At 39.2% G+C, this 70,927-nt stretch overlaps 5 protein-coding genes across 10 annotated transcripts in view; 1 reads left to right on the top strand and 4 right to left on the bottom strand.

Moving 5' to 3' along the window:
* The window catches only part of cpne3 (copine III), a 9,678-nt gene extending 7,352 nt beyond the window's left edge, over nt 1-2,326 (bottom strand). The window contains exons 1-3 of the mRNA XM_084341036.1: nt 2,089-2,326; nt 1,336-1,484; nt 360-539 (exon numbers count right to left, since the gene is read on the bottom strand). Of these exons, the coding sequence (XP_084197162.1) occupies nt 360-539; nt 1,336-1,467 (312 nt within the window). The 5' untranslated portion in view covers nt 1,468-1,484; nt 2,089-2,326. The remainder of the gene's footprint in view (nt 1-359; nt 540-1,335; nt 1,485-2,088) is intronic.
* Nucleotides 2,327-2,903: 577 nt separating this feature from the next.
* LOC311249745 (copine-3-like) lies at nt 2,904-13,192 on the bottom strand. Of its 4 annotated transcripts, XM_084341032.1 has the most exons (17): nt 13,095-13,192; nt 11,957-12,153; nt 11,584-11,763; nt 11,332-11,406; nt 11,128-11,199; nt 10,500-10,580; nt 10,293-10,382; nt 8,460-8,558; nt 8,167-8,253; nt 7,836-7,895; nt 7,597-7,730; nt 6,632-6,686; nt 6,411-6,462; nt 5,556-5,689; nt 5,109-5,345; nt 4,891-5,005; nt 4,199-4,332 (listed from the first exon to the last, which is right to left on the bottom strand). In XM_084341032.1, exons 2-16 carry the CDS (start codon nt 12,113-12,115, stop codon nt 4,895-4,897), a joined length of 1,626 nt encoding a protein of 541 aa, XP_084197158.1. In that variant the 5' UTR covers nt 12,116-12,153; nt 13,095-13,192; the 3' UTR covers nt 4,199-4,332; nt 4,891-4,894. The 4 variants fall into 4 exon arrangements, with proteins under 4 accessions (XP_084197155.1, XP_084197156.1, XP_084197157.1 ...); XM_084341029.1 differs by lacking the exon at nt 4,891-5,005 and having other exon boundaries at nt 2,904-4,332; XM_084341030.1 differs by lacking the exons at nt 4,891-5,005; nt 13,095-13,192 and adding an exon at nt 12,788-12,925 and having other exon boundaries at nt 2,904-4,332.
* Nucleotides 13,193-19,400: 6,208 nt separating this feature from the next.
* Nucleotides 19,401-30,279, bottom strand: LOC311249746 (copine-3-like). Of its 3 annotated transcripts, none has more exons than XM_084341034.1 (16): nt 30,098-30,279; nt 27,221-27,393; nt 26,827-27,006; nt 26,660-26,734; nt 25,143-25,214; nt 24,941-25,018; nt 24,773-24,862; nt 24,015-24,113; nt 23,837-23,920; nt 23,550-23,609; nt 22,734-22,867; nt 22,156-22,210; nt 21,581-21,632; nt 21,363-21,496; nt 20,857-21,090; nt 19,401-20,512 (listed from the first exon to the last, which is right to left on the bottom strand). In XM_084341034.1, exons 2-16 carry the CDS (start codon nt 27,377-27,379, stop codon nt 20,393-20,395), a joined length of 1,626 nt encoding a protein of 541 aa, XP_084197160.1. In that variant the 5' UTR covers nt 27,380-27,393; nt 30,098-30,279; the 3' UTR covers nt 19,401-20,392. The 3 variants fall into 3 exon arrangements, with proteins under 3 accessions (XP_084197160.1, XP_084197159.1, XP_084197161.1); XM_084341033.1 differs by lacking the exon at nt 30,098-30,279 and adding an exon at nt 29,847-30,088; XM_084341035.1 differs by lacking the exon at nt 30,098-30,279 and adding an exon at nt 29,909-30,088.
* Nucleotides 30,280-30,407: 128 nt separating this feature from the next.
* On the top strand, nt 30,408-34,959 carry rmdn1 (regulator of microtubule dynamics 1). The gene is made up of 10 exons (XM_084341037.1): nt 30,408-30,642; nt 30,999-31,104; nt 31,262-31,346; nt 32,648-32,807; nt 33,085-33,174; nt 33,258-33,313; nt 33,956-34,043; nt 34,204-34,234; nt 34,398-34,531; nt 34,699-34,959. The coding sequence occupies exons 1-10, from the start codon at nt 30,511-30,513 to the stop codon at nt 34,738-34,740; spliced, it is 924 nt and encodes a 307-aa protein (XP_084197163.1). The 5' UTR covers nt 30,408-30,510; the 3' UTR covers nt 34,741-34,959.
* Nucleotides 34,960-36,157: 1,198 nt separating this feature from the next.
* wwp1 (WW domain containing E3 ubiquitin protein ligase 1) lies at nt 36,158-67,799 on the bottom strand. Its single transcript, XM_084340938.1, has 25 exons — nt 67,564-67,799; nt 59,674-59,730; nt 59,288-59,378; nt 59,004-59,142; nt 56,125-56,249; nt 55,629-55,781; nt 55,296-55,368; nt 49,564-49,745; nt 47,724-48,174; nt 47,268-47,363; nt 46,337-46,511; nt 44,562-44,616; nt 44,064-44,148; nt 43,268-43,396; nt 42,688-42,760; nt 42,507-42,578; nt 42,183-42,271; nt 41,829-41,988; nt 41,423-41,556; nt 40,560-40,700; nt 40,340-40,460; nt 40,099-40,203; nt 39,834-39,930; nt 39,661-39,733; nt 36,158-39,084 (listed from the first exon to the last, which is right to left on the bottom strand). The coding sequence occupies exons 3-25, from the start codon at nt 59,355-59,357 to the stop codon at nt 38,985-38,987; spliced, it is 2,898 nt and encodes a 965-aa protein (XP_084197064.1). The 5' UTR covers nt 59,358-59,378; nt 59,674-59,730; nt 67,564-67,799; the 3' UTR covers nt 36,158-38,984.
* Between the last annotated feature and the right edge of the window lie 3,128 nt (nt 67,800-70,927).

Below are 70,927 nucleotides of genomic sequence, written 5' to 3'. Positions count from 1 at the left end.
AAAATAATCAGGCAGAATGACCAGCTGAGGTCAGATTACGCTGAGTGTCTAAACTGCAACTGCTTATTCGTTAATCTTCATTCTTGATCTCTAGCATGGTAACACAGAGGTGTGTTATTACACTGCAGCATGTATCCTGTGTGAGTCTGTATAGGGATCTGTTTGGGCAATGTAAAATGTAAAAACTCTGTTCATTAAAACTAAAAGTAAGGAATTGGAACGTTCAGCACAACCTTGAGTCAAACACTTACAAATGAATGTATTCATTATCGGCTTTAGGCACTTAAGGACGGCCTTGTACGAACATGTATTGTGAAAACTGAGATGCATCCTTACAAAAGAAGAGGGGAACGCCTTACCTGGCCTAAGGTGCACTCCAGTTGGCCCAGGAAGTCATCATCACTCAGGTCAATAGTTTTGTTGTCGATGTCATAAATCCCAAACTTCAGTTTCTGCACTATTTCAAAGTAGTAGTCGATGACAAACTTTTTTGCAAACTTTGGGCTGAGGCAATTTTGGACCTTCTCTGTGCGTGCCACCTGTTAGGAAAGGTAGGAAAGCTTTAAGTTCATTTGCTACACACATTTCAAGAGATCCACAACATTGCTGTAACTTGTAACAAAGTCATAAAAGGTAGCGTGTACTGTCACACTTGCAGTAACGAAACTAACAGCTTTAACAAACAGAAAGTAATTTCTGCTTTACGCAATGATTTTCCATTAGGGGGTCAATCATTTACACTGCTCCAAGAAAAGTAACATAGTTGCCATGCCCAGTAAAATGTATTATATAATATATAATATATATAATGTATAATATCTCATACAAATGCAATTACTAGTCCATTAATTGATCAAAGACAATTCATTGCCAACTATTTAGATAATCAATTAATTGTTCATTTTTCAAGCAAAAGTTTCAAACATTTGCTGGTTCAAGCTTCATAAACATACAGATTTGCTGCTTTTTTTTTGTTATTCATGACAGCAAATGAAGAGTCTTTGGGTTTCGAAATGTCTGTTGGACAAAAGAAGCTATTTGAAACGTCACTTTGGGCTCTGGGAAATTGTGATGAGCATTTTTCACAATTTGAGTTTGCATGTAAATGATCCACAGATCAATCGATCATGAAAATAGTTACTTGGAGGTCAAATATCCCAAATAATTGATTTGTTAGAGTAGGAGGGTTTTCTGAGGAGCATTTCTGCCTTTCAAAATAAAATGATTTTGGAACACTGACTGCTTACGGTGTGTTTGACGTGCCGTCCAAATTACAATAACTACAATTACAATAAATTGATATTAAATTAATCCAAATAAAGCTATCCTACTAACCTCATACCACTGGGATTCAGAGCTGCTCATCAACAGGACACACAGAGGGTCGGATTTGGAGCCGATGTCTTTGTCCAGGAGATGGTCACAGGACACAGTCAGCTCCACCTTGGTTACACACTGAGCAGCCATGTCTGACTGGTAGCAAGCTGGAGGCGGAGATGAACATTACAGTGTCAACAAAATCTGAAAGTATTCCCAGTTCAATGTTTGTGTGGTCGCTGTTTGAAAAAACTTTATATAACTCATTGACTGTGAAGTGCAGATTGTCAGGAAACTGGTCAAGATTAGTTAGTCCTGAAATGCAGGCATAGCTTATTTCTGTGAATACAGATGTTTATAAATTACTACTAAGGTAAACGCTGATGAAAACAAGCAGACAAATATGTTGTTTGAGGGGCTTTAGCTTACCTTCACGAGTTGGTTCACCACAGTGACTGTAACCTACTTTACACACCCAAACGCAGCGTCATAAACATCGAAATGTGGAGTTTTACTAGCTAGCTTGATACCTCAGTGTGACATGGGCCTAGTAGACCATTAACTGGGCTCCATGGAAAATGTGACACAATAACGAGAGCACTAATGAAGTCTGGCTGGTAGGAAGGAAAGAAAAAAACTGACGAGTTACAGTCAGAGAAAGTACACCAGCTAACGCTAGCAGGCTAACTTGGCTAGTAGTTACTAGCTTACTAACTGGTTAACAACGTTAACTTCCGCACATAACTCGGTGTGAATTCAAATTCATCTTACCTTTGAAAGTGTGCGACACTACAAGATCCGCTGGAGGGAAATCCTTCGGGAATGCTAGTGGTGCTGCCCGAAACACGGCGACTACGCAGGGTGGTGTCGCCCTTTCAAATGTAAAAGCGCCGCTGTGACAGTTATTCACGTTTGGCTTAAAGCTTTATCTTTCAGCCCCGCCTTCAGGATACCAAATCGTTACGTCTGCTGCAGTGAATAACGCCCCGTTTTCAATACTCACGGTTTACACATTCAGCACTGCGTTGAACATTTTATTCTGAAAATGTATTTAGCGGAATTGTTATTATCGGTGCGGAACATTACTTTTTGGTACATGCCAAAGAACCAACACACTGTATACATGAGCAAGATCCCACGCTTTCCCGGTGTTTCGTAGAGAAATAATACTGTAGCCAATAAGAAGAGACAAATACATTTTGATCCCGTTTGAATTGTGCCATAAATTACACAACGGATGTTTGTCAATTAAGAGAGTAGACACCCAAGTGGGAACAGCTTGACATTCCGACACACCGGTCTTTAGAAAAAATGGGAAACCTCGCCATTACGATGAATGGAAGTCTATTTTCGGAACAGCGGGGTTTCGGAAAAGCGGGTGTAACCAATTCAAGTCAAGACAGTCACAGTTTGACATAAATGTAGCATTTCGTTTTGTTTTGTCGCCTCACTACTTCGTGAAAATACATACAGTATTGATTTAATGTCACGAGACACAGGCAGTAGCACAGACAACACAACAACTGATCTTTCAAATGATCTAATAATTTTGCATATACTTTGAAGGAGGAGCTGACAACTATATGGGTTAGATATTTTATTGCAGTGCAAATCATATAAACACAATACTGATAAAGAGTTACATAAGATAATGCCACAGTGACGGTGCAAAACGTTCACTTGGTGAAATGTATTAGGCCATTTTAATAACAGTCAGAAAAGTGAGGTTCGATCGCTTCCTTTTAAGACAGAGTGAATATCTTATCTATATCTGTATAAACATGCGTTTCATCATGAGATTCTCCTTGTTTAACATTCAAAACAGTCATGCAGAGGCACCAAATATAACGTCAAATCTAATATGGAACTGAATATAAAAAAGACTGAAGTACAAAACAGCAGCAACGACACAACATAACAGTTTTTGTAGTGTAAAATCTACAAAAGGCATTTATTTTTACAAACGCTATTAATCCATTTTTATTGATCCATTATGTAAACAGGACTGAATTGTTTTTGGCAATGCCATATCTTTGTTTAAGGCCTTTGTTTCAGTGGAAATGTACGCCTCTTATGCTTTCCAGGCAAACATGGAAGTGTGAAGCAGTGATTGCAGGTTTTGGAGATGACATGGAGAACACATAATGTCCTCTAACCCTTTCATATCAATTCTGACAGACTTATGAGATGACTGCATCTATTCTTCCACATAAAACAGGCCCTGTGTCAAGTTACACTAGTTTCAATTAGTGCCTTTGGCTGCAGATCAATAGAACAACTGGCACCAGAGTATCATGAAGTCATATGTAAGTGTCACATTAAAATATAATATACATAAAAATATCCATGTTAATATGTTAACAGATGTAAGGAAATGTTGATGATAAGTCTATGGCTTTATACTATTGATACATAGTATTTACAAATCATAACAGGACAGATTGTTGAATGCTCATATGGCCATGGAAGAGTTTGGGTTATGACTAATACACTGTAGAGCAAAGCAAAGCAGCCCAAAGTGGGTCCCACTGGCCTGCGATGAGGTCAGATTTGGCTGGCCAGAGGAAAAAAAAAATCTATCAAAATGTATATATATATAGTCTCGCTTTGCGCAGGAATTTAGTCATTTAATGGAACTTGTGCTCCTAGTCCCATTTTGGATCTAAACAATATGATACAATAAAACAGGTGTTTGCTTTTGACCTGTTGCCCATGCTTAAGTTTCAGTTTCAACCCTTCGGGAGATGAAGTTTGGGCATCACTGCTTTAGTGCGAAACACAAGCAGACTCTGCTCCAATAATCCAGAAAAAAATGAGTGTCTGCTCAGTATTTGGAGTTGGCACACTGAGAAGAAAAGTTGGTCCTCACGATACATCACTGGTGGGTGCTGATGCTGAGAGGTCGGTGAAAGGTCCGTCACCTTGGGGCGGCTTCAACTTCATGGTATTGAAGAAGCTCATCACTTGGCCTGGGACTTCTGCCAAGACGCTCTGAGCGAGCATTTCCTGAGGACCCTGAAGAGAAGAAGAAGAAACATGGGACCAAGTTGAGAGTGACAAATATACATATAATATATATATAAAATATACATATATACGGTATATAAATAATAACACAAATACACACGATTTAGAAGGAGACAGCAGGGGAACTAACTGTCGCAACCAAATAAGTGAAGCAGGGGGTTAGAGACATGAGCCACAGGTTAGTACTACAAGCATTTATTGATTATTTAATCATGATTAGTATATCAATGTGTCCATATATCTGTTTTATCTGAGCAGCACACTGCTGACACAGCATTAGGAACTTGCAAGCATCCATAGTTGCACATTTTTGTGCAAACAGAGTGATGTTACAACACAGACATTGGCAACACTCTTCTGTTTCACATCTAATCATATTGTCTAAAAACGTGCCCAAGGATGCTCACTACAGATGTTCCTATGGTTATTGTCCTAAGTTAAAAAAGGGTTTTTAATTAAAGTAAAATATGTCTTTTTAAAAAAGCAGCTTTTGATCAAATGTGCGGATGAAGGAGGGGAATAAGGTCAGGCTTGGGGTACTCCTACATTTCTAGGAAGGGTTGGGTTCGCTGGGGGGCTTCAGGTGAAATAAATTGAAGAAGGAGGCCACTTGGTCAGGCAACTCTGCCAATACACTTTGGGCGAGGGCTGCAGTGCCAGCCTGAAATAAGATATTCACACGTTCAAATGTGTGCATTATTTAAGAATTATGAAGAAGCTTAGGGTACGTGCTTTTAAAGACTTTGTTTTATGACATAGCTTACATTTTGGAACTGCCTGAATGGCACAAACTGCACAATGTCCCGCATGGCGGCTACGCCTGTAGCTGAGCGTAAGATTCCATCATCTCCATCCAGGAACTCCATGGCACTGAAGTCGGCCCCGCCTACTCCAACGATGATGATGGACATGGGCAGACGAGAGGCGTTGACGATGGCGTTGCGGGTCTCATCCATGTCTGTGATCACTCCGTCAGTGATGATGAGCAGAACAAAGTATTGCTGTGAAACAGTGACATAAAAGGGAACGACATGTGAACCAGAAAGAATAAAGTGGAAGTGATTTTCACTTCATCACCTGAAGAGAGAAGAATTCATTGAGATCCAGTTGTCCCTGTTTGGTGGCGTCTTTCATACCAAAACTACAATAGCAAACATTTGAACACAAAAGCTACAATTAACCTACGTTGATTAACTTGAGAGTAAACTCACAGAGGCAGTTTGCTGCTGCATGGCTTGCCTGCCAAACTGGGCAACGTGGTTGATGATCGGGGAAAAGTTTGTGGGGCCATAAAGCTTCACCTGGGGCAGACACTGCTGGTAAGCTTGGACCACACCCTCAATACCTAAAAACCACACACACACACATTCAGATGGAGCAGAAGTAAGTCTTATTAGACATATTGAGTGTAATTTTATAGATACTTCAATGCATTTCAGCAAGATTGGAAATCGACAACACACTGTAATATGATGATCAAAATCAAGTGTCACGTTTGAGTTTGTGGTTCTTCGATTTCCTGTTTTATTTTGACATTCTGCCCTCATGTGTCATGTTTTGCTTTTCACTTCCTCCTTTTGTGTGATTTCAGCCCTTTTTCTGTGATCCCCTGTGTCTTGTTAGTCAGTCAGCCCTTGTGTATTTAGTCTCCGTGTTCCCTGTTGTCTTTGTCAGTTCATCTGTTTTGTTGCCGTGGCTTCCTGTTTCTGTTTGTTGTTCCTGGCTTTGAAGAACTTTGGTTGTACTTTGTTTAAGCTTTTGTCTTTCTACTTTGTATCATGGTATTTTTGTACTTCTTGGTTTTTTTGGATTCTATGATTTTGTATTGTATGGTTTTTGAGTTTGGCTTGGTTATTAAAAGCTTGCTTTTTGTTCACAATCCTGCCTGCCTCTTGAGTGTCTTGCATTTGGGTCCTCACTGTTTCACAACACGTCACACCAAGAACATGTTGAAACATACATGTTAGAGCAATGATTGATTTCGTCAATTTATTTCGTTGTATTCATGTTCTGTCTCATTAAACAAACAGCAATGTGAATTCACAGTAGCTTTGGTGTATAAATACCTGCACAGAACGGATTTGATGGGTTGAAGTTGATGGGAAACTCGTGGCACACCTGCAAATACAAATAACTCTTCATCTGGATCCCATACCAACTTATCTGAGACAGATACAGTTGATATGGCCAATACAGGCTTCTTGGATCAAATAAGAGCTTTTTCAAGTATTATAGAATTTAATGCTCACAAATACCAAAGTATGTTTTAACTAACAGAAACAACCACCTGCATTGTTGGAGGGATCTGGGCTCCAAATCCAAAAGCAGGGAACATCTTGTCACTATGGGAAGGAAATGATACAAAATAATTGTTCAAGGAAGTTTACAGAAACATATGAGGACTAGACAGAAGCCCTTTTCAGACATGGCAAACATTACACTGCTTCATCTGTTATAAAGTGATGGCATTTAGTCATTCAGACAAAAGTAACTTTTTCTTTCAGACATGGCAGGACATTTACAGAGAGAGCTGTGTGGTCTCTATACTCACCCCTGCTTCTCAGAAAGAATCAACAGATATATTTTCAGCATTGATTTCACAATAATGTTACAAGAGAGAAAATTCTACCATCTTTTCTATAGTATCCACCAGTACACGAGCACTAAACACCAGGATGTCGAGTTTACAGTCCTATTAGCTCACATTCTACGTAAAGCTTTTCAAAGGACATTCATGTGTTGGAATGAACAGAGACTGCTGGTCTGATGATTACTGTGGTTGTCCAAGACTTTTATCCCTTCTTTTTCTGGTCCTGACTCAGAATGAGGGGAAAATAATTTATCAGGCTAATCTGGTCTGATTGAAATTGGCTCTTTGACAGTGTTTCCTCGGTTCACAACTGATTTTGTGTTTGAGTGATGATAACTGAAATACATTTATGACAGTGATCTTAGAGGGCCCTTTCCTTTCTCAGCATGTTGATGTCGCTGCAGTCTTTGTGTTAATCTGATAACTTTCAACTCAGACTTCAGGCACTGATATCGAAATGTTACAGGTTTGACAAGTAAGACTGCCATCATGACTTTAACATAACAGTGATCAGGGTGCTCATTCACTGCTAGTGCTCTTTTTGTTGAAACATTTTTGCTACGAAACTCTTTTTCAGAAACATTTTAACTGTGCTTGATGTTTTATGGTGGATTTTTCCTCTACTCTGTGACACCAATACAATGCAATACAAGTCAATTTACCTGTCATAGTCCTGGATGACATTACCCACAGCCCAGATTGCTGACAGGTATTCATTATAGCCGTGAGGGTTGATGTAATGGAGGGACTGAGGGTACCTGGGATCCCCGTTGGAGCCGGTGAAATCAATAGCAATCTGGCCCACAGATAAATACAGAGAATATCACATTAGACAATACTTTCGCAACGTCAAAATTAAATCCTCAATGTATACTGTATTGAAAATAAATTAACTACTCACAGTGAAGTTAATCTGACAGCCGCCCATTATGTAATCCAGAAAAGTGTACTCCTTCACTACCTGAAAATAAATATAAGAGACAGACAATCATTTAACTATTTAGAAAAATATATAACAACATGCATTCTGCAGTGGTGTTTGTCTCCTTACCTTTATTATCTTAAAGTTAGCAACATAAAACAACAAATGTGTATACAAAGTTTGAGACATGCATGTAGTTCAACTGTTTAAGCCATTTCTTCAGTTTGCAACAGCTTCAGGTCCAAAATGCATATACCAGATGAATAAAACAATTAGTTTAGAAAGAAAAAAGAATATAGAACAACAGTACCGTGCACTTTTTTATGATGATAACACCAGAGTTTTTGTATCCTTTCTTCTTCTGTTTCTTCTTACTATTGATGCAATCAAATTCGGCCTAAGAGGAGCACAAACACACGTGTCAGCATTGTACTGTATATGTGTACACACACTATTTATAAATATATGCCAAGCTTCATAAATGCTTGTAATGAGAACGCAATGCGGGAGAGAAACCATGTTTTGTATTTCATCACCTCTTCTTTACATTTTTGGTTAAGGAAAACACCAAATGTGACAAACACACATACACACAGAGCTCACCGCATATGTCTGTGATGACTGCTGTACTTGGGCGAGTGTGGTCTGAAAGGATCCAATAAAGTCATGTGATCCACTATTGTTGTAGTCATAACAGTCCACCTGGGAAACACAGACAAGAGAAACAAGTCAAATCCAGTCAATTCTCTTTAAGTGAAAAAAAAAAAAAGCTCATACATAAGTGATAAACAATAACCAATCTGTGAAAATCAAAGCAGATGAGACAAAAGCATGCTTTAGGGGTGAAGCTTTAATCGTAAGGCAACACCCTGATATCGAAAAATCTCACAGAAACACACACACAAGCCCTCTAATGGGCAAACAGGATGGAAAAGGTCCCACTACCTCCTTACACGGATACACAGGGAACCTACTCAGAATCTCAACACTGCAGCATCGAAGTACCTTCAGTGTTGAGAAAACAGGTGAAAGATAAACAGATATAGGCACAGCATGGAGCAACCAGAACAAATTAGACAAACTGTGTGATGCTACAGTCAGTCTACGAGATGGATAGCTAAGAAAGCTAATGGATAACTAAAAATGGCATCAATCTTAACGGAAAACGTCTACCTTGTGGGAAATTGTCCCAATGGTTAATTTACCTGTGTATAAATAATGTATGATAGTAGGCCAGTAGCATTGACAAAGAAATGTATGTCATATGCTTTGAAAATAAAAATTAAAAATAGGGCTGCCCCCTAATAGTCAACTTAACCATTAGTGGATGAAAAGGGTCGTGGTTGACCAAGTTTTCATTAGTCGCAGACAAAAAAACCCTCACGCTCTGTAGCTGCTGGTTAACTAGTTTAGCTGTGAAGCTAACTAGAGTCAGATGACTTTATTAATCCTTTTGGGAGGTTCCCTCAGGGAAATTGAAGAACTAGGGGGAGTTTTGGTGTTTACACCACTAGCACAGGACCGCCATGAGGAGGAGGCTTTCAGGAATGAGCCCTGGAACTGGGAAGGCGGGCAGTGAAGCCAGGGCTCAGCAGCACGGCCAAACCATCAGGATCAGTTTGATGACGGGGGATATATTAACTGTTACTGGGGTGATTAACAGCGGTGAGGACTTTGACTGCCGGGACGAAGAAGACAGATCATTTAACAGGTAAGTTGACCAGTGTGCCAAAACTTCCCAAATTTTGTTTTTACGTATTCCTTGAAGATAGATGTAGATGCATCTAGGACTTTTGCCTGTCCTGTTATAGACACTGCATCCTTCACAAGAAGAGCACTTACTGTGGGGACAGTCAACTCACTTGCACTGTCGACTGGAAAACATCTCTTCCTGACAAGTGTGCTTTTGCAGGGTTAGACGGTGGAAACAAAAAAAAACAACATACATAAACTAATGCTAACACACATTTCCTTATTTTTGAGTTTGATTATCAAACCCTTGTATATGCACAAGAGGTATTCCATAAAAGACAGGCAGAGCTCCCAGCGTGGCCTTGATTCAGTCTTTCTATAGTTTTACATGACAAACAGAAAATGAGTCAGTGATTAAAAATGTTTGTGATTGTTGATGTTTAAGAAAAAAAAGCTGAGTTTGATTCCCACTGCACCATCTATCATAATAAATGTATGAAACAAGTTGTTAAATACAGTACATTTGGTCTATTATTCTTTGACATTATCCTAATTGTAACATTCTCTGAAAATCTGTTTTACCAGCTCTAACAGGCATCTTCACATCACTTCAGGCTGAGTTAATTTATGACTGAAAGAGAAGCTGACGTTAGATATTAACCAGGATGAGACAGGCAGTAGAAAATGGCTGCTGTATCATCAGTCACAATGCCCTACAATCAATATGAATGTGAGCATGTGTACCTTTATAGATTTCTCCACGTCACCCCCACAGAGTGCCTGCAGTGGGATTCGAAATGGTCTCCATACTGGGTTCAGGTTGTTTTTCACCACCTGCATAACAGCACAGACAAACTGTCAATACACATTATACTGATGACTGACTGATGCCTATGCACTGTCCAAGTATCCTTGGACCAGGTGGTATGGTATTCAAAGAGTTGTCCGTACCTCTGTCCTGTGAGCGAGCTGCCATCCAGTTTCTGTCTGCTTGTAGAATTCCAGGAAAGGGTCGGACTTGCCAAAGAAATCCTGCAGATAAATAAGTAAACAATATACAGTTCAAATAAATAAAATTTGAGGATGTGCAAGTGGTTGCTCACCATGGATACTGAGGATGAAGGTATTAATTAACAGACGCACTAGACGGATGTATCATGTGTGATCAGGCCACAACAAGCTTTACTTATGTCCCTCACAGTAACTGTGTTTACATTCTTCACTGTACTGATGCAACTGGAGTAACATCAATTTACATCTCTTTCAGTCTCTTTCCAATCTTGCATTCACTGTGATATCTTGAGTGAGCTGCAGTTCAGCAGAGTGACTACTATTGTGTAACTAAAAAGCAGCAGGACTGAGCCTTTTGTCCCAGCTTGCCTAATGCTGAAGTAGAAACCACAAGAAAACCAGGCCGACCAGTCACAGTACTTGCAGTCTTCACATGGTATTATTGTAGCGGCCAGAGCCTAACTGTAGTTGTAGTGAAAATTACCTTAGAGAATGGTTTTCTACTCGGATCAGTCAATTCAATTCTGAGGTCATATGAATGATTCAAATGCACAGTAGTAATCAATACCTTTTTATCCAGTTTTCTAGCTTCTGCTTCAAATTGCACCACCCTGTTGTCTGTTCTTTCTTCAGCACATATCTACAACATGGGGACAGCATTGTGTTAAGAATATCGCATAAGTGCAAATACAACAAGTTCACAACAAGTTCACAACATGCAGAAATTTCCATAGTATGAATATCACTACCAATCTGAATAAAGGCAACTCACGGTAATGGTTCCTTTCCCTGCAGGTCTCTTGTCCTTCATGACAAGTGGTTTTGTCAGTTTCCTTGAGGACACAATCTGGAGGGGGAAAAATACACTTCTTATTTTCATAGCCATCACTGTAAATGCCACTGCACCAACACCACTTCAAATGATAAAGGATTAATATACTCAACCCTGATGAAGCAACAAAAGCATGAGGAAAAAGCTTTTGTGATGATAAATGACTTTTCACGGTAAGCAAATAGGGCTAACCTGTCCCAAGGTACACTCCAGCTCTCCCAGGAAGTCAGCGTCTTGCAGACTGCAGTTGGCACTGTCTATGTCGTACAATTCAAACCTCAGCTTCTGCACCATCTCAAAGTAGTAGTCAATGACAAAAGTCTTGGAAAACTGGGGATTGAGGCAGTTCTCGATCTTCTCCGTCCGGCCAATCTAACACAGATAGATGTTTCTCAGTCACAGTTTTTTAATATAGGCCCTGTTGACTCACAGACATTTCCAAAGTGACAGAAAAATACAGTTGAGGTATCTCACTTCAAAATTGTGTACCAATACTGGAAATACCGGTGTGAATACACCACATAGGTGCTCCTTGGCAGAGTTTACAACATGCTGACCTACTTACCTCACACCAGTGGGGCCCTGAGCTGTTCATGAGAAGCACACACAGAGGGTCAGACTTTGAGAAGGCGTCCATGTCGAGAAGATTCGCACAGGAGACGCTTATAGCCACCTTGGTCACACAGTCAGTGGCCCCGGGCCCTGCGGTTCCTACTGCTGCCATCACAGCCTGGAGGGCACTCACTCACTCAGGCACAGGAGCTGACAGACATGAACACAGGACATAAGGAGGGAACATTGAATATACCACACCCACAGTGAGCAAGTTGTGACTGATCTATGACTTCTACTGAGAGCTGCAGCCATTTCCATTCGTATGCACCATTTGCATCCACCCCGTGTATTTACCAGACGCTAATGTTGTCTTTAGTCCAAGTTTGGCTGTCTCAGTCTACAGTTTCTACCAAGGTTGACAGTTACTAATGTGTATATGACTGGAACGTAAAACCCGTTTTATAGCAGGGATCTTGTGATTCGTTAGAGTCGTAAATCCCGACAGCACATGATCCACTTATCGCCCTTTCAGTTTTAATAAAGTCTCGTAATTTTCCATCACTACACTGCTGCTAACGCCAAGTACTGTGCCAACAGTGTGTGTGTGTGTGTGTGTGTGTGTGTGTGTGTGTGTGAGAGAGAGAGAGAGAGAGAGAGAGAGAGTTGTGCAGTGGGTGGGAACGTCTCAAACGGGGGGCTAGCGTTAGCAGAAGTTTATTAATTCTAACCAAGATAAGAGACCAACATTGACGTATCTTAGTTAACGTTACGCCAGGTACGTAAACTAACGGAACGAGCTGTACTTACCTGTACAGCCCCACAACACAGACACTTCACTAACCTCTCCCTCCAGTCAGCTACTGCCTTTCAAATGTACAAAAAGTCACATGTGTTTGCGCCACCTAGCTTCGTTAACGTTTCACTTGAACGAGTTAACACCCATTTCGGTTCCAGCCAAGTCAACGTCACATGATACGAAGAACAGTAACGTTTTACGAGCGGTAACGCCACCATTTCAGTCACATTACGCTATAAGTTAGCGATTGACGTTATGTTATGCGAAGCAGCTGATAAAAACCTTTATTTCTATTTCTTTTGACAGCGAAAAAAAAAGTCTCAGAAGACGTCTACACGCTGACATATCCTACCTTGTTAGTTAGCCGGATAGTTTAGCTGTGCCTGCTGGGTTTTTTTCAGTTGCAATGACAACAGACAGAAGAGCTAGATAGCTAACTGCTGTGGGCGGTGCCTGGTGCGCTTGTTTTCTGTTAGAGGGACACCCGTAAGTGTGGGGCACACTGTGCACAGGAGCTGTACAGTCATCATTTTTCAAGATTTAAACAAAATATTTTGAACTTCAGTCTGTCAAATGGCCACAAATCCAGAGGGAATTAGATTTTAATACTAGAAAAATTGTATTTCCTGCGAAAATACAGTGTGAATGCTGATTGCTGAAGTGATTTTGCAAAATCTGCTGAATGTGCTAGAAAACACTTGCCTAACGCAAGCTATAGCTGAACATGAAGCTGAATATTCTGATAGTTGAACAGTTTCTCTAGCTGAACATAAAGCTGAATGTTTTGATAGTTGAACGGTTTCTATAGCTGAACATAAAGCTGAATGTTTTGATAGTTGAATGGTTTCTATAGCTGAACATAAATCTGAATATTTTCATAGTTGAATGGTTTCTATAGCTGAACATAAAGCTGAATATTTTGATAGTTGAATGGTTTCTATAGCTGAACATTAAGCTGAATGTTTTGATAGTTGAATGGTTTCTATAGCTGAACATAAATAGCTGAATATTTTGATAGTTGAATGGTTTCTATAGCTGAACATAAAGCTGAATATTTGAAAAAGCTGAAAAGGTTGAAAAGGCTGAAAAGGTTGAAAAGCTGAAAAGGTTGAAAAGCTGAAAGTAATAGGCTGAAAGAGCTTAAAAAGCTGAACAGTTTGACAGCCAAACAGTTTCTGTAGCAGCACATATGCTGGAGCAGTAGCAGAACCAAAGTTGAAAATGTCCCCATAAGAATGAATGGGAAAACACCTCCCAAACACCTGCAGGTTTAGAAAAAAATGCAATGGTTATGGCCAAAATATGTATACAGTGAGTAACAGGAGACATTGCTGAACCATGTGATGTGTTTTTTATTTCTGTAGAGTGAAAAATGAGGGCACAACAGCGAGAGACAAAACCGGTACCGTCTGCTCCACTCCAGAAATTTAGGCTCAAAGTTAACATTGCGGCTCATGGGGGAGTTGCTGGAGTGCTTGTCGCTCGAGGGCTTCTACAGCCAAAAGTTTAAGTCGCACATCTGAAATAAGATGATCATATGAAAGCCAACAAGATTTCCTACATTTCTATGTATATATTGTCTATGTGAAGTAAAAGCTGTGGGACCCAAATCAAGCTGAAGAGAGTTTTTTCTAAAGTTTTTGCAGCTGCTCTCCACTCTAGCGATGATGTTCCGCACTCTAGCTCACGCAATACACACCCATTATAAACCCAGAAGATGAGCTAAAAATCCTTAAAACTAAAACTGTGATAATTTCAAAACCGTAAAAGATTTTCAAAAACTGAAAATCAAGTTCAATAGTTCAAGGTCTTGTGGATAGTTTAAAGTTGGAATGGTGTCTCTAGCTCAAAGTATGAGGGAGAAGAAGAGGTTGAAAGTGGATGAGTTTTGAGGAGGATTTGAGGATTTTCCCATTTGTTTCCATGTTAAATTTTTTTTTGAAAAAGCTGAATATTTGAAAAAGTTGAAAAGCTAAAAAGCTGAAAAACACAAGGCTGAAAGAGCTTAAAAAGCTGAACATTTTGATAGTTGAACGGTTTCTATAGCTGAACGTATGCTGAAGTAGTAGCAGAATGAAATTTGAAAAAATCCCCATAAGGATGAATGGGAAAAAATTTTGGTTTTAGTTTTGAAAAAGCTGAATATTTGAAAAAGTTGAAAAGTTAAAAAGCTGAAAATTGATAGGCTGAAAGAGCACAAATAGCTGAACAGTTTGATAGTTGAACGGTTTCTATAGCTGAACGTATGCTGAAGTAGTAGCAGAGCGAAATTTGAGAAATTCCCCATAAGGATGAATGGGGAAAATTTTGCAGAAAAAGCTGAATATTTCCAAAAGTATGAAAGATAGAAAAAAGAAAAATGGATGCCATAATGTCCTTAATGAGCTGAACATTTTGATAGTTGAATGGTTTCTGTAGCTCAAAATTTGAAGGAGTTGAAAAGAGCCAAAAAACGTACGGAATCATGAATAATAATAATAACTAGAAAAATTGTATTTCCTGCGAAAATACAGTGTGAATGCTGATTGCTGAAGTGATTTTGCAAAATCTGCTGAATGTGCTAGAAAACACTTGCCTAACGCAAGCTATAGCTGAACATGAAGCTGAATATTTTGATAGTTGAACAGTTTCTCTAGCTGAACATAAAGCTGAATGTTTTGATAGTTGAACGGTTTCTATAGCTGAACATAAAGCTGAATGTTTTGATAGTTGAATGGTTTCTATAGCTGAACATAAAGCTGAATGTTTTGATAGTTGAATGGTTTCTATAGCTGAACATAAATCTGAATATTTTGATAGTTGAGTGGTTTCTATAGCTGAACATAAAGCTGAATATTTTGATAGTTGAATGGTTTCTATAGCTGAACATTAAGCTGAATGTTTTGATAGTTGAATGGTTTCTATAGCTGAACATAAATAGCTGAATATTTTGATAGTTGAATGGTTTCTATAGCTGAACATAAAGCTGAATATTTGAAAAAGCTGAAAAGGTTGAAAAGGCTGAAAAGGTTGAAAAGCTGAAAAGGTTGAAAAGCTGAAAGTAATAGGCTGAAAGAGCTTAAAAAGCTGAACAGTTTGACAGCCAAACAGTTTCTGTAGCAGCACATATGCTGGAGCAGTAGCAGAACCAAAGTTGAAAATGTCCCCATAAGAATGAATGGGAAAACACCTCCCAAACACCTGCAGGTTTAGAAAAAAATGCAATGGTTATGGCCAAAATATGTATACAGTGAGTAACAGGAGACATTGCTGAACCATGTGATGTGTTTTTTATTTCTGTAGAGTGAAAAATGAGGGCACAACAGCGAGAGACAAAACCGGTACCGTCTGCTCCACTCCAGAAATTTAGGCTCAAAGTTAACATTGCGGCTTATGGGGGAGTTGCTGGAGTGCATGTCGCTCGAGGGCTTCTACAGCCAAAAGTTTAAGTCTCACATCTGAAATAAGATGATCATATGAAAGCCAACAAGATTTCCTACATTTCTATGTATATATTGTCTATGTGAAGTAAAAGCTGTGGGACCCAAATCAAGCTGAAGAGAGTTTTTTCTAAAGTTTTTGCAGCTGCTCTCCACTCTAGCGATGATGTTCCGCACTCTAGCTCACGCAATACACACCCATTATAAACCCAGAAGATGAGCTAAAAATCCTTAAAACTAAAACTGTGATAATTTCAAAACCGTAAAAGATTTTCAAAAACTGAAAATCAAGTTCAATAGTTCAAGGTCTTGTGGATAGTTTAAAGTTGGAATGGTGTCTCTAGCTCAAAGTATGAGGGAGAAGAAGAGGTTGAAAGTGGATGAGTTTTGAGGAGGATTTGAGGATTTTCCCATTTGTTTCCATGTTAAATTTTTTTTTGAAAAAGCTGAATATTTGAAAAAGTTGAAAAGCTAAAAAGCTGAAAAACACAAGGCTGAAAGAGCTTAAAAAGCTGAACATTTTGATAGTTGAACGGTTTCTATAGCTGAACGTATGCTGAAGTAGTAGCAGAATGAAATTTGAAAAAATCCCCATAAGGATGAATGGGAAAAAATTTTGGTTTTAGTTTTGAAAAAGCTGAATATTTGAAAAAGTTGAAAAGTTAAAAAGCTGAAAATTGATAGGCTGAAAGAGCACAAATAGCTGAACATTTTGATAGTTGAACGGTTTCTATAGCTGAACGTATGCTGAAGTAGTAGCAGAGCGAAATTTGAGAAATTCCCCATAAGGATGAATGGGGAAAATTTTGCAGAAAAAGCTGAATATTTCCAAAAGTATGAAAGATAGAAAAAAGAAAAATGGATGCCATAATGTCCTTAATGAGCTGAACATTTTGATAGTTGAATGGTTTCTGTAGCTCAAAATTTGAAGGAGTTGAAAAGAGCCAAAAAACGTACGGAATCATGAATAATAATAATAATAATAAATTCCAGAAGAACAATAGTGTGAATGCTTTGAAGCATTCACACTAATAATAAATTCCAGAAGAACAATAGTGTGAATGCTTTGAAGCATTCACACTAATTAAAGATGCGGAGAGACTTTGTGTACACTTGAGTCATGCAGTGAACACATAAGTCCCACATAAGATACTCCAGAAATTATGAGGAACTGTGGTCCAGAGCTGCTGTGGACATGGACATTGAAGGACACAAGCTGAAATTGAGAAAGCTTATTGGTTGTGAATGCAGGAGGCATTCACAACATATGTTCTTCTATGCACGGAATTCTTTATTTTTATTTTTATTATTATATCTTCCGGGTCAGAAAGTTTGGCCCTTAACTCCTTCAACATTTTTCAACGTATTCACTCCATTCAAAAACCAAAATATTCATCTCAATTGGGAATCGACCGCGTCTATTTTTCTCATTCATATCATTCATAATTTCCGAGATATTCAGCGTTTTCCGGCCATTTTTTCCCATTCAAGCAGATTACGGAATGTTCAAAAAATCTCAAATTTCACACTTTTTCAAGCATTTTCAAAACTCATCTAGTCATTCACACTTCAAGATAGAAACTCCATTCAAACTCTGAAATATTCCACTATTTGTCTACATTCAAGCCTGTATTCATCTTTCTCACAGCATTCATACTTTTTGCACAGTCGCAGTTCAAACATCGGTAACGTTTCAGATTTTTGCATTGGTGTGTATTGGGTGGATCACACTTTTTCAAGCATTTTCAAAGCTCAGCTAATCATTCCAGCTTCCAGATAGAAACTCCATTCAAACTTTGAAATATTCAACTATGTGTCTACATTCAAGCCTGTATTCATCTTTCTCACAGCATTCATACTTTTTGCACAGTCGCAGTTCAAACATCGGTAACTTTTCAGGCAGTTTCAGATTTTTGCATTGGTGTGTATGGGGTGGAATGTTGAGAGCCAGAGTGGAGGAGCCAACTGACAGAGTGGGGAGCACCTCAAAAAAATTCAGAAAATCTCGTCTTCAACTCGCGCTTGCATCCACAATTTTCACTTCAGCAGAAAAATAACCACATCAGCTTGTAGGAAAATTCGTGCCGGTCGCTAGAGTGGTTCTCTGGAGCCAATCGGACAAAAACTCTTGGCTCAGTCGGCATTTAACTGAAAGCAACACCGACCAACTGCCGCATCAATTCCCATGAAACTGATAGGAAAAATATCTGGAGGCAGGCAAACACATCCACTTTTCTGAACTGCTCCACAAGACACATTTTTGACCACACACACACAAAAATTTCACAAAACGTTGACAAGACTCTCATAGTTTCGACCATATCATTATTTGAGTGATAGCAGTTACTGTTTTAGAGGGAGAAGCATGTTAATGTGAGGTGAACCTCAGCAGAAATCACTATTAAATCAACTCTCACAGTCCGTTGCCGCGACCACCCTGGTTACCGTCACTGTGGCAACCGAGATAGAGAGACAGATTTATCAATGAGTCAGTTTACTACACCCAGTGTATTACAGAGTATATTTCCCAACATTTCAACTATATTTAACTATTATCTTTTCATTCATTCAAGCCAGAATCTCCATCTAAATATTGAAATGTTCCCAATCACTGACACATTGACATTTATTTAACGTTTCAGTCCCATTCAGAGTATTTGATCCATTCTCACTGTAACATCTCTTCATACTCCTGTTTGGCTCACAGCTTATATTCTATTTTTAATCCTTCATTCTCACCCAACTATTAGGAAGCTTCATTGTCTTCAGACGAGACTTCAAATAAATTCAAGCCACCAATTCAGTTTGGCCTTAGCTTTTCAACATACCCTAAATTATTTCACAGTTTTTAGATATTCTGGACATTATTCAAAGTTTTCACAGCCAGCAATCCGCATTTGGCGTCAGCTCTTCAAAAACCTTAAAATATTCGACATATTTCATATATTCTGGACATTATTCAAAGTTTTCAACGCCGGCAATCCACATTTGGCGTCAGCTCTTCAAAAACCTTAAAATATTCAACATATTTCATATATTCTGGACATTATTCAAAGTTTTCAACACCAGCAATCCGCATTTGGCGTTAGCTTCTCAACAGGGTGCATTCACAACCGCAAGTTCTTCAGGACTTGCCTTCTCTAGTTTTATGCATATTCTTTGTTTCTGCATCCAACATGACCCCCCGCTGTGTTTGTGTACGCACCAAACCACTACAGATACTCATTCACTCAATGGGGTAAGGGTATCATTTTTATTGACATTTTCATGCAGTAATACAGTTTGTTAGAAAGCAAGATAAACCTACATAAAGTTTACTGAACTTTGGTGTGACTTATGTCTAACTGTTGACATAATGTTCCCTTCAATAGAGTAATACCACAGTTACAGAGGAAGTAACATCTTTGTGGTCGTGTGGCAGTTTCCCACAGCACTGATGCAATAGAAAAAACAATTTAAGTAAAATTCCCTTACTTCCATAGTAGGGTGCAGAGGAAGCTTGCATACGTCATTGATCTTCCATGATGCAATCGCCATAACTGGAATAAACACTTTTTTTTTTTGACTGCTTACACTCATACCCACAGTATCAGGGCAAAGCTCAAACTTAGCAGTAAAATACACATCATGCTCAAAACCCCTTCATACATAAATTAAATTCTCATATACAAAAGCAACCAGGACAGACATCATCGTGATGGTGTTGGTGCTGCTGACACAACCAGTCCAACAGTCTTGGTTGATTTGTAACATGAAAAAGACACAAAACTTGTCTTAGAAATATGGCTTGCATCACAAAAGTAACAGCAGAGAAAAGGTAATACAGGGAAAACAGTGAAAAACATTTATAAAACAATGAAATATACAATAAATAATGACAATTAATCAACAAAGCCATACCAACATGCCAAGTGTTACATTCATAGTGGACTGAATATATTCTGATTATTTTTATAGTAATTATTTAATATTATCATGTACTATACAAGCCATCATGTCTTCCTCAATGAACTTTACATCAAGTTCAACCAAATTTTAAAGGCTACTGAAAATCCAGCCACAGATTTGAGATTATATATTATTATTATCATTGTTCATGGACTTCATTATAATTTTTTATTGTTTATTTTTCCACGTTCATTTCTTGGCATGGATTCGTGCCATTCCGTACAATAAATGCAGAAAGAGGGTGCAGAAGAAGCAGATAACACCAGGTACACCAGCATCCTTTCTAGGACGGATCAGAAAGACTGAATATATTAGGTGGTCGCAGCTTGTAAGAATTGAAGAAGGAAGCCACTTGATCGGGCAGCTCGGCCAGGATGCTCTGGGCGAGGGCCACGCTGTTTCCCTGCAATGACAATTACAATTATGCTGACATTATACTGTGTCAATGAAATTAAAGAAAAGCTAGAGAGAAGACACGTGGGCAGGGTCATATTACATTATTGTAGAGAGTGGTTAAGAAGGAGAGGCAGAGGGAGTCACTGTGAAAAACAAAATTAACATCAAACTGAACTGTGAAATTAGTAATTTTACATATATATTACATGTACTTCCAAATAAGCAAACACCTGCTATATATGTGATAAAGTATAATGAAGTGTTCCCTGATTAATTTTAAGAAAAATCTGGTATATGTAGCATATACATTAACTCTGTTACTGCAGCACAGAGGTACAGGCTTCAGCTTACCTGGAATTCTCTGAAGGGCACAAACTGGACGATGTCTCTTGCGGCGACATCACCTCTGGCCGAACGCAGCAGTTTGTCATCACTGTCAAGGAACTCCATCTCGCTGAAGTCTGCCCTGCCCACACCCACTATGATGATGGACATGGGCAGATAAGAGGCTTCTACAATAGCAGTGCGTGTCTGGTCCATGTCTGTGATCACGCCATCTGTGATGATGAGCAGCACATAGTATTGCTGCAGGTGGAGAGAGAAAACAAGATGGAGAACATCAGATATAAAGTACACAAAGTACAGTTTGATTTAGCTCTTTATAGTCTAACTTCCAGTTTGTTTCGCTTGCCATTTGTCTTGTAGTCAACATTAGCAACTGGTGTTACCTATAATTTATCAGGGTTTTCAGTTTTTCCAACAGAGAACAAGTTGAAGGAGGAGGGTCCTGTGATTTCACATTAATAACTGATTATTTATACAATTTTTTCTTATGGGAAAAGAATTTGGTTACTTACTGAGGCCGTATGCTGCCGGAAAGCTTGCCTGGCGAAGCAGGCGACGTGGTTGATAATCGGAGAGAAGTTGGTGGGTCCCCAGAGCTTCAGCTGAGGTAGACACTGCTGGTAGGCAGTCACAACACCCTCTATGCCTGCAACACACACACACACACACAAGTGTCAAGCAGCACCACTGCAGCTTTATTAAACAACTTTTAACAGTGAAGGTCACTTACCGGAGCAGAATGGGTTTGCTGGATTGAAATTGATAGGAAACTCATGGGAAACCTGGAAGCATGATTCATAAAAAAGATAAACGTATAAAAGCTTTAGAATACAGTCCACGACATTTTACAACAAACTTCTGAATTTTAAAATCGGGCAAGTCAGAAAAACTGTCAATTTTGTCACATTGTTCCTATTTCCTTCAAGGTTTGTCTTGTCAGGAACCCGTCACATTACCGACGGTATAAATATGATTTCCTGGCTGACACAGCTCAGAGACCAATAATGAACTGGTATGAAAGTGCAAAACACTACCAACCAGTTAAGTGACAGAATATATTAATACAATCAATCTTAAACTGGTAACATCCCAAATTTTCAAACTCTAATTTAGTCAGTTCAAAGACCAGGAATCCGTTATTCATATCATCCTGATTTCATTTAAGACCACTTTGAGACACAACAGATGAATCCAACATCTTTTGATTTACTGTAAAAGCAACTTGAAAATATCTTGACGGGATTCATGATATACATGTGAAAGCACAATATTTCTGTTCAACAACAGTTAGGACTTTTTTCATACCTTCCAGGAGGGAGGGACCTGGGCTCCAAAGCCAAAGACAGGAAACATCTTGTTGCTACACAGAAGATGGAAAAAACAAATGCATTAGTGTCAGATTAATACCACATACTAAACAAGGCCCATCTGTCAGTAGATTAAAGCTGTAAAACTAAATCCTGTTGAGTGTGATCTTTATCACGTAGGTATTTTCAAATTAAAAAATGACGAGTTACACTACATCTGACTGGCTTTGTGTAAATAGTATCAAGTAATTAAAGGGAAGAGGTTTATAGACTTACTTTAAGGCTTTCAAACTGCACTTAGCCCAAAGCTAAAAGCTCTCTTAGGACTTTCTCAACCCCGGCTAAGAAAGCTTTCACACTGGCACATTCCAAAGTGGCCAAACCCCAACTTTAGCAAAGGGCCTGCAGCTCCGTACCGTAAGAATATGCAGCATGAAAAAACAGGTGTTTGTTTGTTGTTTTATATTTTTTGTTTTGATCCAGCAAATTCCTAGTGCATGAAGACGGTCTTGAGATTTTCAGAAGGCCTTACTTTTTGACAAGAGTTCATCTCTGTTTACTTGAGGTTTGGTTTACCTGTCGTAGTCCTGGATGACATTACCCACTGCCCAGATGGCTGTCAGGTATTCATTATAGCCCTCAGGGTTGATATAGTGGAGGGACTCTGGAGTTCTGGGATCCCCGTTAGAGCCTGTGAAGTCAATGGCAATCTAGCCCGTGTTAGAGAGAGGATAGGATTAAGATATAGAGAGCTGCTCAGTGACCAAATGCAAAAGAGAGATATGTAAATTCTGCAAGTTTCATAGATGTATGTATGCTACCTGAAAGCAACTTTTCTAAACTTAAATTTTTTTGGAAATATGTACATACTCTTTAATGTTTGTTTTAGCAGGCACTGCCCACCATGTTTTCACATCAGCTCTACCGATGTTTTGAGAGGGGTCCAGCTGCTGTCTCGCAGACTACACTTTACTAAAATACATGCCCCCTGATATCTTTTGCCTACCGCTTACAAAGTAGTTTTGCTGCCTAAACCTAACCATGTCAAGGCTATATCATGTAGCAGGTATGTCTTGTAGCAACTCTAAATCCACAGATGGATCTATTTGTGTGTTTTTGCGATCGTGCTGGTAGCGTTGGCTGAGGGTGGTGACTGTATAGTTGTGACATCACAACCTTACGGAAGTCCTGACAGCTCATTTGGAGGCACAGTCTCTGAAGAAAGGCTGTGTGCATTTCTCCTAGGGTGAGTGTTTTGATACTTTCATAGTATTTAGTATTTCATAGCATCTAGACCTGACTCACTTTCTACAATATGGGACCTTTAAAAATGTGCACATAAATAAATGTATCAAAATAATAACATCTTGTGTTTGACATTTCCAAACTCACAGTGAAGTTGATCCCACAGCCCCCCATAATATAATCCAGGAAGGTAAACTCCTTCACCACCTGAAAGGGTTAACGTTTGGTTAACAATGTGTACAATGTGCAATGGTGGAATAAACATCACCAAGCTTGATGAAATATGTATGAATCAACAAGAGTTATTGCTGCTTGTCTTAAAAATATATGGTATAAAAATGAAAGGAAAACAATGTAGCAATGCAGAAGCTCACTGAGAGAAACTATAGTGGTGATCAAGGTAGAGTGAGATGTCTTGAATTTAGTAACATTACCTGGCAGCTCTTGATGCAGATGACCCCAGAGTTTTTATAGTTTTTCTTCTTTAACTTTTTGTGGTTGATGCACTCAAATTCAGCCTGCAGGTGAGAACTTTAGTGTCACTTATGCCGATCAAAATAACAGTAACAGGTCTTTGATAGAGCGGGAATCATATACACAAAAAAGTCTCACCGGGCAAACGGGTGTTGCGACTTGCATCTCTGCAAGTGTGGTTTGAAAGCTCCCAATTAGGCTGTGGGAGCCGTTGACATGATAGTCATAACAGTAAACCTTCAGACAGAATAAGAGGCACCCCGTGATGAGTTCAAAGACAAGAAAAATCATTACTAACATTTTTTGCTGACAGTCATCCTAATATATATTTCCAATTTAATTAAAAAGCAGTATTAATAAGTGCTAAGACACGTTTGTTAAATGCGTTTCTTAATATAAGAATATCTAGAATGCACAGTATTCACTATATGCAGTCAACAAGGAAGCTTCATCATATCATTGGAGCAATATCAATCTATCCCTACAGTAAATCATAGAGGTCACACCTCGCATGCATAAATAATGAGATACATTTCACTCTTAATTATCAAAGTAAATCAGTAAAAGCAATGAGAGTTAACTCAACTGAGTAAAAAGAGCGTAGCGAAAAGGCACACCTTCAAGTGGTGATGTCACAAACCGTGCACACACACACACATCGCTTATCCCGATGGGTCGCAAGCATCCCCTTGCTATAAGCTTGGGAGCATTGTGAGACGAAAAAGAAAATGCAATTACACGTGTTCATTAGTGTGTTAGAGGAGCATGGGCAATTATGGCGACCTAAAAAATAAAAGGAATTGTACAGTTATAACACCTTGGAGCATTCTCAGGTTGTGTTAATAGGCTGCATTTACAGGGAATATTCACTAAGAATTTTTTTTTTCAAAAAATACCTTTACAGGTTTCTCCGGGTCTCCTCCACAGAGAGATTGCAGTGGGATCCGGAAGGGTCTCCATATCGGGTTTAGGTTGTTTTTTACCACCTGAATAAAAGTCATAATGAGCCACAAATTAGTGTTTCTATGCAGGGAGAGGGATGAGTTGTTAATAAATGAGTTTACCTCTGTCCTGTGAGCCAGCTGCCATCCAGTTGCTGTCTGCTTGTAGAATTCCAGATAAGGATCTGACCACCACAAATACTGAGCAAGCAGATCCAATCAATTATTGACTTTACTTCATGATACATTAATTAAACAAAAAGACAGTTGAAATAATAACAAACGCCACTGTCATTGTCTAACTATTTAAGAGGGCCGCCATTACCTTTTTGTCCAGCCTGCGGCCAAACACCTCGAAGTTTGCCACTCTGTTGTCTGTTATTTCTTCAGCACAGATCTAGTTTACACATGTGAAAAAACAAAAACTCTTAACATGTGGTAGATTTTCTGCTTTGGAGCGGTAACGAGAGACAACTCATCGAATTTTGTTTTTTTTTCAAACCCAGAAATGATATCATTTCACACCACTGTGCTGTTTAGTGGTGTGAAATGATATAAAGCCGTTTCATGTTTCTCACCCAGCTGTGACCCCTTAAAATTATATTACACTACAGAGAGAGGAACAACCAATCAAAAGTCACCATAGCCAAACGTAGGTATGCAGTATGTCTAATTTTAATGATTAACTATCTGGTTAATACAATGGAATGATTTCCTTAAACAAACATAACTAGAATCCTGGAAAATGTGATACAATCACATCTAGCGTCATCAACGGAAGGCGATACACAATGCACAATGACCTGTAAAATATGACTTGCCCACACTGGTTCACTCTACATTTCTCTACATTTGTTTTGATTGCCAGATTGAAACGAACTTTCAAAGGTCTGCACTCAATTTACACTTCAAAATGATCCCTCGCAGCTATTCTGTCTAATGTGTCTCTATGAGGCTGTTCAGTCCTGGTATCAACATCAGTCCTGAGTGATCCGATCACAAGTGGACAGCTTGTCAGTTCACACCTGACATTAGCCTCGAGTGACCACTTGTGTTCAGATCTCACTTCCCCACTGTATACGCAAATTAACACGTACAACATTGGGACAAACAGTTTGTTTTCTACACAAATAAAGAACTATCTTCACATATAACATTTGCCGAATTAACAAGAAGGCCCAAATAGTTAAGAATGTGTTTCAGACACAAAGTTTAGAAAGTTTCTCCTAACTCAACAACTCACAAATTGAGCATTTTCTTTAAGGGAGCCTGGGACTTTGTCCACAGGCATCAAAGAAGTAGGCTGTATTTGGTAATGTTTACTGTATTTGTAAAATTTGACATGTTGACCATCAATAAAATGTTGTTATCTTTAACAAACTTAGTGAAAATGATGAAATCAGTGGAAACAGTGTGTTACAATAGCTGATAATGTTGGCAAGTAAGCAGAGTTGAGCTAGTTGCTGCGGTCATTTGTCTGCCAAGAAACCCTTAAAAGGTCATTAGCCTCACAGTGAACTACATGGAAAACAGACAGCGTGTCATCCATTCTGCCTGTTGTTGTGGCTTCTTCTTCTTCTTGTTTCACAGAGGAAGTCAGGTACGTAGGTGATCCTTCCATGTGGCCCCGACCACCTCAGAATGTGGTCTGAGTAATAGGATCAAAAACAGGTTCTCAATGTTTCTTGAGGGTGTTCACATCTGTACTTAGAGCTGTCCACTTGTGATCGGATCACTCAGGATGAATAGTAATACCAGGTCTGGACAGCCTCTATGTCCACACAGAGGGTGTTCAGTCACAGCTAATGCATTGCTTATAAATGAGAAAATAAGTCCACTCACTGTGATGGTCCCGCGACCTGCAGGCCTGTGGTTTTTCAGCATTAAAGGCCGAGTCAACTGCCTGTTAGAAACAATCTGGACACAGACAATGACAGTGTCACAGAATAATGAATAGGAGGAAGAACGACCACAGTTTTACTTTCAAAACTGTACAAAGTGAAGCTCACCTGGCCCAGGGTACATTCAAGCTCCCCGAGAAAATCGTCATCACCTAGGTCATAGGTGTCATTGTCAATATCATACACAGAAAATTTCATCTTCTGCACCATCTCAAAATAGTAGTCGAGAACAAACTTCTTGGCAAACTTTGGGTTCAGGTTGTTCAGGATCATCTCTGTGCGCCCAATCTGATTCACGAGAAAAACATACATATAATCTAAGATTGTGTCACATTACTCCAAATACAGAGGTGGAAATATATGAGGGAGGATCATCAGCTACTGTGCCAACAATACATGTAGTAATGTCTGCATCTCATCTCTCTAAATTGCTTATTCAAAATTAAATCATATACATAACACATGATTTTTAACTCTTCTCCTCCCATGACCTTATACAGACCTCATACCACTGGGAGCCTGTGGTGTTGATGTACACAGCACACAGAGGGTCAGACTTAGAGAAGACGTCCATGTCCATGAGGTTCTCACAGGAGATGGTCAGCTCCACCTTCGTGGTCAAATGAGTGGCCCCTGGCCCTTGGGGCCCGCCTGACGCCATGGCAGCTTGTTGTACTAAGATGATTAAACAGATGCACAACAAATTATCCACCAATATATTCAGAAATGAGAGTGACTAGCAAGTAGTCAATGAAGTATAGGGCAGCATATAAGGATTATTTTTCATCAATTAATTGATTTATTTGGCGTATAACATGATGAACAAATCTGTTTTCCAAAGCCCAAAATGAGGTCCTCAAATGTTGTTTTACCCACAACCAAATGCAATTCAGTTTACTGCCAAAGAGGAGTACAGACCACAGAAACATTCACATTCAAGAAGCTGGAATCAAAGAATTTTGACTTTTTTTTCTCTTCAAAAATGACTTAAATCATTAATCAGTTATCAAAATAGATTAGTTCATTAGCTGACAACTAATCAATTATTCATTTCAGCTACTGATACTTCACTTTAATATTTCCAATTTCTGCTACTTAATACTTTTATTCCACTACATTTGAGAGGATGTTAATGTTATATTTTCTGAACTTCACTGCCTCCAACAACTCAGCACAAAAACTGTTTTCATTAATACTTAAGATTTTGTTTCCCATGCTTCTGTACCATTAATACGATAACAATTTTGACTGCAGGACTTTTGACCTCAGTGAGTATTTTTACATTATGATGTTGTACTTTTATACTACTCAAAATTAGTTGGGGATATGGATATGCAATAAAAGTACAATGAAATGTCTCAAATTATTTTTCAAAACACAAAATAAAATGCAGATATGTAACAGAACAAACAATCGAGTGAAATACTGAAATATAGTAGTATAGAATAGTACTCTGAATAGCCCAAAACCCACCACTGAGTGTTGTACAGACATCTCCTATCTGGTGTTAGTCAAACAGGTAGCATTGTTTGTTATCTAACAACTTAACTTTACGGAGTGTATCTTTAACAGCCCTCACATCACTCAGTTTCTTCTGTTACAAAGTGTATTTACAGGTTTTAACTAGGACAACATGGGGTTAACATAGGGTATGGTAAATCAGCATATCAGGAGAGTGGTGGTAAACCGCAGCGCTCTTTATTTTTGGTGAGCCAAGTCATACCTTCGTTTGTCAGCTGGTGCTGCAGCAGTTGTTCAACCAAGAGTCAAACCACAATCTCATTTTTCAGCAGATCCCTGATAACCCTAGTATGTTCCAAGTGTCAACGTAGGGGACAGTGTGTCACATATTTCCATCTGACTTCAGAGAAATAATCCTGTTAATTTATCAGATTAAAGAGGAATCTTCTACATACATTCAGAAAGGGAGGTTGGCTTGGTTGCAAACACATTTGGAATTTCTTTGAAAAACACAATTGTTACCTCAGAATGAATTGAATATGGCCCCTACATTGTTTAATGATAATATTCTGCTATTTTCCAACAAGCAGTTATTAAATTATTCAAGTTGCCACTTGAGTTTCTGCGTAGTGGCACTGACATGATCAGCAGAGGTTAAACTGAAACCAGTTGGAAGTTTCCTGGAAGTGTATTAAAGAAATAACCTGGCAGTAATGTATTAACTGCCCACAGGAAAATATCAGATTATTATTATTAATTAGTGTTGAGGTTATTTTCAATACATTTTTAATTAATTATTGTCGTAATTTCGGGGTAATTTGAAAGAAATTTAAAATATATTGCTTGGCAATTATGACCTTCTTACCATTTTATTTGCGGACCTGAAACACCTGTTACTGATTATTGCTTTTATTATTATTGCTTTTATTATTATTTATTATTTATTTGTATTATTTTTATTTATTTTATTATTATATTATTGCTGTTTTTGTTTTGAAGGTTTGTTTTGACTGCAGGACTTTTGACCTCAGTGAGTATTTTTACATTATGATACTGTACTTTTATACTACTCAAAATTAGTTGGGGATATGGATATGCAATAAAAGTACAATGAAATGTCTCACATTATTTTTGGTTGACCAAAAACATTCACAAAACACAAAATAAAAATGCAGATATCTAACAGAACAAACAATGGAGTGAAATACTGAAATATCCCAATTTTTCGAATGAATTTTTAAGTAGTGTTAGTACTCTGAATAGCCCAAACCCACCACTGAGTGTTGTACAGACATCTCCTATCTGGTGTTAGTCAAACAGGTAGCATTGTTTGTTATCTAACAACTTAACTTCACGGAGTGTATCTTTAACAGACCAAACAATGAGGAGCGTGTACTGTTACTTAAGTAGAGACAACAATTAAAACATTGTTAAATAATCATTAAAAAAAAAACAGAGCTTAAACTTTGCTGCCACTTTGACACCTTCTTTACCGTTAACGTTACACGAACTAACATCAGCTTTAGCTTAGCGTTTACATTAAGTAACGTTATGTTCACACATGTTACGCGTGGGTGTGGCGATGTCTGGAATGCCAAAAATACTGACAGCAGTCTCCATATAAACATATTCCTTTACATCACTTGAAAGTTTACTCGGTTATTTACCTCTTTAGTTGATGAAAAAATATACTATTTATTCCTGCCTCTGGCCTTACAAGAACGCGTACCGTTTATTTGACAAGAACAGCTGAGCGACGCAGGGGTGGAGCCGACGGCCAGCACTGCCCAGCTAGTTAGCGGGCCAAGCGTTAACTCCCACTGTTTTGTCGTTAAATTAACAATTAATTTCCTCTTCGTATTGACAATATTAGACCACCTGTTTAGCACTTTGTGGACACACTGTGCAGTAGACTAACCAGTGGAAAATTACGGCGGAACCTCTCAGGACTTTAGGTTGTTTCCTATCGACTGTATATGCAGGGAACTGAACCGGGATGCATTCAAGAAACGTTTTTTTTTCCGGCTTCTGTTGTTAGCTTGAATTTAACTTCTGTTGAAGTGTTTGCTGCTCGTATACGTGGTAGTAAAATGTAACGCGGGATGCTGAGGTTGTGCAAAAGGACACGTCTGAAAAGTAGAATGAGAAAATAAAAAAATTAAAGGAAAAATACAAACAAGATAACAATATTGTCAAATTTATTGTCAACGTTTTGTGTTTGTGCTCTTGAATGTTCACTGTTGTTGTGTTTGCGGACTGCCGATGAGCAGGTAGTTTGTAGTTCGTGATAGAGTCGTTCCCTGATCCCTGATCTGTGGGGACACTGAAGCAATGGCTGGAATAGTGTTAACGCGCTGTGTGAGCAGGACTTTACTGTCATCATCTGGTGCGAAAGCCATCAGAATCAGAGGCACCAACCGGCATTACAGGACAACTTTAAGAAGGACTGCCACTACTGGGAGTGTAAGTAACGACGCCTTTCATTCTAACTCATCGGATAAAGTTTTTTAGTCTTGCACGAAACTGTAAGAATTGATCACTAATACCCACGTACAGAAACCAATATTCATGAATTTGATTTGGAAGAACTGGGTGCCACTGTAAAAGCCTCTATCCTCTATCAAGGTAAAAGGTCAGCAGGGCTTTGGGACTAACAGAGAGCTACTCAGACAGGGTGCAGCTTTGTACCAGGATATAACAACAGATCTATTACCACTCACTGTGTTAAGAGTGTAATTGAATAACCCCTTTCCTTCATTTCCTTTTGTTTGTTTGTTTGTTTGTTTGTTTGTTTGTGTCACTTCCTTTATTGTGCACAGGGTGGAGGAGCTGCATTCCTCCTGGGGTTCCCTGCACTCTCCTGTCTGGCTTATGAAGCTTATCGCAGAGTGCAGAGTTCAGCTGTGGTCCACGCTTTAGAAAAAGGTAGGTGACGTCTGTGCCAGATGTGAGATACTGTTCAAATAAAGATTTTGGCACACTAAGAAAGAGCACCACAATATGTCACTGGTAAACCACCAAGCGAAATGAATGTAAGACGAGATCTGAGTGGATTTGGTGTTGTGTGTTTGTGTCTGTGCAGAGGAGGTGTTGGAGCAGGCTGACTACCTGTACAGCTGTGCAGAGACAGAGAAGCTGTATCAGCTGCTGCTGCAGTACAAAGACAGGTGAGGAGAGAGTTCAGACATGCTGATATGAAAATCACAATAATAGATAGCTGTCCTTACCTTAATGCACTCTCGGAGTGACTCTCTGAAGAGTCAGGCTGAAGGAACTGTCACTCTGTGTACTGAGGGAGCTGTGTGGTTTTAAAGAGGCGGCTTGAAATTCCCCCTCTCACTCATATACCCTCACATCCCTCAGTTTCTTCTGTTACAAAGTTTATTTGCAGGTTTTAACTAGGACAACATGGGGTTAACATAGGGTATGGAAAATCAGCATATCAGGAGAGTGGTGGTAAACCGCAGCGCTCTTTATTTTTGGTGAGCCAAGTCATACCTTCGTTTGTCAGCTGGTGCTGCAGCAGTTGTTCAACCAATAGTGTCAACGTAGGGGACAGTGTGTCACATCTGACTTCAGAGAAATAATCCTGTTAATTTATCAGATAAAGAGGAATCTTCTACATAAATTCAGAAAGGGAGGTTGGCTTGGTTGCAAACACATTTGGAATTTCTTTGAAAAACATAATTGTTACCTCAGAATGTATTGAATATGACCCCTACATTGTTTAATAATAATATTCTGCTATTTTCCAACAAGCAGTTATTAAACAGCTGGTAATTTCTTAAAACACTTCCAGGAAACTTCAGAGTGGTTTCTGCTTAACTTCTGCTGATCATACAGTATTAATTTCCAACTAGTTTCAGTCCAACTGCTGTAGGTCAACTTGAGTTGACACTTGAGTTTCTGCGTAGTGGCACTGACATGATCAGCAGAGGTTAAACTGAAACCAGTTGGAAGTTTCCTGGAAGTGTATTAAAGAAATAACCTGGCAGTAATGTATTAACTGCCCACAGGAAAATATCAGATTATTATTATTAATTAGTGTTGAGGTTATTTTCAATACATTTTTAATTAATTATTGTCGTAATTTCGGGGTAATTTGAGAGAAATTTAAAATGTATTGCTTGGTAATTATGACCTTCTTACCATTTTATTTGCGGACCTGAAAAACCTGTTACTAATTATTGCTTTTATTATTATTTATTATTATTATTATTAATTTAATTATTATATTATTGCTGTTTTTGTTTTGAAGGTTCAGTGAATTGTTCCTTTTTGTTGTATCACCACCAGAGGGCGCCAAAGTTATATTTTATACACATAATAAGTTTCATTATGACTTTGTTCCCATGCACACTGGATCTATGAAATCAGAGATGGACAGTTATGACTGGTGTGTGTGTGTGTGTGTGTGTGTGTGTGTGTGTGTGTGTGTGTGTGTGTGTGTGTGTGTGTGTCCGTCCAGTGATGATGCAGAGTTTCTGTGGAGGCTGGCCCGTGCATCTCGCGACCTGTCCCTCCTGCCCAACATGGAGGCCGAACGGAAGAAGCAGCTGGTTTTTGAGGCCCTTGAATATGCAACGAAGGCACTGGAGAGAGATGACAAGTGTTTCGCTGCACACAAAGTAAGACAGGGGTTCCACTACTGATTAACCTCTATCAGCTTTCCCAGAGAGAAAAAGCCTTTTTTTAAGCTCTTTTCCAACCACAATATCACATCTGTGGACTTTTATCATGTGCATCAACCACAACCACCATACAACAAAATGCTTGCATGCATTTGCACTTGCAGGATTGTTTCCAAGTTGATCGACTCATTGTGACACAGTACAGGTTTTTTTAAATGACCTTTAAAAAGACGTTAAGGTGCGATTTCTCAACATTCTTCCTCTCCTAATACAGTGGTATGCCGTGTGTCTCAGTGATGTTGGGGACTACGAGGGCGTCAAGGTGAAAATTGGAAATTCATACATCATCAGGGACCATCTAGAGGTGACTGGACATTTGGGTCAATGTAATAATATCATCTTCTCACATTTCTCTATATGTTGAAGTGAAACATGTTTTTTTCCTAGTCAGCCATCAAGCTGAATCCTATGGATGCTACTTCCATTCATATTTTGGGTTACTGGTGAGTCTTTTTTTAAACATTTTTCATTGTAACAAGCCTGTATTTCAATACATCTGCCTCAGGAGCATCAGCAAGTTCAGAACACACATGGACACAAACTTAGACAAGCCAAGTCTGTTTTACATTTGACCACCCAGAGTATTACTCCCAAGACTTGAGAGGCGTGCTAACATGCTGATATTTAAGCAATATGATGTTAACCACATGCTGACGGGAAGTTTCGTAGTCCACAAAACATTTCTGGAAAACAACATTGCAGCATTCTCCTTAACAACTGAAGTACAACTGAATAAAAACATTAAATGGCTCCATACAGCTCGCCAGGCAAAATCGAAGTCTCCAGAAGCTGAGATCCCAAATTGATTTGAAAAGATGATATACACACCAAGCTCAACTTTTAGCTTAGCAGCTACAGGGAAGATTTCCGCTTAAAACAGGCTCCAAATAACATATTTTCATTTTTAAGTTTTAAAACAAGTCCCCGCCTACTTCAGTTGTTTAGGAGAATGCTGCAACACTGTTTTGCTGTGTAGCTCCAGAAATGTTTTGTGGACTACGAAACATAAGGCTGATTTTTCCCTTTTTTTGGCGAACTTTCCCTTTAATGCTTTATTATTCAGGGAAATGTCTTCTCTCTCTTAGGTGCTTTGCTTTTGCTGAGCTGCCCTGGTATCAACGCAAGGTGGCAGCTGTAATATTTGCATCACCACCTTCGTCCACCTATGAAGAGGTGAGGGCCTCTTGGCCGACACCAGCTGCACATTGTCTCACTGTTAAAGCAGCGTCGGGCTGAAATGACATGTGTTGTTTGTCATATTTTGCTTGTGACTTGGAGAGTTACAAGCATCTTTGCACATTTGGGTAAAGTCATGCTTTTTTCCCTCTTTTAGGCTTTGGAATTGTTCCTGAAAGCTGAGGAAGGTAGAACACAGCATACAAATTGAGTCACTGAAGGAAAAAAAAACAAAAAAAACTGCTGACCTGTTGGCTGCAGCTCAAATTCTTTGAAAACCACAACAGCACTGTTCTTGTAAATGTTTTCTTTAAAGGTTTAAGATGCAAATATCTGTTTTCTTTCTCCCAGTGGATCCAAACTTTTACAGCAAAAACCTGCTAATGCTCGGGAAGACGTACATGGCCATGAAAGACAAAGAGAAGGCACTGCTCTGGCTAACCAAAGCAAAAGAGTACCCTGCTCACACACTGGAGGACAAAGAAGTACGTACACCAGGACTACTAGCTTTTGATTTAATGTGTTTTTGTTACTACTTAACCCAGCTGTGACATAGTTCAACAGTGAGGAAGATGCTGAAATACCTACAGGGATGTTGTTGCATGAATCGTACACGCTGACGGGGGTTTACATTATATTTGTTACTCTGCAGGTCCATAAAGAAGCCGTCGACCTCTTGAAGAGGCTAGGATGAAGCTGTAATCACAACTGAATGGAGTAAGATCCCTTTGACGACTGTTGGACCTTTTTGATAATTGCTAACACACCAATAAATTGCTAATGTTTGATTTCAAATGATTTTGTAACTATTAATATGGTAGAACTGTGAGTGGCCTTGCACACAGAAATCACTCATCATTCAAACTGGTTTCTGGAATTAAATGTATATTTAAATAAAAGTATATGGATTGACTCTGTTGTTTGGCCTTAATGAATCCATTCCTAAACATTTAAGAGGTCCTCTGTGTGAGATTGGAGATAAATCTATAATGAGTGTATTTATATAAATTGAATAATATTACTATTACTATTCGCAAATATAACATTTTGCGAATGTGATGTCACATTGGAAAAATCTCATCCAATTGTGATGTCTCAGTGGATTGACAGTGGATCAATTGTGTTGTTGCTTCGGTATGAACACATCCAGTTGTATGTTTTTCCCAGCCATCCAGATCTCAGGACAGTCAGTAAATAACATGATCATCACCGCTGCTCAAGAAACCTGCACGATTCCTCTTCTCAGAACAACCGTTTTTATATTTGACTCTCAGCTGTATGATACTTAAGTATGGAGGCCCGAGTGTTCCCTATTAACTCAATAAATACAACAATGTGAAATAAATAGTAAAATGTGTAATCGAACCATTAAATTGTTAATGGTTCAATAAACTCATAAGTCCAGTGTGACATCACACTTGGATGTTCTATCACATCCAATGTGTTCGATATTAAATAACTAAATCAATAAGACAAATTAAATGAATACCTGAATTCATTTCGTAAAGTTTTATTTTCCGAATCAATGGGGAGTCAAACCACTGACCCTACGGTCCTGGTGTGTTCACGTGGCTTGAGCTCCAACCTCAAGGCTCATTTAAAACAAAAGCAGGAACAGCTGCAAACTTAATCAATCAACCAAATAAAATCAGCTGTGTGTTACCGTCTCTCAGACTTCAAATCTTTATTCTTAATGTATTTTTCCCAGACCGGCCAGGAGTCGAACTTCTGACACTATGGTGTCATGGCATCGTTAGAAAATGTGAATATATTTCTGTTGTTGAATGTTTGCAGGACTCATCAATCAAAAAACAGAATTATAATAAAGCTCTGAAGAACAATAGTGTGAACACTAAGTCTGGTTTGTGTATCAGCTAAAGGATGTAGCTGACAGACAGACTCAAAATCAATTCAAACCAGCTGTCATGAAAATTCATTTATTAAGTATTGTTCTTTCCACAGGCAAGATCCAATCAAAACAAAGGATAAATCAAGAGCACATTATTTTATTCTTTTAGGAGCAGAACAGAACCTGCCAACAGTTTTGCTGATTCCTGAGCAGAAGGCCCCTCATCCCCCGATAATCACACAACAATAAAACAAAGACAGCATGGTCATGGAGGGGGTTTATTCACTTATTTATTTGTATCTCATAAATCCATCTCTCTTCATTAAAATGGGTGAAAGCAGATTAAAAATGAATCTTCTATACACATCGTCTCCAGTAAAGGGGCATTCTGTACAGTGTAGTTGGTGTTTACAGTGTATCTACACACGATATGTTACAGTTTGGATGCGCTTCAGGTGGCCTAAACCGCAGTCAGCACAGTAAGAAGTTCCCTGCTGCATGATCATGTACTGAAATGATAAACTGTATCTTGAATCAGTTTTGCTTTGAAAGAATACACCTGTCCAGGTGGCAATCTTGTTACTTGCTGCGGTGAAGGCAACCTGAAGCGTTCCATCTATTTCTGATAAGAACAAAGGCATCACAGATTTCCATCAATGGAGCGGCAACTCTGTGTATTTAATTATAATATTTAAGTACTTTTTTTACTTTCATTATCTTTATACAATGAATATTCACATACACAGTTGATTTTCTTTGATTACAAGTTTCTGTTCAAAAGGAAGCACAAAGTTATGCAGTTTTGACTTCTCTTAAAAGTCGGCTCCTTTTGCTACAGTAAATGTTTTTCTTCATACTGTCGTCCCTCCCTCGAGCTCTTCCACAGGGACAGCTGAATACATGTTATATACATGACTGATAACTTGAGTAATCACAAGCTCCTCCTAGAGAGTCTAAAGCAGCTTGCTGCTGTTTGCAGTGGTCTGAAGAAACACAATGCTAGAGAAAACAAGGAAAATGGCCTGCCACTGCCAGGTTTTAATCCTGCGTTTAGACCACTGACTGAAAGAATAAGCACCAGAGTTGTCATCTAGAAACAAACAATGGAGTTAGACGCGACATTTTGAAAAAACAGAGGGCGTGACCCTGAAGTATTTAAGGAAAGAAAGGACAAGGGGAAAGTGGGGGTGCAAAAACAAAAAACACACAACATGTCGCGATGCATCAGGCTTGCTGCTGTGAGTAGAATTCCCACACGTTATTTTTGGTCTGTGGCACATTAGTGTCTCATCACTGGAGTCTTGTAATCAGTATTTTAATGTGAATCTGGCTAGTTTTGTTTTCTGCAAACAAAGCCTTAATTTTATTGATTTATACACACACAGCTTTATTAAACTAAGGCTATCTCAGCACAACCTGAGAATGAGACCGAGCATGGTCAGAATAAATTAGATTGTAGAATCTGTGGGCTCAGCACTATGGCTTCAATTTTGTGTAGCTTTACTAAAGTCACTCTAGACTACACAGCCAAATGGCAGATAATTGTTACGTTTCTAACAATATTGTAATATTCAACTCATTCAAGGAACAAAATACGATAATATTTAGTCCAGCGCCTCGGATCTCTTCTATGATTACTGCCCAAAATAGAAACATCTTATACATGTAACTACAAAAGGACCATTACTGCCGTGACAATGACAGTTTTGTAATTATACTCAGATTTTTATGCAGCACTGGCTTCGGTTTTAATCAGTTAATGGTTGGTAAGAAGTGAGAAACAGCTTCTTTTAAGGAGTACATTCATGAATGAGATATTACAAAACAAGATGGCCAAATATCATATGCCGTCTTTGATTTATACACTTACCTATAACTTATTAAGTAAAGTAAATGTGATCTTCATGTAATCAAATGAGCATAATCATGTCTGGTGCTCAGTAAATCACAGTGGCTTCATTTGACTCGAGACAGTTTCGCTGTCCGAGATCAAAATTCAATGAGGCAAAAGAGAATCAGCCAAGCACACAAGAACCACTGAGCCAGAGTCTCTTCTCTGTTTTGACAGTTTTCTAAATAACTCAACCTCTAAATGAAAACTGTGAGTGTGTCGTCCTGGTCGTCTTTGCCAACACAAGCAGTGGCCTGCAGTCTAGGTGGCCTAGAACATGTCCACTGTCCCTGGCTTTAACATCAGAACTATGAGCCACAGACCCCACCGCCACCACACTCACACAACTCACTTTTTCATTTCAGTTTAGATTATATTCCGTGAGTCCTCTTATTCCTTTTGATATAGTAGCCTTTCTCCACCAACTTCACGAGGGTCTTTTATCCTAACGTGTGTCGTTATCCAAATGGGAGAATCTGATGATGCTTCTTTCTCTGGGCTTATGTCCAGAATGTGTTTGAGGGAAAAACTGCATGAGAGGGTTATTCTTCATCTTCTTCAGATCAGTCCATCCTGAACACTTTGCCTTTATGATGATAATGGTAAAAAAAAAAAAAAAAAGAGCTCATTAAGAGGCAGAGCATCCATGCTAAAATGTCTGTGTGTGTATGTGTGGTGGTAGAGGCTGGTCACAGCAGTCTTCTCATCTTCAGAGGCAGCCATGCAAGCACGTGAAAATTGCCACAATTACTATGGGTCCAACAGGGAGAAGAAAAAAAATTCAGGCACCAGACCCCAATACTACTTTTGCCTTTTAAAAGCTCTATAGAACTAGAGCCTTAAAAGAAGATTGCGCTTCAACTATAAAATCCTCTCAAAAACACTTTAAAGTCTCTTTTAAAAAGCCAGTCAGCAACGGGGAGGAAATTAAAAAAGTATCCATGATTTCTGTTTTTAAACAGAGAAGCAGAAATGCTGAAATGCTTGCATATTTCATGATGGGGTATCATATATTATATAAGGGCTTGGGAACGGGATTGCGGCACAAATGATGCTGCAAATTAAGATTTGGTTTAAAATGACAAAATAGCTTATATACATTGGTGGTTATCTTGTGCAATTTTTTTTTTTAGTTTGTTTTACTTGGCTGAATAAACAGCGATGGGGGAGGAGGAGAAACATGAGAGGACTCCTTCCTCTATTCTTGGCCAAATCCTTCCGTTTCCTCGATGGCAAAGAGCAGCTTCTCTTTCAGCTGTTCGAAGCTCTTGTAAGGAGGCAAGTCCAGACGGTTGAAACTGAAAAGACAGACAGAAACCCAAAGAACAGTATAAAAAGGTCAGATCACTGGAATACATCAGTATGATCTATTTTAGTGAGACAGTGATTTGTTGTGTTTTTTTAACAGGCGGGATAGCCTGATGGGAGAACACCCTGTCCCTCAGGGTTAGGGTTAGGCCCAACGCCAACCCTAGAGTGTAGTCAAGAACTTATTATTTAAAGTGTATAGGTGAAAAGAATATTATAGATCCAGGACAAAACTGACTGAAGGGTGGGACTGAGAGAAAAAGGTAAAAATAAAAACCTGTCTGCTTCTTCAGCACCACGGACAGCACCATGGATCTATCACTACACAGCAGTTAGGCTACTGATATTCAGAGGCGTCGTGAGGCATTCTAACCTGCACAAACCTCATTCAGTTAAAGGATCAGTGAGACCCTTCACTTTACAATTGCTTAATAAAGGTTTTATAAAGCATTTGATTGTTTATTAACAATGAAATAACTTTTAACAATACATTTACCATTTTTTTAATGATGGCTATTCCTAAAGTGTTACCCAGGAACATATCCCATGAATCAGAGAGCACTCACCATGTGTGGCTCCGAGGAAGCCATGTGTCCTTCCCCACCTTCTCAATGCAGAATTTCTGGGGGCCATTACTTCCTGCAATTCAAATGAAGATTAGGGGTGAAAAGATTGGAAAAAAAAAAAGAATGAAACATGTTTATAGTATGAATCTGTGGCATATCTGTCTGTCGCTGACCCATGAGTTCAGCGAAGCCACCAAGAGGAAGCCTGCAGGTTCCGGTGACAAACTGCATGAGTCGCAGTCGCACTTCGTTGTCCACTTCTTTCACCAACTGCATGGGAGGAAGTGACAACACACACACACACATCTGATGATATGACACTTATGACACGGTCAGTAACATGCAACACCTTGTGGGATACGAGGAACATTCTGCTCCTTTCCTTTGTGAAACAAGGTGTGTGTGTGAGAGAGAGAGAGAAAGGGGAAAAGACTGTACCTGCCAGAACCAGATGATCTGTTTGCTGTTCCTTGTGTAATGACGGTACACAGTGTTCCTCTGCCAGTCCTGCAGGTCTACCTCCTGCATGCCACAGAGCATCACCTGGATCAAACACAAAAATACACAAGAAGAGAGTAATGAGAGTAGGTTACTGGGATGAAAATAAGCACACACAACAGAGATCACTAAATAGACCAGAGTATTTACCGCATTACCAGCATCAGGCTTTGCTGCTCACCTCAAGCTCCTTTTCATCAAAGTACTGGAGCCACTGAAGTGGAACCACCTCGTTGAAGCCGTCCAGGAAAGCTTTAGTCTGACCTTCCACCCCGCGGGAGAACCTCCACTCTGCCATCAGACTGCACAGCAGACAGCAAAAAAGTACTTTGTGAGTTTCAAAATAAATTATCTACTCAAAATGACAGTGAGGGGTCAGATATAAAGTGGTTATACTGAACCTGATATACTCCTCCTTGTTCTCCTCAGTCACTAGAACGTTGGCGCCATCAGGTTTGAGGTCATGAGAAGTGATCTTGCCCAGGATCTCCATGTCCACTGAGAAGTACATCTCCAGACCACACTCTTCAATGTTGTTGTCCCTGAGGAGAGATCAGATTCTGTTGCTGACTGTCACAACATAACAGAGGAAGAACAGCTCTCTGTTGCAAACATAAAAACATAATTCTAAGAAATTCATGTGTCTAACCATTAGCATCAAATTTGACTGCCTTATTAAGGTAAACACCAGCTTCATTCCCTCTCAGGGATCAGCATCATGTCTGTTCTCTCTCTGTATGAACAGTATTCTTGAGCTGCCTCTTGTATGTATGTGTATTCTGTCCTTTTGCCATATCACTGCGGTAAAGAGGTGTTCCAAACAGTTCTCGATCTGATCCTCACTCCAAACACTTTTACATACTACATTCAAGACTGCTCCTAAAAACTCGAGGCAAGATAAAACAAGGGTTATATTAAACAAAAATAATAAGGGACAGAAAGGTTTATGTAAAATACTGTCACTGTTTTTCCACATTTTAATTCTATGTGCACCACCTTCTGTCTACTGTGTATAAACCTTTGTATACACCTATTGCATATGTATCCGTAGTGGAACAGGATCCCTCCCTGAATGCTCTTCTTTCTTTTTTCTTGTTAAAAGTGTTTTATTGGTGAAGTTTTTCCCTTTTATTTACTTGGCTCGTCAACATGTGCAGTTTGGTTCTTGTGGTTCATACTGCATAACAGATATTACACAATGTTCTCTGCTGTCAGAACACACAATTACATTCTGAAGGCCGTGAAGAGCAAAGACACAAATTACCTGATCCATATAAGTGAGTTGTAGAACTCTGGGTCGATGGACTCCAGGTCTTTGAGTATCAGCTTCTTGTTCAGCATGCGTTTATAGAAAGGCAGAGAGAAGCCTGTGTCGATGAACTTGCCATGGAAGAGTGCCTGCAGCAAAAGTTAAAGAAGAGATTTTTTTTTTATGTGCTGGTTAATCTGAAAATATGGTATCTATGGGGGCATATTGATCACATGACAGATAGATGTATACAAGGAAACTGGAAAAAGCCACAGACACCACCCTGATGAAGGCTGAAAACATTTAGTAAACACAATATTGTGTATTATTTTCTGGTCTCGTCAACATTTTTCATGTACAAAAGGGTCACATTTGTGTCACCAGGACTGTTTGCATGTGTGCAGCCACAATGTGAACTTGCCATTGCAATGAAGCGGCCGATGAAGCAGAAGTAGGAGAGGTGGTCCGGGTTGATGGCCGAGGCCGGGTTGATCTGCAGGCAGTAGTTGCTCTTGCCGGCATACTCAAACAGACAGTACATGGGGTTCAGCACTTCATGGGACAACAAGAAGAACCACTCTCTGCAAAGAGAGGTGAGACGGAGGCAAGGAGAGAAGATAACGGATTGTATGTGAGGGGGATGAATTAGAATAGAAATGGAGGAGGAAATGAAAGGAAGAAAAGATGGAAAGAGACAACAGATGCACAAGATCAGTTTGTGTTTAAATTTGGCAGACAACAAATGACAACGAATGATGTATATTGCCTATATTACCGGGCTAAGCCACCATAGTCGAGACCCTCCTCGCCTCTGAAGATGACATATAGTCTCCTCCTCAAGTCGTAAGGCTTCAGGGCCATAATCTAAGAAACAGAGAAAACAGACTCAAGATCAGCTAAAACACACTTGCAAGTGACACAGGTACAGATCACATAAATGTTGTTGAATGTAAAGCAGAGGAAAACTCTGAAATAAAAAAACTGAAATAAACCACGGATGTAGACCCTGATGCGTCACCACACTTGAAATTCATTACTGTATGTGCTGTATAGTATCGGTTTGAACTGAAACCGGAGAGTGGTGGACGGACTCTCTTACTTGCTGGAAAGAATCTTCAAACAATGTCTGTCTGGAGACGGTGATCTTCACGTGGCTAGGGAGAGCATTGGACTGAGGAAAGACAGAACAAAACATGAAGGCATTTTGAGGGTAAAATAATATCAGGACAAGTGTGCAAGGAAGAAAAAGAGAAATGAAGGTAGAGGAAGAGAACACGTACCTGGCACAGGTAGCGAAAATGGGCAAGCTTCCATCTGAAGCTGCGCTCATAAGCAATCTGAGGCCCTTTAGTGCTGAGAAGGACAAACAGATTCAAAAGGTCAAAATGTAGCAGGTGTAAATTGATAGATGCAATGGAAAATGTGCTTTTTCTATAGGGGCTAATAATCCATTATTCACCATATAATGAAAATAAAATATGCTGCATGTGAAATATGCTCCAGTGCAGTCCGATGGGAAGATATTCTGGCTATCTGAGAAAATGTATCAAATTCCCTCAATGTCCCTGACAGTTTAAATTAAATATCGGTAGGAAACATTATTTTCTGTATGAAAGAATTTTCTTCACCTTACATGAGCTGTATGTACTTTGGCTAAATTAAACAACAAATGACTCCACATCTGGTTCTGGTAAATGTCCCCTTTAACTATGCACAAGCCTCTGTCATAGCTTCTAGTAACATGTAATTTGACATTACACACATGAACTTAGTTTGAATCTTGACCACTTGAATTTCCCTATCTGGGATAATGAGGTTTACCTTTACCAGGTAAATAATAATAAAAAAAAGTGTTCTTACACAGAGGACTTTCCAGTGCGGGGGTCGCTGAAAGTGGTGGTTCGGGTGTTGTGATCCACAAAGTAGCGAACTCCTTCCCTTGTATACCTGATCTCCCAACCCTCAGGCAAAGGATCCTCATTCTGTAGCCTGCACACACACACACAAACACATGCACAAACATTTGAATTATACAGTGTACAAATAAAACTGACTCGATTTGACAATTAAGAGCTACAAAACCCTTCAACTCCACATGGACCTTTGAATTATTACAACAGACTTTAGTCTTTTTTATTTTTTATTTCTTAAATCACTGCCAAGACTTCCTTTCTGTTGAGTAAATATTAAGACACTTTCTAGAAGTGGGCTAAGATTTCAGCCAATATACAGTACATACAGAATATCGTTTGTGCACCTTCTGAGGAAGCCCAAACATTTCATGGTAGTAGTGAGAACATCCTAGAAGTGGTTAATACTGGTGTACCAGAGAAAAAAAATCTTCCAATTTCAGTAACTGCAAACAAGGCCAGTTAACTCGCTGGTAAACCTCACAGAGCTCAATATTTGCAGGAGAGGAAAAAGACCATTCACTCCTAAATGACCTTTCACATTAAAAATTAATATCTTTAAAAGGATCCTTAACTACATTCTATCATCCTGCTTAATTTCATTAGATTAAGAATAGGTCAGGCATCTTAATCATCCAGGCTTCTATGAGTTATGATGTACAATATATCATGTGTTTAAAATACTTTTAAACATGTGTGAAATAGTTTCCATTTTTTTATTCTAGGATTTCTGGTATTGGGCTCACCCTTGGGTTCGGGGGTCCTCCCACTGCGTCGTCTTGGTGTTATGGTTGACAAAGTACACACGGTCGTTGGAGTCCACACGCCTCTCTAAAGTTGATAAAAACACAGACAGGAGTCTGTAGTTTAATAGACAGAATCGACAGTCGGCTCCAACATGTGGCAGCACTTCGCAGATTATCACCTGTGCTGACTCAGGCTGTGAATGTATTTGATTTGATTGACTGTCAACTGTGATCTTTGCGAACAGAAAGAAGTGATACCAGAAGGAAGCATTTCAAGAAAACAAGTTTGAAAGAAGACCATTCAGAATAATCTTGATACAACTTAAACGATATTATAAAAAAGTCTCTGTGAGACATACATAACTCTGTGTTTTCCTATAACAAGGTTTGCAGAGAACATATATTTCCATTCAAAATTTGGTACATACTGACACCAAGTGAAAATATGTACAATATATAAGAATATATAATATATAATATATAAGAATGGGAACTCACCCCAACCAGGGGGTAGCGGGCCAAGAGGATCATTCTCAGCAGACATCATGGATGCCTGAAAACGAGGGATGGAGATGTAAACATCCATTTAGGAAATAAAAACAAGGACTGCACCAATCTGGTAAAAATACTCCAAATATGAAGAATAAAAAAAATATTAACCAAAAAATATATTCCACAACAGAGAGCATGGGAAATATTCCAAATGAAAACAAAATGCGAAATAAAAAGACAAGTAGTGGCTTTGTTGCATGCAAGAGGGCCTCTGTGGCTGATTACTGCTCAATACTTCCCAGCTGTGTCTTTTGGTTTGTGTTGTAAGCTAATCATCATCAGTGAAGATGACATCACTGCTGAGATCAAAGACTATGGAAAGGGACCCTGACCAAGACAAACAGATTAGGGAAGAGGCCAGGGTGAGAATATTTTAAAATGCCCGCTTTGGCCATAAGGTTTAAATTCTCACCTGATTAGGGTGTGTTGTGTACTAAGTGAGTGAGTTTGTAAAACAAATGCTCAACAGGTGAAGACAGAAAGTAATTAATTTTGGTTTATATCATTTGGAGCTTATAAACTGGGCTCTGATTTTAAAGCTAACCATGAAGACAAGATTGATAATGACTTTGAATCTCCACCAATGAGAAGAGAAAAAACATATCATGTATAGAGCAAAAAAACAGCTTGATTTAATTTGATTTATTCTACACTTTATAATGAGGCTAATCATTTTCAAACCAAACTTTAGCGTTTTAGATGTCTGATCTCTTTTTACCACCTTCAATTCAGTCACTGGTTCCTATTCATTTCAGTATGATAAGAAAATCATATTGCAATGACTTGAAACTTTCTGCTTTCACTGTTTCAAAGCTGTAATGTTGTAGTTGCAAAATTAATAGTGGGTACAGTTTTGAGTACAGTTTCACAGGACAATTCTGCACTGCGTTCTGCCCAGAAATAACCTGAAAACGAATTTCTGATGTGTAAAAATCACATTAGAATCTTAAAAACCCCAAGATATGCTTTGTAAAATAGTCAGTGCTTTGTATTAAATATGTGTGATATGTCATTAAAGGGTAGAATACGCAACAATCTGGTCACTTTAACTTGCAATGCAGACAATGCAGCCTTTTCTGAGCTCAAGATAATGGTCCACTAGACCACTATGATACCTCCAATATCTGAGACAATATGGACTGCAAAGAAAATAAAATGATCACTGACATCACAGATGAAGAAAAGTAATCATGAGAGTAAAATACCTCCAAACAGACTTTGAAAGTGCTTTTAGTCTGAGCCACAGACGTTTGCGCTCTTGAATGTTGAACAGGTTAAGTACTGGGGAATTGCTTGAGTTAATTGCACAATTGGAAAGGTGACGAGCTGGTAAAAGCTAAAAGCAGGATAAATCCAGTGCGGTTTCAAATTGGCAGGTTAGAAATTACCTGAAGAATTTAGAATACTTGCAGTTTAAGGTACAAAATCACAGTGTTTGTTGGGATTGGGGTTATGGGCAATGGCACCGGGGATGGCGGATGGCAGTCATTTAAAAGCCCTATATACAAAAACTACAGAGTAATATTTTCAAGCAATCTAAATTTCACTAATTTACAAACAGAGGACGTGCTATCCATTTTGATTTTGCTTGCACAAGTGTGACTTCCTTTTTGAATCAGCGGTGGCTACATTACTTGAATATTAGTATAAGTCATGTTTAAACATATAGCACCATGTGGGTGATATTCCACAGTAAAACTAAGAGGTAAAAATTGTCTTACAGAGTAGAGGTATCTCTGGTTAAACTGGTGCATAGCTCCTTGCAGCTGGCTGCGTTGGCTCTGCCACTGCTCAAAATTGCGGACTGATTCCATAGTGGGACGCTGCCACGTGGTGGTGCGGGTGTTGTGGTCCACATAGTAGATCCTGCCCCGGTCATCCACTCGGCGCTCCCAACTGGCAGAGTGAAGAAAACGGACAGGACAGTTAGCAAACAGACACACAACAAGCAAACTGGTAAGCAAATGAATGAGCCAGCCTGGAAGGTCCAAGGTACACTTTACAGATAAACACAAGTTTATTTTATAACCGATACCTAAAACTGACTCATAGGCTCAAAATAAACAAAAAAGCATGAAGACTTAACACAAAATTAAAATTGATCAACAACCTTCATAGAGACAAGATAGATATTAGCTCTTACTGAAACTGACCTAATCACAAGTTAAACTTACCGCAAACAAACCTACAACTTTTATTTTTACACTCATTTATGTATTTTTTGTAACTAGACATGGCATGAATAGACAAATGTACCCTGAAGTGAGTTGATGTAGTAAATAACTGACTTGGGGAAGAAACACCACAGTGCTTTATGGAACTATTTGCCTTCTGCTCTCTTGTTGTATTCACACACCAGGAAACTTTATTATGCATCATCAGCTGTGTAATTATGTCTAAATCTATGGACACTGATTTTAAGTGCAAGAAACCAACTGAAACTCACTAACAAATATGATTGGTCTGTCACTACATCATTTTTGTTTATTTGCAGACATGGTTGAGAGCTATCAGGGCTAAACAGGGTGATATGAAGAATTGCATATGAAAGGCAAAAAACCACTGCTAAAAAAACTTGTCGATGAGGAAAGAATTTAACAGTTGTAGAATCCATATTTGAAGACAGAAAGCAAGCAAAAGAGAGACATTCACCCTGGTGGTAGTGGCTGTGGTCTTTCCCAGGTAGTAGTCCTGGTGTTGTGGTCTACATAATACGTCCTCCCATGTGGGTCTTTTCTCTGCTCCCATCTAAAAAGACAGAAAAGTATACTATTTAAAAAAAATAAATAATAATTAAATACAGGCTGCTAACAACAAGCTTCAAGGTTGTACAAGATGACAAAGATGGATATAAATAAAATGACAGAGAATGTAGAATAAGTTTTGCTCCATTATCGTGAAATATGAGTGTGTGTGGGTGTTGAAGTGATAATACTTGAATGATTGATTTTGGCTCACCTTACTATATTTACTGAGAGACCTTACAAGTATTAGGTCTATATCCAATAATACATATATATTTTTTTTTTAAAAACACAGTAAATGCCTCTTAATGTAATTAAAGCTTTGAAAACCTGAATGCAGAATATCAGCAGCTGATATTTTTACCCTGGTGGGAGAGGATCTGAGGCTCCAGCATTGGGGACCTGCTGCCTGGGCTTGGCCCCATCGGTAGTTGCAGTTGCACTGCTACTACTGCTACCACCACCACCTCCTGAAGCATTTGCTTCTCCTTGTGCTGGGGACGAAGAGGTTGATGATGAAGAGGTTGTTGTGGTGGTGGTGGTGGTGGTGGCGGTGGTGGTGTTGGCCCCCTGGGCTGGGGAGGTGAATGTGGAGGAAGTAGCAGCAGCGGCGCCATCAGTAGGCTTAGCAGCAGAAGAGGAGGCCGGAGCCTGTGTGGAGGTTGGCAGGGGTTGAGATGTGCTATTCGGTGCTGTGTCAGATTCTAGCACGGTGGCATCTTGATTGCTGTCCTCATGGTTGTCTGCAGGGGGCAGTACATCACCTGATGTAGCAGACGATGGACCCAGAGCAGCATCACAGGACTCCCCATTGACTGCAGGCATGATAGAGAAAGACAACGGTGCTGTTTAACTCGCATGGACTGAACACTTCTTCCTCCCATTACTTGATTGACAGAGACCTCTCAAGAAAAGATTTGCCTTTTAAAAGGGCTGACTGTACATTAAGTGCCCATTAGTCTAGTAATCTACCTACATGTACATGCAGCAACTTACATCCTCTGTGAATGTAAATATATTCATTGTCAGGAGGAACTGAAGGGTTGAAAAAAAGAAATCAAAACACTGTAAACTTCGGCTCAACCTTTCTGCACCAAAACGTACACTTCTTTTTTTTTTGCAGCAAATTTAGAAGGGCTGTCCCTTTTTTATTTTTTTCCGACCTTTTTCATGGCTTTATTTGAGAGGAAAGGTGAGAGTGATAGGAAACGGAGATGGAGAGGGAATGACATAACGCAAAAGGGCCACAGGTTGGAATCCGACTATAGGCTGCTGCAGCAAGGACAAGGTCTCCTTACATGGGGAGCACTCTTAAAAACTGAGTTACTGCACAATTCATTCTGAACAATAAATTCAAAGATGGGGAAAAAATTAATAATGTATGGAAGTATTTTGGACTTGTCATCATAGATGGATAGGGGTTAGGCTTTTTACTGCCTTTTAAAAGCACAACTTTATCATTCACACTTTGCACAATTACAAGTCTGAAGTCACCTGTTAGCTTGTCAATCAAGTTAGGCAGTGGAGGCACCATGAATGAGGGTGACCGTGCCAATTATGATTAGGAGACGTGGATAGCATTTTAATTAATTCAAACGAATAGCACAAGTTGTAATTGTGTGACAGCCCTAACTTAGGTGTACTAGAAAATAATTAATATTCTCTCATCAGCTTCACCTCTGTGCAGTTAATGTGCAATTGGTCTCCTGCCTACCCTCCACAGTATACTGCAGTCTGCTTTCCTTTCCTCTGTTTTATCCCTGTGGGGAGTTTTCGACAGAGGTGCTGACAGCAGCAGAGATTACAGGCCTCCCTTAATGAAAATAAATCTACTGATCTTCTCTTCTGTTCAGTAGGACCAAGTGAACCATGAAAAATTTTAAGTGGCCTGAGCGCAGACCAGGCAACACAATGAATATGTGCTGGAAAGATGCACATGTATAATTGAGGTAGTTTGGTGATAATTTGCATCATTTACATGAGCCAAATATAATCAGTAAATATTGTGTCAAATTCTCAAGTGTATTACATCCAACAACATTGTCACTCATAGGAAATTACTCATAGGGAGAATGCAGGTTTTTGTAGCATGGTCAAGGCTGGAAACAGACTGTACAAACCTGGCAACTCAGGGATTCTATGCCAAACCTCCCCAAGTACCCTCATTCACACATTGTGAAACGCAAACTAATGATCACACTCACCCGTCCTACTCTCTGTGTCGCTGTCTGAGGCTTGGTGGACTGGGGTAGAGTTGGGTGTGGCGTCTCCATTGACGACATGACTGAGGGTGGGGCTGCAGGAGCTAGAAGGCACCTGACCATCCAGACCGTTGGAGGTCGAACAGAAACCTGACCTTGGGCCAAAATCTGTACCATTCACTGAGCTGTAGGAGGAAACACACAAGGAGTTCAAAAGCATTTTGTTAATTGTTAATCCAAACAAAATCTACCCTTGTACAACACATACGACAACTTTCATATTTATATATTTACATTAATATATCTAACTTCTAAAAACAAAAAACTAAACTTTTGTTTTTCCTACTGGTCCCTCAGGCTTGTATTACACTGAATTCACAGGGCTTAGTGAGGGTGTGCTAAATGTGTGCTACTTCCCCTCTGTGTGCGGTGTCAGATAAAAGACTCATGACATTGAGACTATTGTCTCAAAGGGGTAAGGACAGGACATAATAGGATGGCATGGTGACGTAACAGGCACAGCTGAAGAGGCCCTTTTGTGTGCTGGCAGAGTTCAGTCGGTGCCACAGACGTCACTAAGGCCGACACAAAATCTGCCATATGACTCGAGTCTAGGCTTTGTCTAGGCAAGAGGTGGGGTGCCAGTGAGTAAAGTAAAAACATCAGACATCTGGACATCTCCAGTAAATGTTAATTTACTACATGATAAAAGATCTTACTTAATACACAATGTCTGGTAAGAACCATTGAACAGAAAGTGATTCCTGTGGATTTCCCAACATATAGTTGTGGTCAAAAGTTTACATACACTTGTAAAGAACATCTCAAAAAATTTGAATCGCAAGCCAGTTACTAGTCCTGCTGGGAAAAGAAATCTGCATATCCATACAGTATGGAGATGCTGATTTCCTTTTCCAGCTGGACTTGGCACCTGCCCACACTGCCAAAACTACTAGTAACTGGTTTGCTGACCATGGTATTACTGTGCTCGACTGGCCAGCCAACTTGCCTGACCTGCACCCCAAAGAGAATCTATGGGGTAATGTCAAGAGGAAGATGAGAGAGACACCAGACCCAACAATACAGACTAGCTGAAGGCTCGTACAGGAGTACAGTACAGGATCCACCGGCACCAGAACAGCTCCCACAGCAAAATACTACCACCACTATGCTTGACAGTAGGTATAATGTTCTTGGGGTAGAAGGCCTCACCTTCTCACCTCCAAACATATTGCTGGTCATTGTGGCCAAACAACTCAATTTGTGTTTTACCTGACCACAGAACTTTTCTCCAGAAGGCTTTTACTTTGTCCATGTGATCACGTGCCACATCGACAGCCTCTCAGCTCATGTTGATGCACAACACGCTTGACTGTGGACACTTTCACCTGTCTTCCAGTAGCATCTAATTTATTACAGACAGTTTTTGTTTGAATCTTGACCATCCTGACCAGTTTTCCGTCAGCAGCAGGTGATAAGTTCGCGTTTTCTTCCTGATTGTGGCTGTGACACAACTGTGCCCTGCACTTTATACTTGTGGTTGTTTGCACAGATAATCTTGGGACCTGTAACTGCTTTGAAATGGCTCAAAGTGACTTGTTCAAATCAATAATGTGCTCTTTCAGATCAATGTTGAGCTCCTTAGATTCCCATTGTAGTGTTTGTGGCTGAGTCTAATGGGTATATCAAACAAGCCCTATTAAAATGGGCCCAGAAAAGTCACCAGCTATTATCAATCATAATCACTCATGTTAAGAAAATTTGATTCACACAACTTTCTATAGTCACCAAAATTGATTGTTCAAGTTACTGTTTGTATATTTTTGAGCCAGCAAATTTGGTCACATTTTCAGAAGACCCATGGTAAATTCAAATTGGAGGCAAACTTCATGAATGTCTTTTGTGACAAAGTAGTATATAAAGTGTATTCTACTCATTCCATCACAGAAAATGAGAGCTGGAGAAATCATTGAAACTGAAGACTGTGATATACATTTTCTTTACAAGTGTATGTACACTTATGAACACAACTGTATATGCTTCTGCTTTGTTTATTTGCATCTGTTATAATACTTTATTTTGATGTTTGAAAATGTGCAGGTTAACTAAAGATACCTAATCAAAGGGAGTGGTTTCAGCAATTTAAATCCGAACAAAACAGACAAGCGCCTATATAAGTAGGAAAGTTTGAACCAAATCTAATATTGTACTTCTATAGCCAGCATGGAGGCCAGTATTAAGTGTTTTGACAGACTGTAAGATCTGGCGCCTCTGGCTCGACAGGAAGGTCTCCCAACTAGACTCACTGAAGAAAAGTAGAAACACAAGCTGACAAAAAATGGAGGGAAAGAAGTAAGGAAAAACAACAAAGCAAGACAGAGCACAAAGAAGAAAATAAGAGAGATCAAGGCGCTAACGAGGTGGGTAATGCGCAGTAAGCAAAGAGATTTTGGAAGAGAGAAATAAATGAAGTGAGGTAGGTTGAATGAGGTGAATAGAAAATAAAAGAGGCAGTGAAGTGAAGACTGCCAGAAAGATGCAAGACCATGACAAACAAGTTAAGAAACACACAGAGACACAAATGGAAATAAGCAGGGCAGGGGGTTCCCCAAGCATCAACTCCAAGCTTAATAGCTAACGGCTCACTTCTGTTTAGCTGGTTTTTGTATGCTGCGAGTGACGTCACATTTTGGGAAAGAACAGGGAGGTTAAGGCCGAGTTCAGACTGAAACTAGAATTACCATAATGAGGGTATATGCCTCCACGCACCAGTTAAGTTCCAGTTACTGAGCTATGGCACTGAATAATGGCCAGAACATTTTTTGCAGACCATCATGATGTATCTGCCATACCACCAGACTACGGAGCAGTTTCATTCCCCAGGCCCGGAGACGCCACATTTCATCATCAATACTCCATTTTCTAAAATAAAGGTAGCACAAAGGACTCAAACATAGTTTTGTTTTTTTAAGCCCTTGTGATTTATAAAAAATTACAATAAATTTACCTTGTAACCTTGTCACAGTAAATTTGACCTTTGACCTTTTGGATATAAAATATTACCACTTCATCATTTATCCTTTAACCTTTGAATACCAAAATCTAATCAGTTAATCCTTGAGTCCAAGTGGACGTTCATGCTAAATTTTAGGAAATTCCATGAAGGCGTTCTTGAGCTTTCGTTCAAATATTCACAAGAATGGGGTAGACAACCTGAAAAAAACAATCTCCAGCGTTTAGGCATATAAAAGCAGGGGTAGAAATGGAAAATACATTAACACTTTTTAAGGCTAATCAGAAGCCAACACCCTGCAGAGCAGCTGATATAATTGCAAGGCAGGATTTAACAACTCCAGAGGTCATCGCTCCATCAATCATTTTCTTCTCTTTCTTCTCTTTCTTCTCACAACATTACCAGCGGAATTAGCACAGTAAATACTCCAAGTCATTCTTTATTATTTCATTGGCCTAGCAGGATGACACTGAACATTTCTGACATGAACCTTGAAATAATCAGAAGGTGTGAGGATTCAGAAAGTGAGGGAAAGTGTCAAAAGTCAAATTGTTACTGTAGGTAAAGAGAGGCTTTCTCAGTTTCAAATCAGGGCTAGACCAAAGGTTTCTATGGGTGTAGCACAAGGAAGTCTAAAAACATGATTAGTTGTATCCAAAGCACGATCAGGCAGACCCAAAGCGACCACAACACCAGAAGATCAATACATCAAGCTTAGTTCACTGAGAGATCGAAAAAGCAACTTCATCACAGTTACAATATTTGCTAAATAAACAACACACGACTCTAATCAGGCTATCATGTATTGTAGTGATCTCAGATGAAGAGCAGCAGTTTCTAAACCACTTATCAGGAGGTGAAACAAGGCCAAATGCTTGAGGTGGGCAAAGAAATACTAGAATTTTACAGTGGATGACTGGAAAAAGTCCTATTTGCTGATGAATCCAAGTTAGAAATGTATGGCAGTAACAGAAGGGTGTTGAGAGAGAATGATACCACAGGGTTTCATACAGACAGTGAAACATGGTGGTGGCAATATTCAAGTATGGGGGTGTTTTGCCTACTCGGGAGTTGAACACCTGCACAGGATTCATACTGCAGCAGGATAACCCAAGACAGACCACAGAGGACAAACAGTCCTGACTGTCATGGACTTTCCTCCACAGTCAACTGACCTCAACACTATTGAAAATGTATGGGGGCACTTGAACTCTGACAAAGTGAGGCGATCTGTGACATCAAAAGAAGCTTTGTTTCTGACACGGCCAGTCATCAGGTTTGACAGTGCATGCTGTCATCAAAGCAAAATGGGGACATACCAAATACTAAGATATTCTGAAATCTGAGCTGTTTTTATAAGTTGTAATGAAAAAAATAGTATTACATTCTAAATAAATGCACAATATAAGTATCTTGACTAGTGGTCTCACACTTTTGGATTTCTGTGCACCAATCACAGCTTAACAACATTAAAACACTAAAAATGTGATGACAGCTGTTGGTTTTTTGGATATGCTGGTCAGTTAAATCAGAACAAACAGCAAAAACCTGGTTGAGCTAATTATTTGAGCTTCTCAATTGTAGACGTGTAATAATATTAATGAATGTTTTTTACACAACTTTGACATTGATTGTTGCTTATTTTGTCATAATGGAGCACCATTTTCTGTTTCAACAGAGACTAATGTAGGGTTTCTTGCAGGGTTTTATAGTGAACATGCTTTAATTGTACCTGAGAAATATCTACAATAGATATCTGAATCAAAAGTTGATTGATTGAGAAGATGTAGTTGTTTCTGTGGTTATGAAGAGAAACATAAGGGAGACCAAAACTTGTAATACATTTGTTTCAACCTACTTAATTAGACAACTGTGAATAAAAAAAGGACCCACTTTGGATAGTTGTTGTTTTAATTGGTCAATAACCAAAATGGTATTTTAATGTTATTATTTTTATTATAATTATTTTTTTTTTTTATTGAAACAAAAATGTGTATATATGCAATTAAAATTCGTAAACACATGTTGAAGGTTTCATGTCAACAATGACAAAGGTAAATTCTGTCTCACCATCACAAATACTCCTCTGGCTACCTTTCCTATCTGGCTGAGTACTCAAACATCTCGGGATCTCCCTGGGAGGGTGAACACCACTAAGTTTTAAATACACCCCCGTTTGTGTTTTGCAGTCCTCTCAGCAACTGCAATGCAGAGAGGAGCCAGGCAGCCAGAATCCTCTCAACGCCCCCACCAACCTCCCCCATCCGTTGCATGGAGCAGACTTGCTTCCTTTGTGGCTTTCCTATAAAAACCCTGTTAGTCTCGCTGAAGGGCACTTTTAGGTAATAGATAAAGACAGTGGGGCAACATTAGAACTTAAAGAATATCAGAAGCTGATTGCCAGGAATAAGGAAGAGCAAGACAGGGGCAGAAAGACGCAGACCTTTCCTGAGGTAAAATGACAATAATAATATTAATAAAAAAGTATCAAAAGTAAAAATTATCAGCAGTAATCTAAAATATGCCTTTGTGTGTTCCCACAGGGCACACTGTGGGGAAACTGTTAACAACTGTTAGCATTCCTTTAGTTGAGGATAAGCATGCTCTTTGGTTTGAAGGCCAACAACCATTTTAGGAAACGTGAAGAACACAGAACCTCCTTCTCATGAAATATGTGTGGAGAAACATTAAATTCCCCAAATGACTGATTGGTTTAGTTTACCTGTTGGCAGCCCTTGAGGAAGAGGAAGATGAGTCTCCATTTTCATGGATGGTATCACCATTCTGTTGGACTTCTGGAAAGGATTGGAGATAAAATGTTAGCCTACAGATATTGTGCACAAGTGTATATTTAGTCAATCATTTCAAACAAGAAGAAGTGGTAATTACTTGATTGCACAATGATTAGATACCAGTGTGTTGCATCTGCATTCATGTTTCTGTGCCATTTTCTCTCCCTGTGTTTCCTCATTGTTTGTCATCCACCGATAAATGTGCGAATTAAAAGTGGCAACCCCACTATCACCCACCCCTGAGATATAAATACTCAGCTCACTGGTGCCATTTGCCGCATTGCCGTTGGTAAGCGGTGCCAGATCCTCCTGGTCAGTGACAGTCAGGCCGTCTAGGTAGACAGTTAGCTCCCCTATGGGAACCACAGCTCCCTTCTGCTCCACACTCAGTTTCAGCACCTCCTTCACATTCTCCACTGTAGAGACAAAGCAAGGATGGTGTGGGAGGAGGCACTACAATAGACTGACATGAAAAACAAAACAAAGAAAACCACTTCCACAGAAATGCTTCATCTACAATGTTCACGTTAGAGAAAAAGACACATTGATCATTGTGTGCAACTAACTTGTTGTCATGGTGATTGTGGGTGTGTATGTAGCAAAAAGACAGGGTTAGTTCAGAATACATTAAACCATTTTCAGTTAGTCTAACTAGCTGTTGTCAAGTCCTAGAGCAACTGTGCCACAACTGTCTGTGTTAGATAATGAACATCTTGTATCATAATATGGTTCTTTAGATTTGATATAGCTTAATCATACATTTTCTGTCATGCTGCTCCAAGGCTTGAATCAGGTCTAACGTGGCTTTGCCCAGCAGAGCGTCTGCCTTCAGGGTGTTGTGACTCCATACTTTGAAGTCCACCTGTGTGTGCGGTGTTACATTCCTAGAGAGTCAGAAACACACAAACAAACAAAAACATGGAATTCTTAAAACAACTTCTAAAACAACCACAAATCACACAAATACACCATCATCAGAAGGACAGGCATAGATCTGGTCTATTGTGTGTAATATACAAAGCAAAACATAACAATGTCATCGTTGATGACTGACAGTCATTGACCTCTGAGTCCTGTATGATCTTAACGCTGTGATTTCAAAAAGGCCCCCACCAGAGAGCACCAAAAAGTTGTGTCCTTTTGAGAGTTGCCGTAAGGCAGGAGGTGTTGGCATTTGTGACATGTGGGAGAGAAAATGAAAGGACGTTATGTCTCCGTGTCCAATTTTTTATTTTCTCACTAAACCAGCTCAGTTAGGTGGACCCAAGACGCTCTTGTTGCATTGATCGCAGCCATATTTCTTTTCTGTGGACTACTGTTAGTGTGTTTCTTTTAGCTGTTCAAGCTTCTGAGGCTGGATACAACTAAGTTGCGGACATGTGGCGTGGACACAAAGACCGGCACCAGGATGTATGTTGATGGGACACAGTTTTCTCAGCTGGGTGAGATCAGTGGGTCAGAGCAACAGTGGGAAACAGTGTTGACTACAGTGATGAGCTAACTCCTGCCTTATGGCATCTCTGAGGAGACACAATACCTTCCCAAAATGTTTGGGGAGGACTAGTGAATACATCTTAGTGTGGAGAGCAAGAGACATGAGGTGACATATGTACTACTGCTCCGCCTCAGAGAAGGAAAAAAACAACTATAACTTAGATGCTTCTCATTCTTCCAGTTTCTCAAATTTTTCGACATCTGCTCCCCCTAGAAAATCTCACAAGAGTTACTTGTCCTTGCTACTGGCTTACCAACTGATGTGCTGGTCTCACACAATGCTGCTTTCGGTCCTTACACAAAATGAATACTACACAGCACACTCAATGTCACCCATGGGCAAATCAGCCTCAAGAGAAATATTTAGGATCACAGCCTAAGCATAGGATCACAAGCACGGCATCACTCTGTCTTATCAGCAACAATTACCAAAGACAATAAGCATTTGCACTGACATGTCATGGCATGTGGCTGAGCCATTTGGAAGTCAGACAGCTATAAAAGTGTTCAGGCCGCTGGCTCCACTAGTATCTCTAATGATACAAAGAGCTCTGTGTGTTGTCGCACAGCATTTTTCTTGTTCAAGTAATTATCAAATGAGCCACCTGACGTTTGCTTGTCATTATATTTTGAATTTCTGTAGAATAAGGTTGTTTTTAAACTACGTTTGTTACTTAAGTTAAACAACGTCAGGCAGACCAAGGCAAATTTCTGCACCAGCGCCAACATACTTAAAGTGCAACTCTCACCAAAATGCAACCTAGGCTTTTTTTGTGAATGTACCCGAGTCAAACCTTCATGTAAAAGCATAATTAGGATGAAAAAGCCACTTTTAAGATTTACCGTAGTTTTGTTTTCGGGTCAAAATCATTTTCAATTGCGTGCTAGGGGCAGCTGTATGGTAGCATCAAAATTGCTATTTTTAAGACACTAAGAAGACTCGACACAACATGATGCTCACCAGGGTCTCTACACATGAACACGAGCATTGAGAACATTGTTTGTGTACACAGAGTTTACTAAAAAGGTTTTTGAACAACTCACGTTAGCAGTAGCTCGCTCCGCTCGCCACTGTCCTGCCAGTTGAGATGCGTCGATCCCCGAGTGCGGCGTAACATGGAGCTTTCTCCTCCATGTTACGCCGCACTCAGGGATCGTTGCATCTTGACTGGCGAAAGGCTACTGCTTCTGCTAACGTGACTTGTTCAAAAACCTTCTTTTTAGTAAACTCTGTGTACACAAACAATAGCAATAGCCCCTAGCACGCAATTGAAAATGATTTTGACCCAAAAACGAAACTACGATAAATCTTAGAAGCGGCTTTTTCGTCATAATTATGCTTTTACATGAAGGTTTGAGTTACACTTTAAAGATCTCTTATAAAAGGTGGACAGAACTATTGCTCCATATTTCGTTCTCTACAGATTTTGTTACAAGTCCGGGGCATTTTAAGATCAACATTGGCTATCTTGAGGAACATTCTGGAAAGGGGGAATATGAGAAGACAAATGTGTGAGGTAGTTTCAACTCAGGAATTATAGTTATCTGTCTCTTATTTTATCATATCCAAATAATAAAGTGTCTGGCGATTCATGAGATGTCCTTAAAAACTAAGCTCACTCAACATAAAATTGCGTATATATAACTTCACTCTATACATTTATTGTGAACACAGTAGGGTTGCTGTCGTGACGACATTTTCCCACCAGCTAAGAAACCTAAGAAAACTTTTTTTTTTTTTTTATAAAAAAAGACGCTCACCATCTGTGGAGCGCTGCATTAATTTACTGCTAATGCCAACCAAACATTTCTACTACTGCAGTACTTCTACTACTACTTATCATGTCGATCAACTAACTTCATTCTGGTGATGTGATAAGTGAATTCTGACTCCTAATACTCTGTGGTGTGACTCTGCTGCTGTAGCGTCCGTCATTCTACTAACCATCGATAAAGAAAGCCGGTGGACAAGTAATGTAATCGGTGTATGCCCAAAAACTGGAAAAATGAATACTGTGGCAAGCCTAGGACACAGAAGTTTAAAAAAAAAAGAAAAAAGTGAAGGAACAGACCAACAAACTGGCATTAAGGTAAATAGACACAGACTGTCAAACACACAGAGGAGGCAAATGGTTGCTTCTTACAGAATTAGCCTCTCATCCCATTTAGGACTGGAGGAGCTGTGAGACTTCGCTGTGCGCCGCGACTCCCCCTCCGCTGTCACCTCCACATAAATGGAAGTCCCAAACAGGCTCTTCTTCCTCTTGATTTTGGCACAGGAAACTGGCGATGGATACATATAGCAAGTGATGAGACTAGCGAAAAATTGTACTTTTTACATTTTACATTCATTACAATTTCAGCATAAGGCCTTCTTCAGATATTCAGATTAAATTATGTTATACATTATTGATCCTTGAGGACTCACCGATGGCATGGAGCTGTGACGTTCCTCTGTGGTTATGGCTAGACTCTGCTCTAGATGAGGCCGTGGCCATGTCATACACCACAGTGGGAACCTATAAAAAACACACACACACAAAAACATAGCAAACATCAAACAGATGAGACATATTGAATTCACAAAAAGAACCAGGTGGACTGTGTAGGGTTTCAATAAAAACACAGCTGAGGAGTTGTAAAAGCTGTTTAAGCATACTGTGAGCATACTGTAAATGTTTGAGGTCAAGGCCCTACCAGCTCTTAGCTGGAGATATTCACCTGCATTAAGTGTAATGTGACATTATTTACTTAATGTTGTAATTGCTTCGTGTATTGCAATGACATAATGCTGGAAAAACAATCTTTACTCACAATTGGTGTGTGCTGCTAGACCCTCTGGTTCAGCCCACTCCGTGTCCCATGATTCCTCTAAAACAGAAAAGAGCTCATTTTTAGGACAAAGCTTATAAAGGCTGGTGCAAACCTCAGCAGTTCAGTCTGATTAGATACCAATTTATCACTCTGTATGTGTAAAATGATTGAGCTGACTTCTCCTATTTCTCACAGCCTTCCATCTGTAAATGTGCTGACAATTTAAGCGGTCGACTTGATGTTTACTTTTCTGTGAAAGTCACAGTGGCACAGTAAGATCAAGTATATCCATTAAATGACCTACGCAGATCAAGCATGAATTGAATGCAGTCACATCAATGTAAAAGCTACAAGTACACATATGTAGGTACACAGGTAGAAATATGAAATAAAGATCTTGTTCTGCCTTAAGACTGCAATTTCATAAATCATAATTTATCTGGAATCTCTTTAATCTACATTATCAATATTTAATAATATAGTGTGCCAATTTTATATTGAAGATTTGATATTTCTTTTCTCATTACAAGAACCTAAAAGCCTCAAATCAGTTCAGCCGATACAAACTTGTTGTCTTTGATTAAGGAAAAACTATCAGAAAAAACAAATAAATTATGAGACCATAGAAAAGTTTCATAAAATCTTAACTTTCCTTAATCCTCACTGATTACAGTATACTGTAATGTAACCATTATTAATACAGCAAAACCCTTCATACTGTATATGTCACACAAGTATTTGATGCCATGTTATGAAAAATTTGAAAAACATAACATTTGTAGTAAGTAAATAGGTTGCATGTGTAATAACAACTGATGTCAGGAAAATCGGACATGCCAGCCTCCTCCACAGAAACCAAGAGGACAAAATAAGACGACAAGGTGAAAAAACAGGCCCCTTAATTGTCTTAGCTCAAGAAGTCACTACACCCACTGTTTCCTGATCATGTACCAACGTTAGGACCAAGTGCTTTTTGATATGATTAAATGACCACAGCACCATGTTGACACAAAGGCTGGTTCATCATCCAGCACAGACCCCAAGATGGAGCAGGCAGCTTTTAAGCAGCTTAGGATGAACTCAATTAAGAAGATAGGGATAGTCCGTGCCAGAATTAACTGATCAGTGTGCTACAGGGCAGATGGTGAGAAAAATTATCCGAGTCAGCAGCACGTTGCCAGGCAAAGCTAAGTCTACTATTTTGCTACTCTTAAAGCTTCAGACCAAGTGAGTCCATTAGTGATCTGCTAGACATTTTAAAGTAAAAGCTCTGTGCCTGAGTTAGTTTACCTTATTTTTTGAACCCATCAGTTACTTTAAAAGTGGAAAAACCTCTAAGTAAAAATAAACCATTTCTAGTTTTGAAGTTTACTTCACACCAAATAAATTGCCATTACAATAAGCTGAATAAAAGCAGAAAATGTGACACATCCCTTATCCTTTTAGTAAAATAGCTACATATGGGAAAAATATTAAGCTTAACATAAAACAAATGTTGAAACTTTGTTGACTTAACATGCCAACTATGTTGCTAATCTCGATATATACAGCTATTGGGAGACAAAATGAGGCACAGCAAGGAAATCAATCACTGAGCAAAACAACGGATCCTGACTATAAGGAAGAGGCTGACTGGTTAACAGCACTCCACACAGAGTAGGCAGGTTGCAGCTATAACAGTAAAAAATTGGGGGATAAATGACAGGGATTGGACAGGGTCCAGCAGTCATCACATCAGTTATTTTCTGCCATCACTCTCAAGGGTAAATGAAAACACTTATTAGCATGGAAACAGACTGGCCTCAAATCCCCCTGAACTGCTTATATGGACTGACTGACACATTGGTCAACAGGTATTATGCCAATATGCTGAATTTGTTACACAACAAGGCTTTTATATGAAACAATAAATATGATTTGTCCCTTGGAGAAACTATTACTCATTAATTTTCAGTTGATTAACAAATGGATTAATCAACTAATTGTTTCAACTCTAATCTCAATCTCTGTTTAAATACCTAATTTAAATGGATGAGAATAATCCCTGAGCTGAGATGAACTAAAGTCACTCAGCAGCATTTCAACGAGAATCGCATCCTGTCTAGGAAATGTCAGGAAAGTTACCAAGTGTAGGGGTTTCAAAATGTAGGAGGTGCGACTAATAATTATTTAGAGTAAGAAAGAATCTGACTTCAGAATCAGAAATACTTTATTGATACCTGTGGGTGATCAATAAACATAACAGAAAATAGTCGAGTGCAAAAATGATTGACGGCTGGCAGACAATGAACAGCAGTCAGACTCTCCTAGTTAAATGTAAAAAGGTTCCCTGTGAAGTTTCCCTATCCATGTTCGCCAGCTAAAAGTTTATCAAACATGCCATGTGCCTCCAGGGGGTCAATACCACTGAGTACCTTTAATCATGTCATATTAATTTTATAGTACTATTATATTCAGATGAAAACATAGATTTGAAATGTAACTCACTGCACACATTGTATATGTCAAACTAGGGTTAGGAGTTGCCGTAAGGCAGGAGTTGTTGGTGGTTGTGACATGTGGGTGAGAAAATGAAAAGAAGTTTGCTGCTGCTCAATGCACTGACGTCATGTCTCCATGTACTGTTCATTATTTTCCTATTAAACCAGCTCAGTTAGGCGAACCCAAGACACTTGGTTACATTGATGGCAGCAGTGTTTCTTTCATTCCTGCCATTGGAATTTGCGTTTTTCCTCGGTAGGTTGTTTCAAGGTTATGAAGCTGCACAAAGCCAAGTTTACGTAACAGATATGTGGTACAGATATGAAGACTCTTTTAAACCCAAAGTGGAGATGTAAGTCAGTGGTGAATGGAGACAGTTTTCTCGGTATGGTGAGATCATTGGGTCAAAGCGACAGCGGGAAACGGCAGTGACTACAGGTGGGTTAACTCCTGCCTTACGTCAACGCTGAGGGGACACAGTACCTCAAATTCAGAAACGCAATGTCCGTTTTCTTGAGTCTATGGCCCAACATGTAAATTAGGTTTCAAACCTGACATGAGTGAAAGTATTGTTATTAATGAGATATAAATGCATCAAACAAGCATTTTCCATGAATGAGACGTATACACTTTGAAATAACATCATGAAAAAAGAAAATTTAATTGTATGTAAGGTGTTTGGTTCTGTCAGCAATTTACCAATTTTGTTAATCCATAAAAAGGTGTCCGGTTCGGAGTCAAACATTATTGTAAGTTTGGACACCTTGACTTTTATTTAGACCTTAAATTTCATTTGAATACCCACAGCATGTTATTATTTCTTCAATTACACTAGTGGGAATCTTTCAAACACATCCACGTTAACACTCGGGATGGTATATATCTAATCAGAAAAAACATGAGCACAATGTGGCACGTCAGGGCCTCTTGCTTGTTTGAAAATAACCTACAGTAAACAACCCCAATCAGCACACTTATTCAGAAAATGTAACATTGTTATTATTCAAGGAAGTCTGGAAGTGTTTTGCAGGGAATAACACAGTGACTAAGAGATTAGCAGCATGTCTTCAAACAAGAAGGACCTAATCAATTCCTGGCACGAGCACTTTCTATATGAGGTTTTTAAGCTCTGCCTGTGACAGTGTGGATTTCCTGGGGGTGCTTAAGTGTATTCTGAAAATCAAAATACAAGCCAGGTGGTGTGCTGTAGGGATCTCCTTATCAAGTTTTTTCCCCCTTTGATCCTGATCTATGCCAATACCAATATCCTCTTACACACTGTAAACGCTAAGACCTCCACACTTTAACACATTAACATGAATTTAAGGCAATATTCTTTTGAGTAGCTCTGCTTAAAGAAAAACAGACTGCATCACAGCTCTCCCTTAATGGTTTTCTTTAGTGTCCTACAGCAATTTATGAATAAAGTTCATTTTAGTAAATATCAATTGAGCAGACCAGCTTGAGGCATCTCTATTGAAGTTGTCAAATTTGCCTTAGGCATGACTGTGAACTCCGTATTAGCAGACACTGAGCCATGATTTAATAGAGAGCCTTATGACAGAGAATAAATGTATTGAAACAAGAAAGAACTTTTAGAGTTACATTATTTAATGCAATCTTGATCATGTTTGAACTACCAGCTTACTACGAAAACCCCACCAGAATACCAGGTATTTTAAGTGTTGTATACTGTGTATTTGTCTGATTATGCTGTGCAGATGGACGGGAGTGTAAACTCAGCGTCCTCCTCTTTAATGCCCTGTGAAGACATTCAGCAGTGTACAGAGATGAGATCTGACAAATTGATGTATGAAAGACTTCCACACATTTAACCACTGTCAGCACATTAGTCATACACAACAGGTCCCTTAAGAGATATAGAGAATAGAGTTTAAAATGCACTGCCTTATACAGCCTTGGTCGGGTTAAAAAAAAACACAGCAAGAAGCTGCAACGGTTTTGTCTTCAAGTCAACATCTGCTCACCAGCTCTTGGCCGCATTACATATATGGCCTGAAATAGCATTTTTTCCAGGAGATGATAAACATTGAACACATAGGATCATTTCACTGAAGTTAGAAAAGCACAACTCTGAATTTAAAACATGCCATGTGTAGAGCGCACAGTAATATTATTCTTTATATCATGGGTTCTTTTCAGTTTTTCCTTGTGTGAATGACTGGTTACTTTTACTGTCTTATGTGCCGGCCAGCCCTGTTGTGCAGGGGTGGATTTGCTTACAAAACAGCTAGCGCCCTGCTTACTGCTAAACAATACACTTTATATTTTGTGGTGTGTGTCTGCATACATGCCATAGCTTCTTTAGGGAATCTGTTGACAGACCTAAGAACCTGCACTCATACGAGGAGGATTAAGGTTCTCTGATCTCACACACAGAACAAATTACACACCAGCGTGGACACTCAGACCCATGTACACAGTATTAGCTGCCTGCACTGGAATACATCTGGGCAGACCATGATGTCAGGGGTGATGTTGCTTACATGGGCAGGACTGAAGAACCCCTACAACACACACCCCCACCCCAAAAAAACAATTAATAAACCCAGTAAAAGAGAAACACATTTATGTTAAGTTCAGCCAAATAATAAATGACAAATTATGCCGATGGAAAGTCAGGCATTGTTTCTTACGCATTGAGCTCCACTAAGCAAGTCTCAGTAATGTGTGCATGTGCAACGCAGTTCTGTTACCCCATTATCATATCTTCATATCCCATCAGGAGTGTTTCAGAAGCTGAGCAACGTGCCTGCCATGTTTTTTGTGCTTCTACCATGGGTGAGTAGGCTATGTAGTTAAATGGTTTCATTGTATGTCAGTTTTAAATGTTAATAATTCAAACTGTGTTGTGCTGTCGATCCCGAGTGTGCACAGGGTGTTTGATTTTGAATACTGACCAGGAATCTGGGGGTTAGTCCGCAAAACATTTCTGGAGCTTCACAGCCAAACAGCACTGTAGCATTCTCCTTAACAACTGAAGTAGGTTGGGACTTGTTATACAAGGTTAAAAAAACAAAATATAAAAATGGCTCATCTGGTGTACGAGTCTTCAGAAGCCACCAGATTGATTTAAAAGACATTATTAAGACAGGAACGCACATTCGAGCTCCTGCACCCCACTTCAGACGGGGCTTTTAGCTTAACAGCTACAGTGAAGATTTCTGCTTTAAAAATTAAGTAAACACATCTTCTCAAATCGTTTTGGGATCTTGTGGCTTTCAGAGACTTCTATTACACCGGACGAGTTTTGTGGAGCCATGTTTCTTTTCTTTAATTGTTGTTTTTACAAGAAAAATAAGTCTCCATCTACTTCAGTTGTTTAGGAGAATGCTGCAATGCTGTTTTATATGACTATAAAACATCACCCGACTTTCCATCAACATAGGTGTGAGTAGATAATGATTCAATTTTCATCTTTGGCATAACTACCCTTTAAGCCACAAACTTTGTTTGGATCAAAATAAACACAACCCTTAACTGTATTTAGAAAGACATTTTATGACAACAAGAGGCAGGAGAAGCTACAGTTTTACCTGCCAGGTTCTGATCAGTCCATTTAGAAGTTGTGTGATTTCACTGCAGCAGTCTACTGACCATCAGTTACCCCTAAATAGCTGTGTGATAACTGCGTAGTTTAGCCTAAATGACAAGACAGCTTTAGATTTCCCTGCGTACAGTAAAGGCTGTTAAGTGAACAACAATGTTCAGCCTCACTCTCCTTTATCTCAACAACAATCAGGGGCTGTTAAATTCTCACAGCTTTTCTTTATGTTGGCATGAAGCACTAGAGTCACACAGCGGCGGCAGGCTACAACTCCCACTTTCCCCGGCAGCTGCTTTCTTGCTCTCCAAAGGTCAATGTCTATGAGTAGTATGAGTGTGTGTGTTTGTGTGTGTGTGTGAGTGAGTGAGAGAGAGAGAGAGAGAGAGAGAGATGTCAGAGAGAGACACAAACAAGTATATTTCAGAGCCAGCCAGCAAAAGTTACTGCTCAAGTGACAGCTTCCTGTGAGTAATGCATGGCATTAATATATACAGTATGACAGTAGCTGCCAAACCACTGTTCATAGCTGAGAAACAGCAGGACACACACTCATGGCCCTGAAATACAATACCAATTGTCAAGAAAACCTTATCAGCCACTGAAACAAATAGTAATGCTTGACCAAGTCTCTCTGAGCCCATGCCTATCAGCAGAAGTGGAATGGAAGACGACCGGGCCTAGCCTTGATTGATAGGGATTCCCATTAGGTGTTAGCTTGGTTAGCCATGTTAGCCTTGTAACGCATTGTGCTCAAAATTATCTGTCTTTCCTAGTTAGGGACCGTTACAGTACAAGTGTTACATTGTTCTTGTCCAGTATTTACAGAAGTTGTGCTACTGCAATGTAGCAATGCTGTATTAAATAGCAGTGTGGCTCATGTCAGGCCTATGTTTACCTGCGTCTCAAATAAGTAAGTAATGCCTTGCGTTGTTCACGTCACGACCCCCAGCTCTATTGTGCATGACCAAAGAAACACATGATAGACAACACATGTCAACACCTTGAAAAGTTAGAGGTACCCAATGTTTTGATTGAATTATTGAGTATTAAAAGAGAAGACTGCTCACACTTACAAACTATCTGTCGACCACACGCTAGCAAGACCTTGTTGATTGTTTCAAGGCAAACACTGACCGTCACACACAAACTCTGATATGGTTAATGATCACTGGCTAACTTTGGATGATCTACTGTCATGCTAACGTTAGCAGACAGAGTAAGAGTAACTTAAGTAATAGGCAACTATTGGCCCGAGGATTGTTATCTGATTCAGTGCTTGGTTAGCTTATGTTTGCACCAGACATATCACATACGTACCAGTATCTGTCAAATAAGGCTGGCTATCTTCATGTAACCATGTACTGGTACTTGTCTCCAACGAAAGCTAAAGTCAGCTAACATGAGCTAACGGTAGCTATCAATAAGCTAGCCAGCTAGCCCCAGAAAAAAAATCCCCATTTTCGTGTTATTTCTCAGAGTAGCTAGCTCTATGCTAGCTGACTATACTTCTAACTACCGTTACGACATCAAACTCGCTAGCCAGTTGGTAATATCAGCACACAATGAAAACATTCAATGCGTTTGGTCAACCTTTAGCTGTTACAACTTACAGTAGAGCAGACACGGCTAGTTTAGCAAGCTAACGTAACAAACTTGGTCAGAGTTAGCCATTATCCTCCCAGCTAGCCGGCTAACTAATTTACTTAGCAGCTTAGCTAGTTGTCCGCCATCACCGAGCTAACATAGTCAAACAGTTTGGTTGGATGTGGAAGACAGACTTTAAGAAACAGCATCTGACATTACGAGAAAGTCGTGAGTTACATATGCAGTTGTGTTTTTACCTTGTCCGTTGCTCCGCTCCTGTCTACCCTCAGTGTCTCTGCCGTTGTCTAACGTTACGGTTGACAGTAAAATGCCCAACCGTACAGGCCCCACAGTCTGCTACGGTTCTCTTGCCATCTCTTTGCAGAAGCCTCCAACCAGCAAAACACACGGGCGACAGGCGCGCCACCCCAAATATTGCTGTGTAATAACACGGGACGCGAGAGTTAACCCTCTGAGTCAATCATTACATATATGAATATATTATGATGTTACTGAACAACCTAGCAACGCAGACTAATTTATGGAAAAATACACCAAGCCATGTACTTTCCCTGCACATATCATCTACAAGTGTAATTTAAATATTAATGATATGTGTATCTTTTTTTTTTTTTTTTTACTTCTATCTTGTCTACTTGTCAAAGTGAATGTAAACACATCATTCCTATTTGTAATGTGAATTATAATTATTTTCCTTATAAATATTTCTTAATTTTCTCTTAAGCCTACTTGAATTAATGTATTGTTCTATTCTCATATTGCACCAATTTTCATTGTTTCTGGTGTCTCCTGCAGCAATGATCCACACCAACTGACAGGCCTATTATATTTTATTTGCTGTTAGTATATTACAGTGATTCTCAACTTTAGGATCTATCGGGGTCCAAAGCTAAATCTGAGGGGTCACGAGACAATAAAATAAAGGAAAACAGACATTTCTGTTACCTGAAAGTGTGTTTTTATATATCACTCTGGTTAAACTACTCACACCTCATGTCTACAGTGAGAAGATGGCCTGTGGTAAGGGGTCACCTGGTCAAGTATCCCCATTTATTTTGTCAAAGTGTTTGAATTACTTTTGTCTTATAATTTATTTGATCAAGACTCCTACTCTGTTAAGCCACTGTTAAAGTGTTTACATGACCTCAAAGCTTGGATGTCTTTAAATTTTCTAAATTTGAATGAAAAAAAGACAGAAGTCATGGTCTTTGGTGGCACCTCTGTGATCCCCCCTAGTTGATCTGGGTTCTTTGGCACAGTATCACAAGCCAATTGTGAACAATCTGGGGGTAAAAGTGGATGCGGACCTTAAATTCTAAAGCCAGATTAAAGCTGTGGTGAAGTCGAGTTTTTTCCAGTTGAGGCAGCTGGCAAAAATTAAACCAGTCCTTCAGAGACAGTACTTTGAGACAGTAATCCACGCCTTTGTGACCACTTTGTGATTACTGTAATGCACTTTATATGGGGGTTAGTGGGTCCTCCATTGCTCGTATTCAACTGGTACAAAATGCTGCTGCACGTCTTTTAACCGGCACAAGCAAGTATGAGCACATTTCACCTATTTTAGCTTCACTCCACTGGCTGCCCGTCCATTTAAGGATTCATTTTAAAATTATTTTATTTACTTTTAAAGCCTTGAATGGCCTTGCCCCATCTTACCTCTCTGAGCTGCTGCACCCCTACACTCCCAGCCGCTCCCTCAGGTCAGCAGACCGGCTGCTCCTGACAGTGCCTAAAGTGAGCATTTGCCGTTGCAGCTCCAAAACTTTGGAATGGATTGCCACTGCACATTAGACAGGCCTCCTCACTGTCTCTTTTTAAAACGCTTCTTAAAACAACCCCTCTTTTCTTTTGACATCATGTAGGGTGTTGATTGTATGATTTTATCTGTATACGTGCATATTTTTATCTTGTGCGGGCAGTGCATTTATTTTTATTTTATTTTATTACTTTTATCTTTCTATTGCGTACTTCATCTTTTTATTGTGCTTCTATTGTGTTATCTATTTATTGTGTTTTATCTTGTTGTGCAGCACTTTGGAAAACCTTGTGTTTGTTAAAATCGTGCTATATAAATAAAGTGGATTGGATTGGATTGAAGAAATATATTGCAGAATGACATATTCACATTGTTATTTATTAAAGGGACAGAGTGGCACATTTTGCACTTCTGGCCTCAGCTCATGTAATTTTCTTCTTTGCTCTGTTTGCCTGCTTTAGAGGCTTCTGTTGTAGTCTGGCATGTCAGCTCATGACTTTAAGATCCACCCTACATCAACATCAGCTAAAGCTTGGTGGTTTTGTAGACTCTACTTCCCTGAGTAAACAAGTTTGACATTTATCATCTTTGAGGTTTGAATCCAGTGTTTACAGTGAGGTTTATATCATCACAAGTCTGGCAAGTACTGGACCACAACACCAGGCTAGGTTCTTATTAGGTCTTATGGGTCTTCATCGTCAAGCTTCTCAGTGTTTTCATTTCCACGGCACTGACATCTTTGGCTAAAGCTTGAATGAATTTAAAAATGTTTTAATGTGATTGAAAAGCCATTTATGGTGAAAGAGTGAAACCATGGTGGAAGAAATGGGAGGGAAGCCCAAGTTATATACCATTTTCCATTTTCTCTCATTCTCCCCCTTTTAATAATGATGTGCAGAGTGACAGCAGCTTTAAATCAGCGGTTCATATGAGCCAAGCAGGCTGTTAATTATCGTTCAAGTCAACAATCAGCAGACAACACTGATTTCACCGGATATCTTTTAACTTATATTCTGGACAAAATCAATTTGAACCAAGCACAGTGTGTTAGGACATCAGAACAAGCAGTGTTTGTGGAGGTTGTGTGGCCTTGAAAATGAGTTTTCAAAGCCAGGAAAGATTAAATCACAACTGTTGACTCTGTAATATTGATCAGCAGTGATATTAAACCTGAGTAGATCCAGTCTTATTGTTTTGTGCAGTAGGGTAGTAAAAAAATTGTTGTTCATTGCTGGTGTAAAACCAGGGTGACCAGATCTTAATAAGCCATGCGTCAGATTTGTGTTTTTGGGGATGCCTTTTTAAAAAAATCCAACCTTTTTGTATTATTTCTGCTTTAATATTATTCGGTTACAAATTCTGATATTGGTAGGCAGATATTTTGTTATGTTATTGCAGGAAAAGCTCAGGTGTAAATGATAACATTGTTAATGGTATTCCACCTGATATTCAGCAGGTCAGATTTAAATTCAAAAACTATTAACAAATACAAACTGACACCCATTTTGTAGACAGTTGCCACTTAACAAATATTAGCCTATAAAAATATTTTCTGTAGGTTATTTTTGAAAACCTTTATATCAATCAATGGTTTATTTGAGTTTGTCAAGAACTTTAAACAGATATTTATTCATTATCCTGAGGTTTCTATTTGGTTCCTTATGATACATTTGAAGCTTGGGTCATAAAGGTCCTAAAGAATGTAACCTGGCCTTGCAAATCTTTAATATTTCAATGTAGGTATGCTCTCTCTGTGTGTGTGTGTGTGTGTGTGTGTGTGTGTGTGTGTGTGTGTGTGTGTGTGTGTGCAGGCCAGCAGAGGACGCCAAAGTACACCTTTG

The sequence above is a fragment of the Pagrus pagrus genome (assembly GCF_965226575.1).
Source record: "Pagrus pagrus genome assembly, chromosome: 20".
In the NCBI taxonomy this organism is placed as follows: Eukaryota; Metazoa; Chordata; class Actinopteri; order Spariformes; family Sparidae; genus Pagrus; species Pagrus pagrus.
Note: the sequence above shows the minus strand (reverse complement) of the source record. Positions and strands in the feature narration are given on the sequence as shown.

Excerpts from the sequence above, each read along its gene's own strand:
- LOC311249745 (XM_084341029.1), bottom strand. The coding sequence starts at position 12,115 with ATGGCAGCAGTAGGAACCGCAGGGCCCGGGGCCACTGACTGTGTGACC. Across the intron at positions 11,200-11,331 it reads CAGGGAAAGGAACCATTACC|ATATGTGCTGAAGAAAGAAC; the intron begins GTGAGTTGCCTT and ends CCCATGTTGTAG. Across the intron at positions 7,731-7,835 it reads GCTGTCAGATTAACTTCACT|ATTGCTATTGATTTCACCGG; the intron begins GTGAGTAGTTAA and ends TCTGTGGGCCAG.
- LOC311249746 (XM_084341034.1), bottom strand. The coding sequence starts at position 27,379 with ATGGCGTCAGGCGGGCCCCAAGGGCCAGGGGCCACTCATTTGACCACG. Across the intron at positions 25,215-26,659 it reads CAGGTCGCGGGACCATCACA|ATCTGTGCTGAAGAAATAAC; the intron begins GTGAGTGGACTT and ends TGTGTAAACTAG. Across the intron at positions 20,513-20,856 it reads TGCCCTTCAGAGAATTCCAG|GGAAACAGCGTGGCCCTCGC; the intron begins GTAAGCTGAAGC and ends TTGTCATTGCAG.
- rmdn1 (XM_084341037.1), top strand. The coding sequence starts at position 30,511 with ATGGCTGGAATAGTGTTAACGCGCTGTGTGAGCAGGACTTTACTGTCA. Across the intron at positions 33,314-33,955 it reads ATTCATATTTTGGGTTACTG|GTGCTTTGCTTTTGCTGAGC; the intron begins GTGAGTCTTTTT and ends TCTCTCTCTTAG. Across the intron at positions 34,235-34,397 it reads GTTCCTGAAAGCTGAGGAAG|TGGATCCAAACTTTTACAGC; the intron begins GTAGAACACAGC and ends TCTTTCTCCCAG.
- wwp1 (XM_084340938.1), bottom strand. The coding sequence starts at position 59,357 with ATGGCCACGGCCTCATCTAGAGCAGAGTCTAGCCATAACCACAGAGGA. Across the intron at positions 44,149-44,561 it reads CCCGCTACCCCCTGGTTGGG|AGAGGCGTGTGGACTCCAAC; the intron begins GTGAGTTCCCAT and ends TATCAACTTTAG. Across the intron at positions 40,461-40,559 it reads AACAAGGAGGAGTATATCAG|TCTGATGGCAGAGTGGAGGT; the intron begins GTTCAGTATAAC and ends TCTGCTGTGCAG.